General features: G+C 40.7%; 3 protein-coding genes across 3 annotated transcripts; all 3 read right to left on the bottom strand.

The window, feature by feature from the left end:
- Positions 1-35,897: 35,897 nt before the first annotated feature.
- Positions 35,898-39,129, bottom strand: LOC109472947 (solute carrier family 22 member 18-like). The gene is made up of 6 exons (XM_019772813.1): positions 39,050-39,129; positions 38,536-38,654; positions 37,655-37,854; positions 36,866-36,967; positions 36,354-36,474; positions 35,898-36,194 (listed from the first exon to the last, which is right to left on the bottom strand). The coding sequence occupies exons 1-6, from the start codon at positions 39,127-39,129 to the stop codon at positions 36,022-36,024; spliced, it is 795 nt and encodes a 264-aa protein (XP_019628372.1). The 3' UTR covers positions 35,898-36,021.
- Positions 39,130-49,077: 9,948 nt separating this feature from the next.
- On the bottom strand, positions 49,078-53,955 carry LOC109473100 (solute carrier family 22 member 18-like). The gene is made up of 8 exons (XM_019773010.1): positions 53,687-53,955; positions 52,854-53,097; positions 51,976-52,108; positions 51,389-51,518; positions 50,946-51,215; positions 50,469-50,570; positions 49,927-50,047; positions 49,078-49,534 (listed from the first exon to the last, which is right to left on the bottom strand). Exons 1-8 carry the CDS (start codon positions 53,867-53,869, stop codon positions 49,374-49,376), a joined length of 1,344 nt encoding a protein of 447 aa, XP_019628569.1. The 5' UTR covers positions 53,870-53,955; the 3' UTR covers positions 49,078-49,373.
- Positions 53,956-56,923: 2,968 nt separating this feature from the next.
- LOC109472946 (glucocorticoid modulatory element-binding protein 2-like) lies at positions 56,924-68,621 on the bottom strand. Its single transcript, XM_019772812.1, has 8 exons — positions 68,460-68,621; positions 65,590-65,775; positions 63,937-64,040; positions 63,328-63,502; positions 62,991-63,087; positions 62,283-62,405; positions 61,606-61,728; positions 56,924-58,082 (listed from the first exon to the last, which is right to left on the bottom strand). Exons 2-8 carry the CDS (start codon positions 65,752-65,754, stop codon positions 57,703-57,705), a joined length of 1,167 nt encoding a protein of 388 aa, XP_019628371.1. The 5' UTR covers positions 65,755-65,775; positions 68,460-68,621; the 3' UTR covers positions 56,924-57,702.
- Positions 68,622-72,089: the final 3,468 nt, after the last annotated feature.

Genomic DNA, 72,089 nt, shown 5'->3' with positions numbered 1-72,089 from the left:
AATATATATCTAAATCACCTTATGTTCATAGGCTCTTTTCTGTTTTTCTATTTTCTCAAAATGCAACTGTTCCTTCATGGCAATGCTTATAGTTAGACGCGTACCGAATAACTTGTACTTTCTTGTGTAACATATTCTGTTTCTATGAAAAAGCCCAAGGGAAGGTTTATACCTAATAACCTGTACGTAAATTGTCGTTAAATGACATATTCTTCCAGATAAATGTTTAATAACCTGTAAAGATGAAAGTACTTAGAAATAATACATTGATTTCATTACTCCATTATCCCACGCAGTTTTCTCTGATAAAGATTGTGACGTGTGCCTGTATGCCGTGGGCGTTTGAACATTTACTCCATGATTTCGACATAAATGTTTCTAGAAAATAAACATAGACTATTCTAATTGCCATTGCCGTTGGAATCTTGTAACTGTAATATCTAAGCAGTCATTGATATAACTGTTTCTAGGAAAAAATATCAAACACAATTTACCTTGCTTTTGGGCTAGCCATTCATATTCAAGTTAAATGAAAACTTGAATATTTTTATATTTATTTACAGCAGTGCTTAGTTATTTGTATGAGCAAGAACATAGCAGCTCAGGCTTACTTAGAAGGTCAATGACCTCTCTTTGAGATGTTTTCAAGTCACGGAAATAGCTGCTTTATCTAAATTTAGCTCTCAATTTGGCTCTAAATTTCCTTAATGGAGAACCATCGATTAGACTCACAGTGCCAATTACGGCAGCCTTCACCACTGCTTCATCACTGTACCCAACTGTGTCCCATTGATAGAGCACGGGGATATGTTCTAACGACTCATGAACATATGAAACTTCTTGTTCATCAGTTTGTCTCGAGGCATGTGGTTATTGTTATTGTCTTCATCAGTCATTTAGTACGATGTGGCGTCCAAATACAGCATTTTTGTCTATAGGCCCTTTATGCTACGGGAGGTAAAGTGACTTTAAGAACAGATTTGTTCCGAAAATATCTGATCAATATCTGTTTTGGGTATCCTACTTTTCAAGATGCTCATCAAGTTCGATGGCCTCTCAGGATGTCGCAATCCCTTATTTTTCCCTAGGAAAATGCGTACAATGAATACCACTTGCTCTTTCTCTTATAACATACATTTCTCTGTACAATCTTCCATACCCTACTCTACATGGGTTTAATTCACAGGCCTTCCTTTGATAACCATTATTGAAAATGTAGATCATTACACTTCTGAGATTACACTCGCCTGACGTTTTTGACGTCAATGCAGTGTTTCATAAAATGCTCCAGTTAAAAATCCTCTCTTCAGACAATTTTTCAGACAGGCAGCTGCTCAAAGCCATTATAACACAGACCCAATCAATTAAAAGCCTGGACAGTCTAGCATACATGCCTATATTTGAGCAAGCAGTGCACGTAATGAGAAGGTTTCCAACGTTTGTTGGCTGTTTGATAATAACGCGGACGGACACTTTAATTTACTTCTGTACTCTGACGCCTCTTGCCAAAGACGTTTAGATTAACGGGAGCAACAACCGTAATTCTGTGATTAACCTCCCCGAAGGCCAACAAACATAAAGCTACTGCGGCTTGGACTGATTTTTAATCAAATATACGGTTACCTTTTGAATGGGGAGATACTGAAAAAAATGTAAATACTAGTACATGACCTCCTGTAAAACATGCTAAACAGGTAAAACATGCAACATGCGAAAGTGCAAGAAAATGCAAAAACTTTGCAGAAAATGTTTGCTATAGTGCCCTCAATCTCTTCAGTTCTTATATTGATGCATTTGGGACTGTGTTGTTAAATATCTTCACATTATGGTAATTAGAATGAATTTCTAAAGCAGACAAATTTACTTAGTATACAGCCTGCCCCTAAAGCTCCCCCCAAAGTTAATTGTAAGAATGTAGTAAAACAAAAGTCTTTAAATCTATGTTTTAAGACTGTAAGAAAAGATGTATGTATCATGCATAATGATTAACTGCCTACATCACAGTAACTGATGATGAGTTGTTATGAGTTCCTATCCATCCTACTCGATCAAAATTAACTTCTCACAATGTCCTCCTGTTTTTCCCAACCCATCACCATAATATCACGCATAATAGACAACTTGAGTATGACTAATGCAGTCGTTACAGTATGCCTACCTCCCTAGATAATGAATATATCAATCATGCTACATTCGATAATTGTCAGAGTCCGATATGACCACCTTTCATATGCTTGGGGCCTAGGAAAAAATGTTGTGTATCCTGTTTCCTGAGGACCCTAGAAAAAGCTACCAACCCTAGACTCGTACATGTGTTTCGAGCTAATCGGTCGTTTCTAGCTACATGATCTAAAATATGAGTGATGTTACGTTGTACAATCCGTTTTCCAACATTGGCATTGAAAATATAAGTGTCTTGATGTAAGTTAAACTATATTGAATAAGTTCAATCACTAGACATTTCCAATGTCTAAAAAAATAGTTTAAAAATTTAATCCCTATCTACCGAACCTATTTTTCTCAAGAGTGAAACAGGAAACACAACATTGTTTTCCTAGGCCTTACTAGGATGTGTTAAAGGATGCGTCCCTTCATCCGTAACACGATATTTTCCGCTCATTTTTCCTCCATGCGGCGGTGGCCTTGCCGCAATGCGACGTGGATAATTACTTGTGATCATGGATACTGATATTCAAGCTGCCCAGAGGGCAACGCAAAGTTCGCAGACTGTCAAAAGAGGTCGAACTACGAACAAAACAACTCTGAAACAGCATCCAACCTCGGGAAATCCCTTCTCTTTATTATTAAAATGCATGTTTTTCTTGGTCCTCTTTTAAGCTGCCCAAAAAACACCGCAAAGGTGGTAGACTGTGGACCAAACCACCCCGAAGCAGCATCAACTATAGGGAAGATCCCTTCTCTTTAGACCATTTAATTGCATGTTTTATTACTCCTGTTTCAGTTAGGAAATGCTGAAATTTATCAGACTAGACAAATACCACACCACTACAAGTTTTCTAGCTTTTGGTCTTCGCTTTTTCAACAATACGTTGGTGTTTTGCTCTCTAGACTTCATAGCTGCAACCATCAATTTAGTCCTCTATACTAAAGCAATCTGAGATTCAAACAGAAGATGTATGACAATAATTATGTAATACTGTAGGCAGGGAATAGACCTCTAGCTATGGCCCTGTAAATGAGATAGATGCCTTCCTTCAGCAATGGGAACAAGCCACCAGGGGGCCAAGATCTAATAATTTCAAGGTCTTGTCAAATCTCATGACATACACAAACACACACACACACACACACACACACATACACATACACACTCAAACGCTACCAAAAACATAACCTTCTGGCGACGGTGATGCCCCAGACCAGTTTGCCTAGTGTTTTTTAACAGTAGACGCGTCAGACCATCGCTGCTGCGACAAGGACCGCATTAATTGGACCGAAGGGAGCCGCAAATTTGTTGCAGCTGGGATCTGGTATTAATAAAGATAAATGACATTCTTACTGATCAATAGAGAGACGAAACTTGGCACATTAGGATCGCCAGGTGCCACTGTAACCGCACAGAGGACAAAACTATTGAAACAAGAACAAGTTTTGAAAACGTTATCTAAGTATCACTGTAACCCACCCAAGTACACAGATGAAAAGTGGACTGAAAAAAAAAAAGTTGTAAAAGAGTCATGCATCTTAATTCCCACCAATACGTAGAATAAAGATACCTGAAACAAAAATAACTTTGTAAAGCGTGGGCGTTGTTTTTTCCATTGCTGCAAGATGGATCACAGCTTGAAACCTTATGAAACATGTAAGTTGACACATTGGGTCTGCCAAGTATAAGTCGTACCATAGACAATGGTATTGAAATGTAGACATACAACTAACGTATTTAACTGTCTGCCGTTGGTTCTACTAGTGACAAAAAACAATTTGGTATCGAATACTGAATCTATTAAGATGCCTTCCCAACATCTAGCTGCTTTATGTTGTTATGCAAAATCACTGATGTACATGTCATCAGGGAGGTTAACGGCCTGTGTGTGACAATTGGTTGAGAATAACACACCCAGAAGAGTATCACATGGCAAAAAAAAAGGTGCTGGATCCCGTTCTGTATAATATATCACTGCATGGTGCCCGGTTTCCAATCACAGACGTAATTGTGTGAAAACCTGCCTTTCAGGGTAATTAGCGATGCAAGGTCTCGGCTCTTTGTAAGTGATTGTTCTCTACAGCGTGTAATTTGATCCGCTGGTACCGTAAGAACCGGGAGCCTGCAGCCTGGTTCAAAAACTAACGATCTTTTAAATGAAGTAATCCGACTCGCTAATAGAGTTGTCACGATTTTCACAAGAAGAGCAGAGGAAATGTGATGAAAGTGGGAAGTGTTGGCTGCACAGAGTTGGCCTCCATCCAAGAACTATACCTGTTTCTGAATCTGTATATACAGCTACTGAAATCGCGTCTCTGCACATCTATCTGCAAACAATTTTCCACTAGGTACGATTGACCAAGTTTTTGAACAGAAGTGAATGATAAAAAATGCTCCGATATGCTTCTCTTGCTTTGCAAGCCGATGAAAGATGGCCACTAGTCCAACTCAGAACTGACTAACTGGACCAATATATTTTATTCAGCTTTCTGATCCATGTGTTGTAGACACGTGTTTTTTTCCGAACTTGTGACGTCAGTACCGGGTCAAAGTTCGTCGCAAGTCGGTACCGCCCTCCGTCCCCGTCAGTTAGAGAACAATTTAATTTTTAATTTACTAAATCTTATAAATCTTTATGCTTAGAAAGAAAAAAAAATCAGCTAGCGACTGGGTACACTAAGTTTTATGAATCCCAAAACGTGAATACATTGTGACCTTAAAATTTCAGCATTGTGGTATCATAAACGTATCTCATCATCATCATCATTCATCCTCCGTAGAGGTGAAGCATACAAAGTTAGCTCGCCACAGCTGTCTGTCATACATCACTGAGAAAAGTTCATGTCCCTCCGAGCCAGTTTCAGTTTCAATAAGTTTCTTATCTTTCTTAAATGTATCTATGATTACATATCTATGATTATTCCCCATCAATTTAGACCTACCAAAATAATAACTTTTGGCATGCCATTTTACTAACGCATTGGCTAGTATCTATAGGTAAAATTTCGGCTAGAGAAAAAGAAAGTCGTTTCTCTTATCTGTCCCTTTTCAACGTAGGCCTGTTTAGTCAGGATAACTGCCTCTGTAGAGACATTAGAAGTTGTTTCGCTCCATTAACTGAAGCGATTTTCGTGAGTCTCTCTCACAAGAAAAGCTTTGTTCGGACAGTGAACTTCTACCAATTTCCCTCAACGTTAATAATCCAATTCAGCAATCTCTCTACAAAGTCTAACCGCATTACGACAGTACAGACAATTTAACCAAATGCACAGAACGCTAACTAGATTCTACCTAGACGTGCGACCAGCGAAGATTGTCTGTAATTCTGTAATCATACACGTACGTAGGCAGCCCAACCTGTTGCGAACAGCGGCCAAATGGTTCCTGCGCTTTGTAATTACGGCAGTACATTTTCTCGGATTAAAGGCAATGATTTTTGATGCATAATAGATGAGAAGACAAAGATAGACGCGGATCAAGAGAGATTAACGCCAATCAAAAATATACTGTTACGCGAGGCAAGAATCAAATTCGCACCTTATCTCAAAATGAGAAAAAAATTAATAACTTCAAGCATCTACAGAATACGGTTGCTTTGCAAAGACATTTCTTGCTTGTACGTAGATTTTCGATAGTGAATTAACGTCTTTTCTGAAATACATCTAATGAGTTTTGCGATTCTGAAAGGTTACTATGAAACATGATAGTCGTCGACAGTACATTTTTTTCAAAACAACTGCGTACATATCTTTGAAATGCACTTTTAGCAAATCTGGCTCTTTCTAACGTTGCTGTACAGAACAAAAATTAGATTTTACATAAACTAGCATACAGTTTTAACAGTTACTAGTTTTAACTGAACTGTGAATAGGAAAGACGCGTACCTTTTTAAAACACACATGGCAGAAGGCGTCGACGGAAAGCTGCCTGCAGCGGACGTTGATATCGCGAAAAAATTCTACCGTTACGAATCCGCAGTGTCTGTCATCTGGCGCCTGATTGGCCGAATTAATCGGACAGAGAACACGTGACCAGTGACATTTTCCATGCACGGACTAATGCCACACCAACGTAATTTTATGGATGACATCCGCGCGCGCATTTATTTTAGCCTGTTCTAAAAACAATCACCTCATCCGAGGCTCTGGCCTGGGTGCCATCCTCTGTAGTCCAGGGTAGCCAGCGACAACAGGAGGCTTGTGGTAGCACCCAGGATGCCGAAGCTTCACGGATCTCAATAAATTAGTATAGTGCCGACTCATAAATGCCACAAAAAAGCCTGCGGCTTGTCGTAGAAGTCACTATGTACTACTGCAATTCAAAATACCAGCTCTGTATCCCTGTGGATTAGCTGAGTATTTTCTTGCTGGCCTTTTTTTATTCGCCCGCGCGCACTAGTTTGGATGCCTTCAGAGGCTGTCATCCATAAAATTATTTCAGTGTGGCCTAATCAGCCCACGTATATGGACATGAAAGGTTGTGTAACAGTGACGCAGCCTCGGAAATTGGAACCGCTTCAAAATGCCGGGAAAACAATCAGCAACCGGCGAGCACATCATCTCATCAACAGTGATGTCTTTTCTCGTCAAACGTGAAACCTCCCCCAGGATCCCAATTAACCGCCACATCAAAAGAAAAAAGGAATTTAATGTAAGAAGATCTCCTAAATTCAGCATCCTCGAGGTATATGGAATACTACACTCTGTGCAAGTACTAGTAGATGCTCTACACTGTTGCGCAAATAAGTGGTCTTTCTTGCACAATTAATGTTAAGCGCCCTGTAGATATACAGGAATACACAGGTTACAAGTACTAGTAGATGCAGTACACTATTGCGCAAATAAAATATATATAAGCGGTTGTTTTTTATGCAATTAATGCTATAGTATCTCAGTCTTTAGAATTTCATCTGTTCTGCTAAGTAGTACACTATCACAGTAAAGGTATGGCTCAAGTATTAGAAAATTTACCAGGTGTCTCTTGGCTATGTTAGACGTCGCCTTACTGTCTACATTGTCTCATAACTAAATGATAGACACTGTCAAAGACGGTAGATGTTTCTGTTCATTAAGACAAAGCCACGAGGCAGCATATTTGATACATACGATGGCGTCACCAAGATGGATCCACAGGAAGTGTTATTTGATGAATGAGATAGCGGCGCGCACCGCGCCTGGAGGAAAAGGTATTCATCTGCACAATCTACATAAAACAACAAAGCCACGATGTTCTAAGGAAGTGCTCTAAAGATAGTATAAGTATTTGCAAGCTGATGTCAGTGACATATTCAGTACTCTTATCTATCTTAAGAATTCTCAATCTCTGTCTTTACCTGTAAGAATCCGAGAAAAAATATATAACGACCAACGCATTTGTTTGACTTTGTGGGTAGGTTCTTTGATTTTGTTCAAGGATTCATAGACCAAGTGGCTATCACCCTTCTCAAGATATTGACCTGTAGACCAGACTCTAAATCTTTGTTTACCAACACACCTACTCTTTTTCGAGAATTGCGGCGGGTTCTTCAACGTGCTAGCGGTGTGGCACTAGTATGAGTTAGATTGACTGGCTCCCAGTTGCGGTTTCCATCACATGCAAAGTGCGCACATGCATAAGCGAGAAATGCAAGAAATCTACTTCGCAATGTATCAAAACTGCGTCTATAACCTTTTTGCTAATCCATATTGGTCTTGACATAACGAGTCCATTAAATATTATCACTGGCATCTCCACGATTCTGCATTTCATCAGTTTTACAGTCGGTCGCCTTACTGCCATAATAGTTCCCCACAGTATCGCTTTGGTGAGCCGTTAACATTGCCCGGCAATCGTTAAGATGTCTGGTAAAAGAGAAGCCCTACTTGGTTGTTTAACTGTAGGTCATCGCTAAAAATAAAAGGTCAACATTTTTAACATCAGGGTCAGACGAGAGTTTATGGGGAAAGATATTCTTACTTTCAAAGAGTCCATAAACTGATCTGGCCTATGGCATACATTAATGGAAGATCGTTAATGCACCATTGTAGACTTCAGTACATTAGAAGATTTTTATGGGCATTGTAAAAATGTCCATCAATGTTGGAAACGCAGTGTTGTAAAATAAGTAGGAATACTGCCAGATAATGGAATACCATTGGTCAAATATTACGTTACTAAAGCTATATTAGGTCGTTTATTTTCATGAAGACGTTGTAAAACTGTCAAAGGGTATAAAAGACACTAACTTCGTTCAATCATGAAACTTTTACAGTCTTGGTAGTTAAGTTTATAGCAGTTGGTTCTCATAATCGTTCCTCACAATAATCCCTACAAAGCATCACAGAGTATAACCAAGAAGTATTGTCAGGTCTACCTTTTGTTTCCTTTTGGAATTAAAAAAAATTGTCTTCACTTATTTGAAATCAATAGTTCTTGCTTTTGAATATGCATTTCTGCACAAGTTCTCTGGTGCCACAGACGAAAGGTAGTGGATGCTGCCTGAAACGTCTGACCATTTCCAAAATCATACCCAGTTGCTTGCGCAACTGTTTTTGGCGTATCGTATTACCTGGATGTCTAACCTTCACAGACGTATTGTCAGGGTTATTGTCAATTAAGGTCATATAGTATATTTGTCCTGTCTATGCGTATCTAATAGACCTTAAAGTTAACGACATTTTACCTTCTATGCCATAAAAAAGACAACTGCTAACAATATTACATACCTACATTATAACGGTAAGTTGTAACAATAATTAGATAATCTACATTAAAGGGCAACTTGTAATCAAAATCATTACAAATGTGCATTATTACATACCTGCTTTCAGTTTACTTCGCAGAAACAAAATAATCTGTCCTTCGTATTCGCCTGGATCCCATAGGAAATATATTTAGAGTTTCCTCAACAAAAGTTGGTTTGATAGCTATTAGTACGTATTGCTTTTTCCTCATCGTGCTTGATTCGATAATGTACATTCCTGTTTGTGTGGATTTTCTAATAGACCTTATAGTTAACTAAATGATGCAGATTTTGCTTTAATGCAATACAAAAGTACCCTGGTAACATCTGATCCATTAGATTAGTAGAATATGGTGTATAGTGACTAGTCCACTGGTACCGGCGTGGGTTTGATAGTTATTAGTACATATTGCTTTCTCCTAATCGCGCTTGAATTGAATAATCTACATTTCTGTTTATTTGACTTTCTCTATGCCTATCTAATAGACCATATCCTTAACTAAATGATGCAGATTTTTCTTTCATATCATACAAAGGCACACTGGTAATATCGTTAGATTAGTAGATCTAGTCGTAGAGTGTATGTGTATAACCCGGATTCATTTCATACCCCTTGGGTCACATACTTTGAAATCACTACAAAGGTGGCTAGTCCACTGGTAGCGGTGTGTTTTGACGACCATACTGTGTCTCATATTTACTAAGTGCTAACCATAAAGTGTATTTTGCCCACTACGCCATCACAGTTTAATAATTATTAGTACATATTGCTTTTTCCTAATCCCGCTTGAATCAAATAATCTGCGTTTCTGTTGGACTTTTCTCTACGGTTATTCAATAGACCTTATCGTTAACTGAATAACACAGATTCGGAAAAAGCAATACATACTTATAACTATTAAACTGTGATGGTGTAGTGGGCAAAATACTTTTTATGGTTAACACTTTGTAAGTATGAGACAGAGTCGACGCACTTTTGCATCGCAGTTCTTTCAAGTCACGTTCGCATTGACGCACACAGGATATGTCTGGTTAGAAAAATGTCGACTTAATTCCGTTTCAAGGAAATTGAAATAACGTATTATTACTTTTATGATAAAACTCATGAATTTGCACTTAGATTCAACCTCTAACCAATTTATGTCACATTTAGGACGATCAGTACAGTACGGGTTGGATTCAGCTATGTGTCATTAAACTGAAAACTAAGATATAGCAAAGATAAGTGACTGGGCACAACCGGTAAACGCTTAATGTGAAAAACCGTCTTCATACCAGTCTGTAATCCTGCTTTCTTCGCACTCTAACATCTGTTTTTCAATGAATCCAATCTTGGCAAACTCGTCTGTAAATGAAATGTCCTTTGATGGTACACGCATTTGCGTCTTAAAGGATTTAACCTTGTTTATCGAACGTCTGTGTCCTAGATTCGGTTCCACGTAAAGAGCCGAATCCTTCCTAGAACTAGCTGGTGTTCTTAGAAAAATTGTGATTGAAATACCGATCTGATCTTTGTAGGGATTGCCGGTCATAGACCCAGATGGAGCGAAATGTATTTCGGTGACGCATGTTTTTCTTTTGTTTTATTATTGAATTGATTTTGAATTTTCGAAAGTCACTTTATCGATATACCAATGAGTAAAATAATTCACGCCCACATCAGTATTTAATTTACTCTCCTTTGGCATTTTTGTGTTAATCAGTTTTTAATTCATCTGACAGAATAGACTGTTGTACTTAGTCTATAACACAGTGACTACACTACTTTGCATGTTCTTCTTAGTTTGCAGTAGTTTATATTTAGCTTTCCTTGCACTTTGTCTACAAGGGCACCAAGGACGTACTGGTAAAATTCCAAGTTGTATTTGCTATAACAGCGATGGAAATGTGATTTGGCGTTTGGCGTAATGTGCATAAAGACAGTGATTACGCCCGTCTATGTGATATTGAGGTCTATTACAGCTTATTCCAACAAAGTACCGCCGTTCGTAATCTCCTTATGGAAATTGTGTTGCTATGTGCCCGCGGCGGATTTTCTGTTATTGGTTTGAACTTTAATAACGAAATTACAATCTTTTACGCACGCAAAAGTACTAAGATATAAGTAACTTTACCACTTTAGGGATTGTATCACAGGGATGTAGAAAGTAAACGTTACTGCTTTGTACAGTTACATTTGGGGTTTGAACATACATGGTTATGTAAGCCTTTCAAAGTAAATGTGAAGGTCTTATAGGTCTTTTTTTCTTCCTTTTGCTGCTATAGGCTGAATGCATGAGCATAGTAGATTAGAAAATATATCGCTAGATATATAATTCACAAATTTTGACTTACTTCTTATCTAACTGATACATGCTATTAGGTTCACCATAAAAATCGTCAAAACTATAATTGACAAAAATGTTAAAAACTATAATAAAACGTTTTGCCATTTAACCAGGTCTAATACGAACCCACTCAATGTTAAAATACCGGCATCAATGATAATGCCCTAACATGAGATTTTATCTAACCCTGCATGCTATTAAGTTCACCAAAAAAATCGTCAAAGATTATGTACAAAAAATGTTACAAACTGGAATAAAATGTTTTGCCATTTCTAGCTCTAATACGAATGTTAAAATACAGGCATTAAAGATAATGCCCTAATATTAGAAGACCGTTATTAGCATGCAATAAGTAACGCCGTCAAATAATGATGTATGCCCAATTGCAAAAGAGATAATGTCAAATGTAGAATTGCCATTAACTATCATGACTTTCAAATGCTCCCCATTAGTTTAATTAAGGTATTTCCTTTATGGTGCGGCTAATTAAGAACCGTGTCTCCGTACAGCAATGGTTCATGTAACTTATTTCTAAATAATGGCAAAAACACGATACTGAATGTTAACTAGCACTTGCGTTAGACGTTGCATTGCCATTATGAAACCACCGGCCTTACGTGCGTCTACATGTCTACATAATCAAAGGATCTTTCATTATTCTAATCATAAACTAAACAATTTTTACATATTTTTGATTTCTTTGAATAAACCAGAGTAAACAATATTTCATGACACACAGTATTATTTTGGTGACATACACCAACCGCTTTGTCGTTTGGTGGTTCCCTCTTAATTATTCATTTTGCAAAGTATATCATTCTACGGCATTAGGTTCTACTACACTATTCTTGCATCTCTTCTAGATTTTGTCTGGATTAAAGAGCAATTTTCTTTATATTATCTTCTTAAACAAGTGGTTGAGAATGAATAACGTTGATTCTCAATTCCAGTTTTGTGTTTTCTATTAAGTCTTATTCTTCATTCATCGATGAAGGTTAGACATCCAGATAATAAGATACTCCAAAAAGCAGTTACTCAATCAACTGGATGATAGTTAGTGCTTATTAACCTGCATTTCTTCCCTGGTATCACAGTCACTGAAGAAAGCTAGTGGATACTACCTGAAACGTCTGACCGTTTCCAAAATCATATCCAGTTGCTTGAGTAACTGCTTTTTGGCGTATCGCATATCATTCATTTTCTTTATGGGAATATACCAAAAGCGTTGGTTTCTGTGTAGTTTTTCGTGGTGATGTTGTTTAGCTGTTTCCCCGCCCACGCGAATTAATCTGTCAGCATGGATACAACAGCCAGGTCTATGACGTAAAGGGGCGTCCACTGGGAAGCATTAGCTATTCATGAAGAGATTATGGCTTCCACCATATGACAGCTTTCATGATGATTGGAGAAAATTGAGTGTTTTCACCAGTGGCCTGATATGGGAGTTTCTCTGTCATCAAAACACACGAAGTTCGTGTTTTTACTTAACCTCTACCACGCACCGCGAATCTCTGGAAAAATAGTAGAAATTGGCCGAAATAAAGGGATATTACAGATCCTCTCTGGCTGGCTAACTATCCTGGTTTGTATCCCTTTATTTCGGCCAATTTCTACTACTAAGTATTTTTCCAGCGATCTGCGGTGCCTGCTAGAGGCTAGTTTTTACTTGGAACGCATTCTCTCGCCACTATCGTTTATTCATCCAGAATCCTACAGCTATCGCTATATGACAGATATCATCATTGGAGTAAATTGCGCGTTGTCACCAGTGGTTTGATATGAGATGGCGAAGCAGCTAGAATGTCTCTATCAACAGCAGACGATCAGCTTTGTGTACTAAGGAAGGGCGTCCATTGCCTACTGCCGTATATATTCTTACAAATATCCCCATGTCAGAATTATCATTTGAGGAGTAAATTGCATGCTGTCAGCAGTAGTTTGATATGAGATGGAGAAGCTGACAGAATGTCTCTATCAGCAAAATACGTGCAGATTTATTTACTAGCCTAAGAGAAGGGCGTCCACTGCTTACTGCCATATATTTATACGGCTATCGTCATATCAGCGTTATCTACATTGGAGTAAATTGCATGCTGTCAGCAGTAGCTACATGTAGATATGAGTTGTGGGCACTGCCAGGCTGTCTCTATATATAGGGGAAAACGAACGCACGTAAGTCTACTTGGGAAGGCATTCACTGGCTACCACTGTATACTCATAAAATACTATGACTTTCAAGATATGACAGTTATCATTGGGTAGTAAATTGAGTCCAGCGGTGTTGCCATCACTACTGTGATACTGGCTATTGAAGCTGTCAGATCACCACACCCAACATCTATTCTTAGAAACGATTTACGTTTGATACACTACATGTGCAATGCATCAAAGCGAAATATGTTCGTCTATTCGTTGTAGCAAGGAGGTTACCTCCTTGGTTGTAGTTGACTATATATCAAATTATTTGATTCACTCCCTTCAATTTTTCTCTTCGATTTTTCTGGTAAGTTGATCTATTGTTATCTTTTATGAGTGTTTTATTTGACAATATTTTTCCTTGTTCAAGGTTTTTAACTTTATTTTGCATTATTCCATTTTTTATTTTAGATTTTGTTTCCACTCAGGCAATCTATCCATTCGACCTTAGTATACAGGTATTACCACGATACGGTTGTTATTGTGATCCATACTATAGTATATTTTCATTTTACTTTGCAAAATTCACAATCGTGTTTCATCTAGTTTTGTTACATCCTATCTATAACCTGATAGTCATTCAATGATTCAATTTCCGAAGTAATGTACAAATATATATTCACTTTGAAGTTGTCATTAACATCATCACAGTCCAGCTGCGTCTTTGTCCTTTGATATAAAACACCTGCTCAATCACATTCCCATCATGCATATCGCCACTTCCTGTTGACGCACTTCCGGTATCATCTCAATGTTTCATCAACGAACGCTCCACTAGCTAATAACCGTCTCTTGTCAGGAACAGTTTTGTTCACTGATTCTGAAGGTTTCTTCTAAAGCACTTTAGACATGTAATAAGGGTAATAGTATATCACGGCCTTCATGACCTTCGCCAAGAAAATTGTATTCAGAACCGTACTGTACGCCGGGCCCCGTTGAAAATTAGCTTCATAGCTGAATATTGGGCTACCCAGCCGTTTTAAAAGGAAATGAAATAAATAAACCTTGCTTTATGCAGAAACATGCTCGGTCAAGGTTCTGGATAGTCCACATGTATTCAGGACCGTGTTTTGTTGAGAACCTTTCCCAGGCACGGTTCTGGATACTCCACACGTATCCAGAACCATACTTCATCCAGAAGCGTGCTCAGTCACGGTTTTGACATTAATTTTGAGTGAATATACACTACCAGTACTTACGATCAAGACGTTTAAAGTGTTTACCAAATTTCAATTAAGTATATATTTGATAATTCGTTATCAAAATTACTCATACGAAAACGTACGTACTTAGAAATATCTCCTGACCAGATTACTTTAACAAAAGTTTAGGGGTTTCGGGACTTCACGGCTCGGATGTACTTCCAGTGTCTTGTCAAGTCAGACATGACGTCTGTAGTACGTAACAAGACTGTCTAGTCCTCCTGCCTGCGACGCCCACACACAGGTGGTGGCTGTATAAGACGACATGACGTCTAAATTATATTTTCCTTGAAACTTTTTAATGGTCTTCTTCATCTTGAACGAAGGCATTGGAAGATACCATTTTGGGAAGCCTCAACCACCTCCTACATCCGCGATCTGAGCTCAGATGCCCTGTTTGGTCTCGTTTTGTCTTAATAATGTCTAAAATAATAGTTTCGGTGTATATAGTAGAGGGGATTCATTCCTCAAGCTACCGACATCTTGCACACGCAGTCGTCCCTCAGTAAGACATCTGGAGCCGCGTGTGACAGGCTGAATAAAAGTTCTAAACGGGAACTATGCGGCTCCAGATGTCTTACTGAGGGACGACTGCGTGTGCAAGATGTCGGTAGCTTGAGGAATGAATCCCCTCTACTATATAATAGTTTCGGTGTGTTAGATTTTGAAATATTAAATATGATATTTTTCTGATCAGGCAAATTTGAAACAGCTTAATCAAGTAAAGTAATGTCAAGCAGCAGTGCTGTGACGTCTAGGTGATTGTTTAACCAAATTCCGTGTGGGACTATGAAGTATCAGCTAGCATCTTCTGCCTAGGAGTGCCTTGCTAACAAGCTTCTTTCATCTGCATCAGGTGACAAGGAGACCTTAGACAACCTCCAGCTTCTTATAAAATCAGGCTTGGTGTCTCTGGAAAGGATCTTCAGTAGCCTTCTGATCCCTTTCAGAAGTGTCGTGTATTGCTCGCAGTATCAATTTTCTACGCAATGCATAAGGAGAGGGATTGGCGCCTACGATATAAGTGCTTTCTGAGGGTACAAAATCGGCCATTGCCCCTCTTTCGTAACTGTTATCGTCAATTGAAATCCCACCTGAACAGGCAGTGACATCCGCGCCTTTTCTATGAATGAACAAGTAGGTTTTGCCTTTACTAAGTTTGTTTGTGCTCCGTGGTTACCATAATCGATATGTGATAAATCCTAGCATAGCAAAGGGAAGATTCCTTTTTGATTGCGACAGGGAATTCTAAACTACCGACACTTGACTGACCCACCATTAACACATCTGTAAGTAGAAAAGTTTGCCAAAAGTGCAAGAAACTTTCCTTTTGACGTTTTAGAAAAACAAAACTTTCAAATGATGAGTGACAAACAACATACTATTTTTTATTTATTTTATGTAAGTACAATGCCAGTTTTTCTGACCCTTTCTTTGTTCAACAGGTCTTCTAAGCTCTTCAAAGAACAAACTCATAGTTCTGCGGCTCCTTCTTAAATTGATGGCGATCGCTCCCCAGACAAGTGGAGGACAGGGGAACGTCTGCGGTAATTCCGGACCATCCTGTCGCTCCAGACGTCATTGATTGTCCTTGCTAAACCTCCTCAATCCATCATACAGCACAGAAAGTCGGTACATAGGCGTCGTGTGGCGTAACGGCAGAACCAAGAGGTACCGGGTTCGAGACCTAACATACCGACGATCTTGTGCCTTTGGGAAAGGCACTTTACACGACTTTCCTCACTTAACTCAAGTGAAAATTAGCATTGTCATGTCCTATATTTGTCCTCTGTGTGGTATAAAATAAGTTGATATAACTTGACTTAAATGTGCCGTCACCATGTCTAGTCATGAAATGTTGGAATACAAAAAAAAAAATATTCCGGACCTCGGACGTCGCTATAGACGTCACTAATTGTCCTTGCCAAGCCTCCCCGATCCATCAAACAACACAGAGCCGAGCCCCTGGAGGAGGGAGAAATGTTCCGCGCGGCCTGCCATCCATCAGATACGACTGATTCCTTAATTAATTCCACGCTCCGCAGGACCTTACGTCACGCACAGTGATTGGTAAGCTTCTACTGAGACAGTCTAATATCAACTAAGGTAACCCAAGGCAGGAGGGCAGTTTTAACTCGCCCTTTTTAGTCGTCATAGCTTTTGTAGAAAATTGATCCAAGTTTTAGACCTGAGCCGAGATTATCTTGAATATGTTTTGTTGTCATACTATCATGAAAGTTCATCTGTGTTTGTGATGGTAGTTACATGTTTAAAGTTAGAGCTTTTGATCCAACACAATAAAGTTCTCAGCTAGAACTTTCGACCAGTCACTCTGGTCTTCCTCGGTAGACTGACCCAACAAGTCTTGTAACGTGGCTTCTTTGAAGTGTGACGTCAACACTGGGTCAGTCTACTGAGGAAGACCAGAGTGACTGGTCGAAAGTTCTAGCTGAGAACTTTATTGACTGACCCAGTGTTGACATCTACGTTTCAAGATGGCATCACTCACGAATGTAAGATGGCATCGGCAGTCATCTCCGATTTCTTGGCCAGGTTATACTATACTTTGATAGCTTTGATCCTTTTTTGGAAACCTACATCTTACGTTTAAGCGTTACAGCGGCACTTTTAGCACACTAGGTTAACATCAATATAGAAGGGTCTCAAGCTTTGTAACTCCAGTATTGATTTCGGTTTTTCTGGTGCGATACTAAGTTACGCAGGGCACCAATATCTATTCCCCTAGTTCTTCCCTACAGGCTACTACTTTGATCAAATAAATATAGAACCAACTGTAAAGTATGCAATTATTGGGAAAACGTATTGGAAAAAAAGTAAAATACCAGAAAAAAGGAATCTTAATTAAACAAATAAATGTGAGATTCTAAAAGAAAGTTCTAGAAACTTTAACTGCGTTTTAACTGTTATAAAAACCATTGGTTATCTTAATGTGTTGTACCCTTTCCAAACAAAGAACGGACACACAAAGGAAACCATAATCTCATTAGCCAAGGCGAATGCATTTTAAAGTATCTTAAGCTCGGTGATTGTCTGGCGTCTTACTAAGTTATTCAGAGCACTGCTATCCTTCCTCCCATTCCCTTCTCTTTCTTTGATCTCCTAATTATAAGTTCAACCGTAAAGTATGTAATTATCGAGAAAAGCCGCGCTGGCGGCTCCCATGCCCTTTCGGGGCCACCTTACGAATAATGACGACTTCATCATCGACTCTCGCCTTCATTTGCAAAAGATAAAGGGACGAATAAAAGGTCAGCGGTTGACCGTGACTATGGATTTCCCATCCAGGATAATCAACATGAATGGCGTGAAAGTCCCGAGAGCCATGGTCCGGAGAAAAAAAACACATATTTATGTTACCCAGTGGCCCAAACTGACCCTAACTTATATACAATGGTCTTGCTAATACTACTTGAATGTAAAGGCGCCTACCACCTTTATAGAGGGCCTATATTTAGCTCTGTACGCGTGTCCCGGTCAGCACAACTAGCCAAAACTGGTACATCATGCAAGGAACACTCAAAGGAGGAAGCAAGCAGCATCAGAATAGGTAATTATCCGAATATAATCCAACAAATATTAATGATTTATTATTGATATACTCGTTAAGGTCTCCTGTACAATTCTCTGCTCGTACTATACTACTGGCGATCCACTGGAGATTTCTACATCATTTTCTGATAGAAGTATATAGTGAAACTAGATTACAGATTTAAAGTTTTGGTACATCAGATTTACGTATTCTCCCCACATTGACGTCGGAAACACTTCTGCCGGAATCTAATCAGGCCGATGTAAGAAAATTAAATTAATGAAGAGGGGTGTCTTTGAAGTCGGTTTGAGGCACGTCTGAAGTCGGCTTTGATGTGGAGATCTATGTTTGGAGAAATCTCAGCTAGCGGCCTAACGAAGTGCTTTTGATGCAATCCGTGAGAAAAGTATAGATACAGTAAGTTCGTGCTCCAAGATCCACGCCAACTCTTTAGAACGCGCGATAAGAAAATGCAGGAAAGCCACTTTTCAACATCTTTTCACGCCATTTGTACAGTCTAACACATTTAGGATAAGGTCTGTGATCCCATCTTGCTCTCATTGGATTCAACACACAACTTTATATCCAAGAAAAGGCTAACCATAATTTATACTTGTCAAGTACCACGGGTGGGTTTTTCTTTTCAAGACTATCATATAGACATCATCACGCCTAAGGAAATTTTAGCACTTTATACTAAATGCCAAAAGTTGACGACCATTGATCATAAGGAGGTAAATAACCTTACAGAATACAAGTCTGCTACAAGAAATAGATAAAGTTACAGCTGAATGAAACACAAGTCTGCTACAATATCTGAGATCTGACGCCTTCATCTGGCCGGTACCCTTACGGTATTGGCTTCTTTTCTTACGTCCCTAAAGAACATACTCAGATATCTTCAAGTGGCACATGAGATGACTCTTAGTTGGTTGCAGCGTGGCAAAGACGTCACCAAAAATTGCTTCAGGAAATTCACCAATAACAGAAGTTTCTCATGTGTGATAACTGTACAACTTGTAGACTGCTTGTATGGCCATCAATAATAGGTGGATACTTACTGCATAAGAAATTCAGACTGTACAACTGGATATAATTACGGAAATAATTTTAGGACATTTCGAGTGACATACACCACTTTTCTTCAGCGTCACTAATGAACTAACAGAACGCAGTCTCTGTGATACTTCTTAGAATGCTCAAAAACAGTACAGATTGGACAAGTAACTTAAAGGTACATGAACCTGTATGTTGCTCTGTAGTCTTCTAACTCTTCTGGAAAATTACTCTCGCTCTTGTTGAATTTTTATGCTCTCATCATCAACCCTGTGTAAGAGAGTAGATGTCTCCTACAGGCATGATTAATTTGTTACATGCTGATAACAAACATGGATCATAAATTAGACACAGGAGGAAGAGATTAAAAATCAAAACAAACGAAACATAATTATGGTAATTTAATATCATGCCTTGATGCTTTGAATGATAAGTTTGAGTGCTGAAAACTGATGACTACCGGTTCAAAACAATTTTGCTTAGTCGGTATTTATTTACCTTGATCCTGTAAATTAACATGATATTGTGGATAAAATCTGTCCAATTGCCGCTTTATAATCTCATAACAGTAGCAGTGCCTTAAGCGCTTTTTCTTCTTTTTTTCTTTCATCCGAAGCCACATTCAATTTGTGTCCCAGCAGGAACTCTTATTAAGTATTCTTCTTCAATTTATTACGGCACTTCCTCATATGATGTATATTTTTAGATCCTTAGACGTTGCTTGAGAAATTTGACAACAACTTGAAAAAAATCATATCCAGTTGCTTGAGTAACCGTTTTTCGCGTATCTTATTTCCTGGATGTCTGACCTTCACCGACGTAGAAGTAGTAGACTTCAGACATCCGAGAAGTATGCAAGGCTTGACTTCCTGAATTTCCACATATCGACCTGTTGCTTGCGGTCAGATTTAAGTCATTTTACCTCCTGTCATTCTGCCAGTCAATCTTCACCCACCCGCGTTCTGTCAACCTACTCTGTTCGGAGAATACAGGAGAGATACACAAACCCACAACACAACCATCAAAGGCAACACTTCCGTACAAAAATGTAACAGGGATGTAGATTTGGTGCTGTAAGTTCTCAATGTAGCTCATCTACAATACATGAAGACATGTAACCTGTTACAGTCTTGTCTGTAATCTTAAAGCAACGTGCTGCGCTTTCTTCTTCCTCCAAAGACCATCGACCTTATTGAACGCAACTCATCACTGCCACATGCAGGAGGTACATCAGAGACCAAAGCATGCAGTGCCACCCAGTCAGAATACGCTACTCCAGACCCTCTGGACGAAGTAAGAGATCTGAAGAAAGCTACTATGGCTTGTTGAAATGATGTTGAATAATGTTTAATGTGACATTCATATTCTCAAACATGTAATGCTGAAGAACAAGGAAAATCAGAGTTTCTCTAACCTAGCCCCATAGTGAAATTCTTCTAAGGAACGATATTAAGTACAAAATCTAATATACATTGTGAGACCTATTGAACACAACCCATCACTGTCACAGTAAACCAAAGCATCAGAGACCAAAGCATGCAGTGCCACCGAGTCAGAATAAGTTTTCCCAGCCCCTGTGGACTTCCTGTTAATGTGTCAGCACATCCGCCTCTTCGCTAACTACAGAAGACCGTTGACGTAATACCTGTCCTTCTAATTATTGGTTCTCTCTAATAATGTCTGAGCACTTTTCTGTGCAGCATATCAATTAATGAACCGGTGTGCGTGTGGCATAGTTAGGCGTTGGACCGTGTAACTTAAAGGGGCATGGCCAACAAGGGACCAACTACTGGCCAGTACATCTGGGAATACCATAGTTTAAAGATTGTTGGGGTGATATGATACGATATGATCAAGGCATCAAGAGTTAGATACCTAGAAAGACAATTGGCTCTTATTTGTACCAAGCACAAACCAGCACCAAGAGACCACGACTAGCGAGTTATTAGGCGTTAAACAGGGACAACAACAACAAAAATTATCTCAAAAGCTATTGCATGGCCAAGATGAACGCAAAACTTGTTGCATCAGATCGTATTCTTTTCTTTAAAAATTTGGAACTGAGCCATCCTGTCGTTTGTGCAACTACGATACAAGATTAGCTTGATAATTCTGTCGTTGTTTCACTTAATTTTTAAAACAGATTTAACTAATCTCGCGAACAGTCATTGCTCAAAGCGGAAGTTAGAAGTCCTCAGTGACAAAAAAAGGTTCTGGTGGCTATTACATGGCCAAAGATGAACACAAAACCTCTTGCATCAGATCGTATTCTTTTCTTTAAAATTTGGAATTGAGCCATCCTGTCGTTTGTGCAACTACGATGCAAGATCAGCTAATGTCGTTGTCTCATTCAATTTAAAAATAAAGCTTTTACTAATCTGACAAATTATTTACGTATTCTGTCATCGTCATTGCTCAAAGCGGAAGCTAAAGTCCTCAGTGACGGTCATTGACTGATCAATATCGTTAGCAAAGGTCCCATCCATCATCACGTGACGTTCCGTGACTTAGGCTGACACAGTGCGCAAGCGCGTGTTGTAAGTCAAAAGTTTGATTCCCGTAAGTCGAGTTATTTTCGTTCCGATCGTTAATGAGAATTTCCCGGAACCGTTCCAGGAATTCAAAGTTCAGAGCATGGACATCTGCCAAAACAGTAAAATCTGCAGGCAATGTCTCAAAGATTTGGCCAATGGCATGTTGATTTGATTTTATGACATCCGCGCGTGCATGAATTTTAGTCCGTTCCCAATTAAAGTCTTCGACCATCCTGTAAATCGTACAAAGCGACTGCAAAGTTAGCAAAATATGCCGAAGATTAAAAAAAAATGGAGAACGATACTTATGTCTTAGAATGCCAAAATCAATTCCAAAGGAAAATAAGAAAATGTGACGAAATGACAATAATCTTCTATTTTTCGCCATACCATTATGATACTCTGTGTGTTTAGTCATTTGTTCACCGTAATCAAGAAAACATACTATATGGAGATAAAGTAAACAACTGTTTTATGCATCTGGTTACAAGGGAATCCTTTCACACAATGTAGAATCCACGAATTGTAAAAATACAGGTCTGAAAGGCCAAGGTAACAAAGTATCATTTTATCACTTTCAGTATTCAACCCTTCACGCCGTCACTTTTTGCCACCGTTTACCATTCACACTGACCGGGGCAGCAATGCAGGTCAGCGGGTCGCAATATAACCCGCAATGCGTGACATTCAGGCAGTGTTCGGCCGTGCTCGCTAAAGACGCGGGTCACAAAACCCTTCGCGGTTACATATTTCAAAAGCGGTTTATTATTTATTATACGTGAGCGGTCGGCGTGACATTCAAAACTTGGCTCAGGCGACCCTTTTGTAAGTTATCTGACTACACCAGCTCTCATGGGGGATTGGTGATTTGCATGCTCTTAACAATGGTCTTCTCAAACATGTAATGAAGGACGACAAGGAAAATCAGCCGATTTTCTCTTACCTAGCCTTATAATGAAATGCTAGCCCTATTATAAAAGGAACAATTTAAGACAATCTTGATGCACATAATATACATCGTGAGAGCTCGAGTTTAGGACAAGTAGAGAAAGCTTACCCTTTTGTAAGTTATCTGCCTACACCAGCTCTCATGGGAGAAGGAAGATTCGCACGCTCTTTATAACAATGACATACCGTGGATGAAGCGACTTATAGGAGACAGAGCTGGAGTCAAATTTAACTAAGAGTATATATATAGGCTATAGTTTTTTTGTAGCGTTTCTCTCTTTGTTGCCAAGACGATAGCGCTTGGAGAAATGGCTTCTAATTTTAGAAAGACGAATAAAATTTAACCAAGAGTATGCCCGAGTGTCTTGTAGCGTTTCTAGTCCTTTCTTTTTATCTCTCTCTCTGTTTTAAAGACGCCAGCGCTGAGAGAAATTTATTTATTTTTTTACAAAGAAGGAAGACATTGAATAAAAATCATTTAGCCTTGCTGTTAAAGGAAGACCTGTTGAAATTGTACGGAAATGTTACCCCGTAAAATTTCCCTTATAGGATTGGCCATCTTAGCAGTAAACGTTGTCATTTAACGCAGGATAATCATGCAAAATCTTAATGCCGACTCTTACGGAAAGTCACCTGCTTCAAGGACTACATTTCACACGCTACTTACCAGAAGCGTGGCGAGAAGGATGCAACTTGCATGCGAAAGATGGAGCTAATAGGAATTCACACTGGTTCTTACCAAGCTTTCAAGTCAATTGTGCTCTGAATAATCTACTTCAGAAACAGGAGTTTTGTCAGATATATGAAAGTGGAAACAAATGTACGAAACTGAGGGAAAGTACGCCCCCAATGCCATCTTTAAATGATGCAACTAGTCTTAGAAAATAAAGACCACAAATATTCTCGCCACGTTTGCACTTCTTTCACTCAGTTCAATTAAAAGAGACAATTGCATGTGGGGTGATTAGAGGTGTGAAGAAAAGAGAAATATTATCTTACTTGCCGCATTGAAAGTCAAATGGTTCCCAAAAAAAAGGACTACAAGAATACCTTTTCTAAAGTGTAACAGTAAGATCTGAAGAAAGCAATTATGGCGTGTTAAAAATGATGTTCAAAGATGTTTATGGTAAAATTTGTATTCTCAAACATGTAATTCTGGCGAACAAGGAAAATCAGCCAAGTTTCTCTTACCTAACCTCAATATAAAAAGCTTACAAGGAACAATTTAAGACAATTCTAAAGCACAAAATATACATTGCGAGGGTTTAGGACAAGAAGAGGAAACGGGCAACACATTTCCTAGGCTAGCTCATCAACCTCCTTTACAAGCAAAATTTGACGCTACGGTGCCCTACAGCATTGTAAGCAAGACCATCATAGAGAGATACAGTCCTTTGCAAAATGCACGTATATGCATCTTACAATTAGCATTGTAAGTGAAGTGCAGGCAAAACATCCAAATCTTTAACCCGGGCCCTTCGTCACTAGTTTTGGTCAAAAGGCAGGGCAGCATACCAAAGACGTACTTAGACTTACCTACTACAAGCACGTCTTTTTTCCCCTATCCCTGCGAAGAAAATGCAGCGACGAAAGCAGACGGATCCGACATCAGATGGACATTAGATGAGCTGAACCAATATCTCCTTGTTGTGTGGCTCTCGCTGCAATAGCACTACATTAATTCATTTTCCTCTCGTGGCTTTCTGCCACCCAACTGGAATGAGCCGCTAGAACTGTGTATAGGAGAGTTTTCGATGCAGTGGTTGAGCCTGGGCATGTGGAAAGGTGGCCCTCTAGCGACGGGAAAAATCTTGCTGTTGCATCACCATCCAAAAAATCTGTTCCGTTGCAAAACATGCCTTGCTTGGTACAGAATGTGTCCATTTAAACCTATGCGGCAACAATTTTAAGCTATTCTCTAACATGTAGTCTGACTCTAAGATCTAAACATTCTTTAATATATTTCCCAATTTGAACACAAGATTGGTTATCTCTCCTGAGAATGTTATCTCCCCTGAGAATTTATCTAAAGGATCTAACGTATTGAAATCAGTTGAACAAGAGGAAAGAAAACTGATCAGCAATAGACGCTTACCATAATTGTACAGTGTACAATGCCTTATAAAACGGTGCTCATTTTCAATCCTATAGTTATGCCGACAGGGTCGCCCTGCTGATTACTATGCCGACCCCAGGCTCCCATGAGCAGCGGTGTGCCGAGGAGATAGGACAGCTCAGCAGCGGAAACTAAAGTAAAAACATTTAAGACAGACAGTTCGTCTCCAGGGACAACCGTGGTGACCTTAATTAATACTTAGCAGGGCTTTGACCTTGTTGGTGCTGAGGAAATTGCTGTAGCTCTGCCAGGGCCTCTTTGTTTGGGATGTCCTTGAACCATGCCTTATCTGTTTAATTTGAAAAGTCAGAGTCAAAGATGTTAAACAGTTCCCGGAATTACCATTTAAATCCTTGTCTCTCATTTCTTACCCTATGTAGTATTCATCACCGTGCCTAGCTAGTTCTAGCCCCCCCCCCCCCCACGTAAGAACACCGATTTCGCGTTAAGCAACAAGTTGAGATTACAAGCACTAGATCCCAGAATCAATTCCATACTAGAAACTAGCCGCGCGGCGCCCAACGTACATGGTAATAAGCATATTAATCCGACGCATTGCTAAAAATGTCATCTTATTCATTCAGCAACATTCATTCAGCAACAGGTAGATTTCCATTCACAAGACCTTCAGTTGATTACATTTTCCAAATCCCAGATTTCATTCCATTTTGAAATTGACTCGTCCTACCCGCGCTGTTAATCCGTTCAGGTCTGATTGACCGCGAGTTGTGCCCTTGCTCAAAGACACGGGTTAAGCCCTGTGCAGTAATCCATCAGACACGACTGAAGTGAAGGATCGGTCTGTCAATGAGAAGATTGATTAAATCATAGTCCCCGTCTCTCCCAGTCAGAACCGGTCGAAGTGAACGTGGCAACACGTTATTGATCATTTGTGGCATCGGTGCACTGGACACGGAGTAAAGTTCTCTCAAGGGCGTATCAAACTGCATAATTATCGCCAATTAAAACAGTTACTCAAGCAACTGGATATGATTATGGAAACGGTCAGACGTTTCAGCTAGTATCAACTACCTTTCGTCAGTGACACTAGAGACTGCAGGAGAAAGGAAAGTTTTATAAGCACGAGGTATAAACTGCATTGTTATCTCTGAATTTTAGTTCTCAGCATTGGTTTAGCAACTAATTTAGAGCTTTTGAAGTACTGAATTAGAAATTCTAGATGCTATTCTATCAACAAGCTTTGTTAGAAGTTGTGCAGGCAAAGCTCAATAAGACACGAAATCATAGTCCCCGTCTCTCGCACTCAGAACGGGTCGAAGTGAACGTGAAAACACGTTATTGATCATCGGTGCGATGGACATGGAGTAAAGTTCTCTCAAGGGCGTTCTTTTTTTTTTCAATGGTACACAACTGCATAATTATCTCAGCGAATTGTTGTCTTATCAGGGGTGGTTTGGAAACAAAATGAATGCCTTTCCTGCACTAAGTTAGAGGGCAGTTTGAACCGAATATACTTGAATCTCATTTGTTATATCTTGATTTGTTTCGGAAATCGTTGCTTCATCTGATTCGCCTGTCTGTAATTTTGTCTGTTTGTACTATACTAGTTAGCATGTGACCATTAATTTAGTGGGAAAGAGTGTGGAAACTGGCTCACTATAAAACATTGAACACTAAAAGCTGCAATTTGTGAAGTAACCACAGGAGGTCCTCATTAAAAAAACTGAAACCAAAGGGTGCTGGTAGTGATCGATCGTGGCATCGGTGCGATGGACAAGAAGTTAAGTTCTCTGAAGGGCGTTCTTTTTTTGTCCACGGTATAAAACTGCAAACACATTTGGTGGCGTCGTGTGTCGTAACGTCAGAGTGCTCGAGTCGGAACCAGGTCCCAGGTTCGAGTCCCGACAGGACACCGATCTTGCCTTCCCCCTTACCCAAGTGAAAATAAGTATTGTCTGTCCTGTATTTGTTTCTATGACTTGACTTACTTGACTTATGTCGAGTCCTGGTGCCCCTGGCCTCGAGTCAAAATGGCTGACCAACAATCTGTCGTCTTCCATCACTTGGCCCAAGCAGTCCACCTCCAGGCCAGTGTCTTTGGCCAGCTTCCCGTGTCCACTTGTATTGTATTGTCACAATTTCAATAAAACAAAAAAAAAAATTAAAAAACACCTTTACTTAATTTTGGGGAGGCATCTTAGCAAAAGCCCCAGCACCACGTCAAGGTGTGCCTCCATTGCTGAGGAAATTTAGGACGTCATCCTGTCCACAACCACCAATAACGTGCAGAAGCTGTTGGTGGACATGTCAGGATGAGCGTCAAGGTTACCGAAACTAAGGGCCAATTAGAATCAGTTCATGCCAAGCAAAGAGCCTGGCTGAAATATTTCAGGATACACGTTAGAGAGTATCAGTTGAAAGCTAGGCTGGAAAGGCAAAGACGATGTTATTGTCATTTATTCCTCCCTCCCTCCCTATTCCTGGATGTCTAAAGAAACATAACTCACCGGAATTGTCTCTTGCTTTAGTAGAACTGGCCGATTCTTGTCAAAATGCTGACAGATGAATCCAAAACACGCAAACTCCAAAATGTAGAAATAAAGGTCAAAATAAAAAAAATTTCAAAATGCTGGCACGAAAGAATCCAAACACGCAAAATCCAAAATGTGAAGGTCAAAATAAGAAGCAGTTTTAAAATGATGGCACGGAAGAATCCAAACACGCAAAATCCAAAATGGAAAGAAGATGGACAAAATACGAAGCAGTTTCAAAATGCTGGCACGGAAGAATCCAAACACGCGAAATCCAAAATGGAAAGATGAAGGTCAAAATAAACAGTTTCAAAATGCTGGCACGGAAGAATCCAAACATGCGAAATCCAAAATAGAAAGATGAAGGTCAAAATAAACAGTTTCAAAATGCTGGCACGGAAGAATCCAAACACGCGAAATCCAAACAGTTTCAAAATGCTGGCACGGAAGAATCCAAACACGCAAAATCCAAAATGGAAAGATGAAGTTCAAAATAAACAGTTTCAAAATGTTGGCACGAAAGAATCCAAACACGCAAAATCCAAAATGGAAAATTGGAGTTCAAAATAAGAAGCAGTTTCAAAATGCTGGCACGCCAGAATCCAAACACGCAAAATCCAAAATGGAAAATTGAAGTTCAAAATAAGAAACAGTTTCAAAATGCTGGCACGTAAGAATCCAAACACGCAAAATCCAAAATGGAAAATTGAAGTTCAAAATAAGTTCAAAATGCCGGCACGGAAGAATCCAAACACGCAAAATCCAAAATGGAAAGATGAAGTTCAAAATCCAAAATGGAAAGATTAAGATCAAAATACGACGCAGTTTCAAAATCCAAACACGCAAAATCCAAAATGTGAAAATGATGTTCAAAATAAGCAGTTTCAAAATGCTGGCACGGAAGAATCCAAACGCGCGAAATCCAAAATGGAAAGATGAAGGTCAAAATAAGAAACAGTTTCAAAATGCTGGCACGGAAAATCCAAACACGTGAAATCCAAAATGGAAAGATGATGGTCAAAATGAGAAAGTCTCAAAATGCTGGCACGGAAGAAACCCAAACACGCAAAATCCAAAATGGCAAATTGAAGTTCAAAATAAGTTCAAAATGCTGGCACGGAAGAATCCAAACACGCAAAATCCAAAATGGAAAGATGAAGTTCAAAATCCAAAATGTTAAGATGAAGATCAAAATACGACGCAGTTTCAAAATCCAAACACGCAAAATCCAAAATGTGAAAATGATGTTCAAAATATGAAACAGTTTCAAAATGCTGGCACGGAAGAATACGAACACGCGCGCAAATATCAAAATGCGCAAAAGCCATAAGCTGAAGACGCAGGTCGAAATGTGCGATCGACGTCGACGCATGTGTACATTGGACGTCCAAGCAGTCTGGTAGTTCAAACCAGAGAAGCAGCAGAGAAGACAAAGATTTTCTATCCCCCCACCCCCTTATTCTATCGTTTGACGAGGGAAAAAAAGAGAGAGATCTTATCTGGTCTAGTCGTCTTCGTGGAGAATGCTGACTTCAAAAGAGACGGGCATCCTTCCAGTTCAGATTCAGCCAGAACCCGTGGTGCGCTGCAGTACCATCTTCTGCTATCAGGGGACGCTTCTGTGCAAAAAGAGCGTTTTGGAGCCAGCTGTTTGAGGTAGAAGAAATATACAGGGATGTGGAAGGATCGGAAAGCTCACCTGAATTGTCTCTTGCTTTAGTAGAACTGGTCGATTCTTTTCCAAATGCTGGCACGGAAGAATCCAAACGCGCGAAATCCAAAATGGAAAAATGAAGTTCAAAATAAGAAACAGTTTCAAAATGCTGGCACGGAAGAATCCAAACACGCAAAATCCAAAATGGAAAATTGAAGTTCAAAATACTTAGTAGTTTCAAAATGCTGGCACGGAAGGATCCAAACACGCAAAATCCAAAATGGAAAAATGAAGTTCAAAATAAGAAGCAGTTTCAAAATGCTGGCACGGAAAATCCAAACACACGAAATCCAAAATGGCAAAATGACGGTCAAAATGCTGGCATGGAAGAATCCAAATACGCAAAATCCAAAATGGAAAGATGAAGTTCAAAATAAGTAGTAGTTTCAAAATGCTGGCACGGAAGGATCCAAACACGCAAAATCCAAAATGGAATCCAAAATGGAAAATTGAAGTTCAAAATAATAAACAGTTTCAAAATGCTGGCACGGAAGAATCCAAACACGCAAAATCCAAAATGGAATCCAAAATGGAAAATTGAAGTTCAAAATACTTAGCAGTTTCAAAATGCTGGCACGGAAGGATCCAAACACGCAAAATCCAAAGTGGAAAGATGAAGTTCAAAAGAAGATACAGTTTCAAAATGCTGGCACGGAAGAATCCAAACACGCAAAATCCAAAATGGAAAGATGAAGGTCAAAATAAGCAGTTTCAAAATGCTGGCACGGAAGAATCGAAACACGCAAAATCCAAAATGTGATGGTCAAAATATGAAACAGTTTCAAAATGATGGCACGGAAGAATCCAAACACGCAAATATCAAAATACGCAAAGCCATAAGCTGAAGACGCAGGGCGAAATGCGCAAATGGACGTCGACGCATGTGTACATTGGACCGTCCTAACAGTCTGTACATATAAAGTACCAAACTATTCAAACAGACAAGACAAAGATCTTCACCCCCCCCTATTCTATCTTTACGTTTGACGAGGGAAAAACAAGAGATAAATCTTATCTGGTCTAGTCGTCTTCGTGAAGAATGCTGACTTCAGGAGACGTCTGGTGTACAGGAATGAGTCCCTCCATACAACCGGGCATCCTTCCAGTTCAGATTCAGCCAGAACCCGTGGTGCGCTGCAGTACCATCTTCTGCTATCAGGGGGCGCGTCTGTGTGCAAAAGGAAAGAGCGAATTGGAGCCAGCTGTTTGAGGTGGAAGAAATATATAGGGATGTGGAAGGATGTGAAATGTTATTCTATATTTATTGGTAAGCACCAGATCTAGTTATATTTTTGCATACGTTTGTAATATTCTATGTGTGGGACACAACACCAGCAACAGCTGCCTGTTCTCCACGTGTATTATACTGTTAGTGTTACAATTTCAATAAATCAAACCAATTCAAACATGAAAATTGATACACCTTCAATAAAGCTGCCTCCCTTCCAACTTACCTAGATCGCTAACGCAGCTGGCTGACGTGGCTGGCTGGCACTTCGACGGAAAGAATATCAGTTGAAGACACTTATTTTGGCCTATGAAGTTCTGCTGGCTTCCTTCATAGTCCCTCTGGCAACGTGAAGAGGTGGGATCTTCTGGAAATGCAAAAATGAAGTTAGTAACAAATTCACTCCATCCCCCCTCCCTACTCCCTCCCTCGTACCCTGTTTCTGGGTGCTACTAAACTGTTCAGACCAGACCAGACAAGGTATGTAGTATACACTCTGGCTTAAAGTCTTTCAACGTCGCCCACCCTTACTCGTTACATTTAACGGGAAGAAAGAAAAATCTCATCTGGTCTTGTAGTCTTCGTCGAAGCTAGCTTCCTTCCTTGAATGAAGACTGGGCCTCACAGCAAGGAGTTTGGATGGTAAAGACCACGATCTGCTTCCAACGATGAACGTCAGGATCTGTATACAAAGTCAAACTAAAGAAGAAGAGAAAGAAAACCCTTTCGTTAGAGAAGTTAGTAACAATTTCACTCCATTCCTACTCCCTCCATCGTACCCTGTTTCTGGGTGCTACTAAACTTTTCAGACCCAACAAGGTATGTGGTATAAACTCTGGCTTGAAGTCTTTCAACGTCGCCCACCCTTACTCGTTACATTTAACGGGAAGAAAGAAAAATCTCATCTGGTCTTGTAGTCTTCGTCGAAGCAAGGACAGTATTGGTCGAAGCTTCCTTCCTTCCTTCCTCGAATGAAGACTGAGCCTCTGAACCTCAGGATCTGAAAACGAAGTCAAACTAAAGAAGATAAAAAAACGCCCTTTCGGAAGGACCCCGGTTTCCCATAGCCCGGTTACCAGACCTATTGCTCGAGAGGATAAACACTCTGCGGATAATATTAGCCCGGTAACCAGGCTTTTCCCTCCCTAGTATGGGACAAAAAACATAAAATGGCATAAGTTGCCGGAGTAAAGGAAGGACAGGTTAGTTATGGTTTGGCCCTAACCCAACGTGAGTGCTACGCGAGTTTGTGGGTTCCCCCCCAAATTTTGTCAAGGGAGAAAAAGTACATGTTAGTACAGCATGCAGTCCCCACATGGCTCACCTCTGGCATCTCAGCTGGGCAGTCTGGCTTGTCCTCTCCACAGCAATACACAAGTGCTCCTCTCGAACATCGACGACTAGCTAAGTTTTTGGTGTGCCTTGTGATTATACAAAAACAATCATTTTTGCAGGCCAGGATTTTGCTCCCTGTGTCAGCACACACTTAGACTACTAACTACGTTCCCTAACTACGTTCCCTAATGGTCCCTAGGTTAAACTCACCTTCGCTAAGTCTAAGTCTAAATCTAAAAGTCAAGTGCATGTGAGCATCAGAGAGCAAGCCATGGCATAAACAGGTGCAAAAATTAACACCAAGAAAATCACTTTCATGCTCTCAATTTTCCAACTTATTTAGATACATTAGTACAATCTCTTACATCATAACAAGTGACAAGCTTACTTAGCTACAACTAAGTCTAAGAAATTGTATCCCTACACCCCAAAATTCTATCTATTACTAAGTAACATAATGACATAAATATTGCATAGAAGTAAAAACAAGGCACATCGTGTCCAAACATTCCCTACATAAACTACAAAACTGTTCACACTAAAGATTGCATGTAATATAAAGTCTCCCAACGCCCCCCTCCCTTACTCTTTATGTTTGACGGTAAAACAAAATTAAGTTTTATCTGGTCAAGTCGTCTTCGTGAAGCTTGCTTCCTTCAGGAAACATCTGGTATAAAGTAACAAGCCCCACAATCCAATCCACGATCCAATCCATCCCGCGAGTTCAGATTCAGCCAGAATCTGTTGAGTGCAGCAGTACCATCTTCTGCCATCAGGGGGCGCCCTGTGTGCAAAAGGAAGACTAATAGTTTTAGAGGCTGCTGATTTATAATAAGAGCAACGTAAGAAGAGTTGATTATGAATGTCAGCCATTTATGTATTCATACATTAGAATGTACTTGGATGAATATATAGGAGAAACAGGCATAACAACAGTGCCTAAACAAGCAAGTTAACCCATGTTATTGTTAACAATACCTCCAAAACATTTACAACTTAGCAAGACATATTGAATAGCTATTGACGGGCCCCGATACGAGAGGGGTGCGTAAATTCGTCGGTGCAACCTGCAGATTTAACCGTAAACACAAGGCTTAACGCTACGGTACGGACACAAGTCAACTTTACGATATATGGACACCAAGTCAGTCAACACACTGCGCTAATCTCTCACAATGTGCAGGATAACGTACACGTACGGGTACATCTTTAAAACGGTTCATTCTAGCTCAGCAAAAAAAGTGAAATTTACAGTAAACGCACCTGGATGGAGGAATTCTGACGCCATGGCATCCAAACCCCGCCTTTGGCCGGCCGGCTGGACTGGGAAAAAAAACAAGAAACATTTAAATTTGCCATTTCGTGACAGAAAACGTCAACAATTTCACACCGACAGTTCAAATAAATTGCTCCGAATATGCTTGGCTAAAGTTGTTACATGTAACGCTACAGTTATTTTGGCGGTCGGAGCCAGGGCTATGCATACATTATCGTGGCGCGAAATATGACCAAAACATCTTCGGTAACTACGGGAAACCGGTGATTGACGGATGAATCAGCTGCCGAGAGGCTTGACCAAAATCGGGCAAAAAACTACTATAAGAATAAAAACAGACATTTCATGACAGAAACCTTCGCTAATTTGACATTTCATGACAGAAACCTTCGCTAATTTGACACTGGCTGTTGGTATGAAGTGTACAAACACGTTTGGCTTAAGCAGTTTCAAATGACACTTGTGGCAAAAACTTGTGGCGGGAACTACGGCCCGGTACCGAGCATACATTACCGGGAGACGTTGTGGCTGACCAGAATCGAACAAAAATCAACTTTAACCATGTAAATATAGATTTCTATGACAGAAACCCTAGGTAATTTGACACTGGTTGTTCAAATAAAATGCTATAAACACGTTTGGCTTAAGCAGTTTCAAATGACGCTTGTGGCAAAAACTTGTGGCGGGAACTTTGGCCCGGCACCGAGCATACATTACCGGGAGCCGTTGTTGTTGTCCAGAATCGTCCAAAAAATCAACTTTAACCATGAAAATATAGATTTCTATGACAGAAACCCTCACTAATTTGACACTGGTTGTTTAAATAAAATGCTATAAACACGTTTGGCTTAAGCAGTTTCAAATGACGCTTGTGGCAAAAACTTAGTGGCGGGAACTTTGGCCCGGCACCGAGCATACATTACCGGGAGCCGATGTTGTTGACCAGAATCGAGCAAAAAATCTACTTTAACCGTGAAAATATAGATTTTCATGACAGAAACCCTCGCTAATTTGACAATTGTTGTCTAAATAAAATGCTATAAACACGTTTGGATTCAGTTGTTTCAAATAACGATAGAGACTTTTGGCGAGAACATAATGTTACCGGTAGCCACGAGACGAGTGATTGACAGGCGATCCTAAAGAATTTTTTCTAGCCACAATCTTGACAGAAAATTGCTAAAAAATCGGTTGGAAACTTCAATTACACGTATTCTATTTGATCTTTGGTACCACATTTACTGAAAAATGAAGAATTTAAAGATGTTCACGGAATTACTTTCAGGAGAATGTACAAATTCCAGACAAGCTTGCCGGGCGCCAGATGAGAGCGACTTCATTTCCATGGAGTAAAAGACTCAAAAGTCAACTCCAGTTTCTCTGCGAACACTGCAGAAGGCAATACGTGGATAGCCAGTGTTATTCTACAGCTGGAATGGGGGAAAAGCTTACCTTGCGGGCAGCAAATGTAGGCGCTGGGCCGTGCGTGTCTGTGCTAGCTTCGTCTTCAAAAACGAAATGTCCTATTTGAATACAAACCTCTACGGTTGATGGTTGGACTGTTAAATTTTCTTCGGGGGGGGGGGGTATTTAAGAAAACGGAAGTGCCTCCTTCAACACCCTTCAGGAATTCTTGCTCAGTTTCCAAACGTTTTCTTGTGGAAAAAAATTAAATACAGTGTTTTTGTTGTTCTGTCTCGATCTATAAAAAAAAATCACAAAAATCAATAAAAAAATCACATGAAAACACGTACCCCCCTACCAGCCGTTGGTACATCCCAGCTACACAGGTGAGAAGCCGCTCTCTCATTGGTCGATCTACTAACTGCCATGCTGTGATTGGTTGGTCTGATAATTGGTTCCACTCGTAAATGCAGCCGCTCTTTCATTGGTCGAACTATAAATTGTCATGCTGTGATTGGTTGGACAGGTTAATTCGATTGGCATGATCGGTGTACAGAGAATTCTTGCGTGCCAGTGTATACTCTCCAAGCAGAGGTTTGGTCTGTTTTAGGAAGTCTTTCCTTTACTACTTTTTTCTACGTTTTAAGGTTCCCGTCTCTATTTTGTTGGCTTTTCTGGAGACAGAAAGAAAACTCTACAAAATAGATCTTGGCTAAGAGACGTAAGACGACTACGTCATCGTCGTATTTTGACAAATTCCCGATTAGTATAGTTTTTTACATCTATAAGTTCATATTATTCGCTCCAATACTGGACATGCAATCAAAGACACACGTGCGAAAACTTTGAAACTTTATTTGGAATAAAGACAACAATAATAATAGTAACCCTTCTACCGTAGCTCCAGACAATTTATTATGTAGATAATATAGTTATTTTGTACCCTGTTTCGGCGATATCATTTGCAATTAGGGCAGAAAATTGCAATAAACTTAATTTTTTCATCAAGAGATAGATGCAAAATGGTCACTATGGATAAATGACTTAAAATCATAAAAAAGGAATTTAATATATAATTTTTTTTCTTATACAACATGACGCTATGGGTTTCCAAAAGATACTAATACCTACTTTCCAACACCCATCAACAAAATGTAAGCATTAAACTTAACCACACATAATAATAATGATTGTAATAATAATGATAACAAATGGTTTATTGGTCAAACATTACCCGTGCAATCGCAACCCTGAGAATTGTTAGATATTGTTAACATCACCAACTATGTGATATGTATATATTTTGTCATACGTTGTACCCGTTAAATCTGTTTTGCAATTAAGTTCTGCTATAACATACTTCTTCCATACACTCTTCGTGGAACTGTCGCAAGGGTCTACATGTAGTTACATGTCTAAAGTTTAAACTTTAGATCCAACAGGATGAAGTTCTCTGACCTAGAGCTTTAGACCGGTCACTCTGGTATCCTCAGTAGAGGTATCTGGTAGACGATGTCGGCCCCCGTCCCGGTTGAGTGAAGGGTGATGGGTCCTGATGTAAATACCATATACCTTTGACCAAGTGTTAACGTCACACTTCAAAGAAGCCACGTGACAAGCCTCACTGGGTCAGTCTACTGAGGAAGACCAGAGTGACTAGTCGAAAGCTCTAGGTGAGAGAACTTGTTGGATCTTGTTGGATCGTGTTGGATCTAGATCTAAAGTTTTAACTTTAAACATATAGTAAACATGTTCTCATTTGAATTCTTCCCTAGTCAGTAACATAAACCCGGTCACCATAGCAGTGATCGTGGAACTGGTAGCTCCTAAATACTGGTAGCCCACGTGATCCAGAAAGTAGGCGCTGATTGGTGGAGAGATGATCTGCGTCAGACTTTCGACCATGGCTCCCAAAGCCATCACAGTACCTGGACAAAAAGGTAAAAAAAGTATTAAGAGATTGAATGAAGAGAATTTTTACACAAACATTTGTCTCAAAGAAAAATATTTACCTCACTGCATAATCATAAATAGGTTCATTCGTTATAAGACAAAACGATAACTAGTATTGTGGATGCCTGCAGTACCTGTGTCTTCGCCAGGTGCCGCTTTTGACAGGGCCGACAGGACGACATTGTTCCTCAGGATGACTCCGAAGTTTTTCAGGATGGCATAAACGTAAAGGTGCCAGTTTTCCGTCATACATGTCTGTAAAACAACACATACATGTCCAGGTGTGGTTTAGGTGTTGTTTAGGTTTTGTTTAGGTCTGGTTAAGGTGTGGTTTAGGTGTGGTTGGGGTGTGGTTTAGGGGTTGTTTAGGTCGGTTGAAGGGTGGTTTTGGTGTGGTTTAGGTCTGGTCGACGGCTGGTTTAGGTGTGGTTTAGGTCTGGTCTAGGGGTGGTGTAGCTCTGGTTTGGGGGTGGTTCAGGTTTGGTTGAATTGTGACACATCTCAGCCCCATTCACTACTGTAATAAAGTTTTAAATTAGACGCATTCAACTGTTGGAAGAAACTGAAGCCAGTATATTACAACTGCAATGTTTCATTAACTTGATAACACGATTTCGAATATTCAATTCTTTAAGACTTAGCTCACCAGTGTCATGTAAGAAGTGGTCAACGCCAGTGAAGCCAGCATCAGCAGGGGGAAGTCCTTGTAGCGCTTGGTCAGCGGACGGATCAACACCACTTGGAGTACCTACAAAACAAAGACGCTCATTTTCCTCAAAACAACTGCCACAATACAGGCCAGATTGCACTATCAGCAACAGAAAAGTTACAGTATTACATTCCTACGTTTTCCTTCTGCGAAGCTTTGCTGGACATGTGTGGAGACTCCCTGATCTCAGAACCACAAAAACAGCCCTAACATGGAAGCCAGAAGGCACACGCCCGAGAGGGCGGCCTAGAGTGACTTTGCGGAAAACACTACAAAATGATGGGGTAAAACTTGGACTTAACTCACTTAAGGATATGGCAGTAGTGGCGCAAGACCGAAACCTTTGGAGACAAAAAGTCAGACAAGGAGTCGACCTATGCAACAAGGTTGCGGGAGGATCTAAGGTCTAAGGTAAGGAAGGTTAACATAAGTATAGGGTATCTGTATCTGTATAGCCGGTATAACCGCCTTTCGGCGTAACACACCAGCTTCTGTATAGCCGGTATAACCGCCTTTCGGCGTAACACACCAGCTTCGCAGGCACGCGGCGCGGCTGCAGCTGGCTATATTACACCGATCAACCTGTTACACCTAAGTGAACTAACCCTTCAACTTCTAGCTCTAGACATTGTTTAAAGCTATCTAATGACAATGCCCCTAATGTACTTGGTGACAGCAAGTTACACTCTGTGATACTTCTAGGAAAGAATGAATGGGTACACTCACCACCGAGGCCAGGGTGCTGTACATGGTGAACATGCCAGCTTCCTGGGGGCCCATCTCAAAGTTGTCTCTCAGTATGATGGGGAAGGAATTCAGGATGAGCTGGTTCGCCATAATGAAGGAGAACCGGATTCCGAGTAGGTGCGCCACTGCCCGAGTCTGCATTGGCCTCACGATGTCACTGAGGCTGACGATGCCCCTGCCTGAAAGTGTGAACAGAATGTAGTTGTTAATCGGTGACAAAATGTACTGAAAATACAATGCAGCATTATTATGTTTACCGAAGGAAAACATATTGTTGCTTCCTCCTCCTCTTCTTCGTCTTCTCTCCAGTGAGCTCAATGACCAATTTGCTGTTTCTGTTACCATAGTTACTAATGTTGGGTTACATCATGTTGCAATTTTATAGCAAGAGGGATTTAGACTCCTGTCTAACCACATATATGAAATGTGTTTGAGCAAAAATTAACAGAGCAGGCCATATGTGAAGGTAAACACTATGCATTTGCCTTGCAAATGTTACCTTTCTTGTTCATCGGCAAACTTCTATTATGGCTGGAAAGACAGTGTGTAATTGGCCAGTCATTTACCATATTTGCCACCCAAGGAAAAGTGTTCTTTCCTACAGCTTTCAACCAGTCACTCTGGCCTTCATCAGTAGACTAACACAGTGGAGCTTGTCACGTGGCTTCTTTAAAGTGTGACGTCAACACTGGGTCATGCAGTCTACTGAGGAAGATTAAAGTGACTGGCCTAAAGCTCTAGGTGAGAACATTTACTTTCAGTGGCAAGTATGGTAACTGTCTGGCAAATGGATACTGACTAGCCAATTCGATACTGTCTTCGCAGATACCAAAAGATTTGCTTGGAGATGTTCAACTTACTTTTGGGTACGTTCTTGTTCTTGTCTCTGAGTGGCTTTGTGTCTGCAGGAATGTAGATCCAGGCGAGTAAGGCTGACACACAGGACAACATGGCGGTACACAGAAATGTAGCCGTTGTTCTGTAAAGAGAGCATCAACAACTTAAAAATCATTCGTTACTTCAATGGATGTACTGTCTTCATGCAAAAAGAACTGTCTTCATGCAAAAAGAATCCTCGTATTTTTATTTAATGAATGAAGTTTCTATATTTTTAATTACCACATTCGGAACAATACACTACAAATGTCATTATCGGAAGAAGAAGAAGAAAAAGAATCTTAAAACGTTAAAAAATGGAAAACAACAACAACTGCATCTATATTTATCTAATCCAGGCAATAACTCATTGACAATTTGATAACAAAGCACTTACCCATGTGCGCCAAAAAGCAGTTACTCAAGCAACTTGCTTAAGTAACTGCTTTTTGGCGTATCTTATTACCTAGATGTCTAACCTTCATTGATGTAACTTACCCATATGTTTCGGTGATAGTCCCACCAATGGCCGATCCGACCATGTGTCCAACATAGGTCAGAACCCGCAACGTCCCCATCTCTGTGGTACGAGCTGCGTCATCAGTGACGTCAGAAATCAACATCTGTTGGGCTAAAAAAAAGGGAAGAAACTGGAATAAGATCATGTCGATTTGATAATATTGATGACATTCCCTGGGAACCCCAAAACTGATGCAAGCGTGTCAACAAAAAAGGTCTTGTAAAAAAGTTACCTTCGTTAAAAATATTTACGTTGTCCTAAAAGTTGAACAAATGACTAAATAATAACTCTTCCTTTTCATCATGATGTAACGCAACACTAGTTACCATGGTAAACGACGTCTTGTTCAGATCATGACCTTATTTGTTTTGAGAAGAAGAGGAAGAAACTGAGCAAAAACAATATATGTTTTCGTCGATGAATGTTAGACATCCAGGTAATACGATACGCCAAAAAGCAGTTACTCAAGCAACTGGATATGATTTTGGAAACGATCAGACATTTCAGCTAGTATCCACTAGCTTTCAGACGAAAGCCAGTGGATACTAGCTGAAACGTCTGACCGTCTGAAACGTCTACGCTTTTTGGCGTAATATATCTTTTCCTTCGGTAAGGCCACAGCGAGTAATTTTTATGGATGACATCAGCGCGCGCATTAATTTTCGCCTGATTTGGGGAAAAAAAAAGAAATTTTGTTCCCTTCTGACGGTGATCAACATACCGAAAATGGGCAAAGATGTTGTTACAAAGGCTCTGATTTAATGTTTTGTTTTTCACTTTGATGCAGTGATATGTGATGCTGGCTGTGTATATGTGATGTTCCCACTGAATCAATGATTGAGTCAAAATTTTATAATGTAGGAACCTTGTTTTTTCGTCGTCGTCTTGTTTTATTTCGCCCGCTCGCATTAGATTTGGAGTCTGCGGATGATATCATCCATAAGATTTACTCGCTGTGGCCTAAACATGAAAAGTTGAGACTTACACGTTGGAGCGTGTGAGAACGCGAAGGGGACCTTGGTCAGCAGCAAACCGGAGAAAGAGTCACAGGTTGACAGCATGACCGCAAAGGTCGCCATGGCAACGCAGGACAGGGTCAGCGACATCCGTCCTCCGTACACGTCACCGAAGCGGCCGACTAGCGGATTTCCGATGAACTGCAGCAGGGCAGTGGCGGTGATGAGATGCCCCCAAAGCGTGTTGCTGAGGTTCAGACGCTTGGTGAGATACTGCATGGGGAAGAGGATTAGGTTTTATTGTAGTAAAATTGTGCAGGTAAAATTGTGCAGCGTATATGACACACACACGAACTGCCACACTCACACACACACACACAGACACACACACACAGACACACACACACACAAACACACACACATATATATATATATATACTTCTGTGTGTAGGGGTGGATGAGTGTGTGCGTATATATACAATCATCAAGTGATCGTTCTGGTTCTTCTGTAGTGACGTCAGCGGTATTTCTCGATTTGTTTTGTTGCTATGACAAGAAATGGAAAGTGACGAGGTTGACAGCCCCGAGCAGAAACCCAAACCTGAAAAACCAGGTGCCGCTTTTTGTTGTGACCACTCACCTGTTATCTAACACTTTACAGCCTGACCTATCACCTACATTACTCCTCTTACTACACATCAAGTAAAGTGATTGACCCCCCCCCCCCTAGGCTGTGGCTATAGACAACTCAGAGTGACTCATATAATTAGGTGCTTCGATCAGACTGATTGTGTACACAAATTATATGGCAGAAATATGCATTTTTGCTAATGTAGAAAGTTTATTTTCCAGTCATTTCTTTCCATAGTAAGTTGACTCAACCCTTGAATATTCCAGAACAATATTCTGGTAAAGAAAATGCAACATCATTGCTCCATACAAACATGCTTAAAAAATGTGATCGATCTTCCAATTTAACTCCTGGCAACATGCACAGATGATTGACCAGTGTCTTTTGTTAATTACTACTGTGTGAATTATTGTCCAGTAGCCAGGAGTGCCAGTTGACAGTTTACCAGCTTACGTAAAATCTCATCTTTACCAGATTCTATTGCAATGATCGGTACCTCAGTTTGTTGATGCTTGATAAGATAGACCAAGTTCATAATTATATACTACCTCATGTGAAAGACGTGTTTCCAAAGAAGCAACATGCACACATGGTTGACCAGTGTGTCTTTTGTGAATTACGACTCTGTGAATTATTGCCCAGTAGCCAGGAGTGCCAGTTGACAGTTTACCAGCTTACGTAAAATTTCATCTTTACCAGATTCTATTGCAATGATCGGTACCTCAGTTTGTTGATGCTTGATAAGATAGACCAAGTTCATAATTATATACTACCTCATGTGAAAGACGTGTTTCCAAAGAAGCAACATGCACACATGGTTGACCAGTGTGTCTTTTGTGAATTACTACTGTGTGAATTATTGTCCAGTAGCCAGGAGTGCCAGTTGATAGTTCACCAGGATCTTTAAAACCTCATGTTTACTATATTCTTTTGCAATGGTAAAGGGATAATGTCGTCAGTCTGTTGTTTCCAAAGAAGCTGAACCTTTGACATGTGCTTTTTAATTACTAGCCTACGTAATTATTAGACTACATAGTAATTAGTCCTCTTCGGGGGGCTACCAATGTAGGCTGTTCTTGTCTAGATAACAAAAGGCGAGGGAAAGTGTGAACAAAACGGTAGACCAGCGTATCATTTGTGAGTTTCTGCTTTGTTAATTACTGTCCATTGGCCAGGGGTGCCATTTGGTAGCTAAACAGCTTCTGTAAAACTACATCTTTCCCCGATTTTACTCCAATGTTCGAAGGATAATGATCTCAGTTTGTTGATGCCTGATTAAGTAGACTAAGTTCATAATTATATGATACCTCATGTGAAAGATATGAGTGTTTCTAAAGAAGCTGATGACCTCCTGACCTGTGCTTTTATCTACCAGCCTGTGCAATTACTCCACTAATTATCTCTCTTCGGGGGGGGGGGGGCTGGCTACAAATGTTGGCTGTTCTCATCTAGACACAAAAGGTGAGGGAAAGTGTGAACAAAATGGTTGACCAGGGTGTCTTTTGTGAGGTACTGCTATGTCAATTACTGGCTAGTGGCTATGGGTGCCATTTGATAGTTAACCAGTTTCTATAAAACCTCATCTTCATCACATTGTATTGCACTGTTCATTGAATAACATTTGACTTCAATTTGCTGATGTCCAATAAAATAGACTATGTTCATAATTATATGATACCTCATGTGAAAGATATGAGTGTTTCTAAAGAAGCTGATGACCTCCTGACCTGTGCTTTTATCTACCAGCCTATGCAATTATTTAGCCCTGTTCGGCCGGCCTACCACTGTACTTATCTATACAACTAAGGGTGAAGAACCGTATGAACGATTGACCATTGTCTCTTTCGTGAATTACTGGTGCGTCAATTATATAATTGCTGTTCAGTGGCCCGACTACCAGTTGGTAGCTCACCAGCTTCTGTAAAACTACATCTTTCCCCGGTTTTACTCCAATGTTCCAAGGATAATGATCTCAGTTTGTTGATGCCTGATTAAGTAGACTAAGTTCATAATTATATAATACCTCATGTGAAATATGAAGCTGATCCTATGACATGTGTTTTTATCTACAAGCCTATGCAATTATTACAGTACTTAACATTAATCTTTTTCGGTGGCCTACCAATGTTGGTTGTTCTTATCTAGACAAGTAATGGTGAACGACCGTATGCACGAAATGGTTGACCAGTGTCTCTTTCGTGAATTACTGGTGCGTCAATTATATAATTGCTGTTCAGTGGCCCGAGTACCAGTTGGTAGCTCACCAGCTTCCATAAAAGCTCTGAGTCATCTTTACCATATTTTATTGCAATGACCGGTACCTCAGTTTGTTGATGCTTGATAAGATAGACTAAGTTCATAATTATATAATACCTCATGTGAAATATGAATCTGATCCTATGACATGTGTTTTTATCTACCAGCCTCTGCAATAATTACACTAATTAACTCTCTTCTGGGGGCTACCTCTGTAGCCTTTTCTTATTTAGATAACAAAAGGTGAAGGAAAGTGAGCACACATGGTAGACCAGGGTGTCTTTTGTGAGTTACTGCTATGTTAATTACTGGCTAGTGGCTATGGGTGCCATTTGATAACTCACCATCTTCTGTAAAACCTACATCTTTCCCCGGTTTTACTCCAATGTTCCAAGGATAATGATCTCAGTTTGTTGATGCCTGATTAAGTAGACTAAGTTCATAATTATATAATACCTCATGTGAAAGATGTGTTTACAAAGAAGATGACCCCCTGACATATGCTTTTATCTACCAGCCTGTGCAATTATAACACTAATTATCTCTCTTCTGGGGGCTACCACTGTGGGCTGTTCTTATCCAGGTAACAAAAGGTGAAGGACTTATAACCCTTTAGTATTCCAGAACAATATTCTGGTAAAGAACATGAAAATGCAACATCGTTGCTCCATACAAACATGCTTAAAAACTGTGAAAACTGTGTTAAGTACACACCGATTTAATTTTATGGATAACATCCTCTGAAGACCCCCAAACTAGTGCGCGCGGGCGAAAAAAATAAAAATCCGGCCAAAAATAAAAATGCTACAAAACCACAGGAATACAAACCTGGTATTGTGAATTTGGCGCATTACATAGCGACGTATACGACAGGCCGACACATGCTGGATTTTTGCGGAATATATGAATCGACACTGTACGTATGTACTGAGATCTTGAGTCTTGGAGCTTCGGTAGCCTGGCTGCCGTCAGAGTTATCACCACCATGCACTACCCAGGCCTAAAGCCAGGCCAGAGCCTCGGAATACGTGATCTTTTTTTTTTTTTTTTTTTAGATCGGGCGAAAATCAATGCGCGCGCGGATGTCATCCATAAAATTAAATCGGTGTGGCCTAAGTACAACTGTAAGCTGTTCGTATTAAGACAGCTAAAGGTGTAGGACCCTGTGTACAAAATGGAACACCAGTGCTTTTTGTGCCCTAGCAATGTTGGCTGTTCTCATCTAGACACAAAAGGTGAGGGAAAGTGTGAACAAAACGGTTGACCAGGGTGTCTTTTGTGAGTTACTGCTATGTTAATTACTGTCTAGTAGCTATGGGTGCCATTTGGTAACTCACCATCTTCTATAAAACCTCATCTTTCCCCGATTTTATTCCGATGTTCGAAGTATCATGATTTCAATTTGTTGATGTCCAATAAAAAAAAGACTAATTTCATAATTATATAATACCTCATGTGAAAGATATGAGTGTTTTTGAAGAAGTTGATCTTAATGACATATGCTTTTATCTACCTGCCTGTGCAATTATTACACTAATTAACTCTGTTCAGAGGGCTATCACTGTAGGCTGTTCTTATCTAGACAACAAAAGGTGAAGGACTTAACCCTTGAGTAGAAATTCCAGAACTGGTAAAGAAAATGCAACATCGTTGCTCCATACAAACATGCTTAAAAACTGTGAACGATCTTCCAATTCCACTCCTTGCAACACGCACAAATGGTTGACCAGGGTGTTTTGTAAATTAATAAATCATTTGCTATGTGAAGTACTGTCCACTGGCCCTGGGTACCAGTTGATAGTTTACCAGGATCTGTAAAAGTACATCTTTCTCCGATTTTATTCCAATGTTGAAGGAATAATGACCTCAGTTTGTTGATGCTTAAGCTTAATAAGATCGACTGTTACGTTCATAATTACATAGTACCTCATGTGAAAGATGTGTTTCCAAAGCAGCAACATGCACAAATGGTTGGCCAGGGTGTCTTTTGTTAATTACTACATGTACTGTGTGAATTATTGCCCAGTAGCCAGGAGTGCCGGTTGACAGTTTACCAGAATCTTTAAAACCTCATCTTCATCAGATTTTATTGCACTGTTCTAGGAATAACATTTGACCTCAGTTTGTTGATGTCCAATAACATAGACTAAGTTCATGATTGTATAATACCTCATGTGAAAGATATAAGTGTTTCTAGAGAAGCTGATCTTAATGACATGTGCCTTTATCTACTAGCCTAACCTATATTTCCTTTCATTTTATTTCAGTATATCCTCAAATCAACATTTACTATCATTTTTTAACATATTCGCTTTATAATTTTCACATTTTTGGCGACGATTTTGTGCACACGTGCCTTCCTTGAGTTGTCTCGACCAGCCTAGGGCGGTAGGCCCTCGATGTGGGTTAATGGCCTTCAAATTATCAGACAACTCAGTGAAAGCGAAGAGTGTTTTTGTGTGTGTGTGTGCACAGAAAATTCTTTAGAAATGTGACAGAAGGTCTCCCGTGCTCTATGCAGAGCGTACTCGGGTGTCGGCCAGTCAAACCCCAAGGTGGCCGAACTCCCCTGGCAAATATTCTCCTATATAAATTATATAGAGCCAGCGTAGTTAGTCTGGTATAGAGACTAGTAAAAGTGCATTGCATTCTTCCGAACCGTGAAAATACTGACGCAAATAGATTAAAAAGTGATATTAAATGGTGAAATCACCGATATTTGTAATATATCTATGTTAACCTTCAGAGAAGGAAAACGTTTTTTTTTCTCCGTTCTTCTTTTTCCACTCCAAAGCAAGGTCAGTAACCTGTACCATACTAAAACACAAGGTTAATGACCTGGGCCAGATGGCTGTCACCATGGTAACTGGTCATGTTCAGTGACCTGGACGATACCTAATAAGGCGTTATGATTATTAGACTACTTCTTTGGCAAAAGTCTGTTTGTGAGCACAAAATATTCTTCAGAAATGTAAAATAATGACTCAAATATATTGAAAAGGGTAAGTAAATGTTGAAATCACTGATAATTGTTATATATTTATGTTAACGTTCCGCTCCAATGGTGAGTAACCTGTACCATATTAAAACATAAGGTCTATGACCTGGACAATCACTGTCACCATGATAACTGTTCAATGACCTGGACCATACCAAAAATTACGCGTAACGATTATCAGACTACTTAAGCATAAATGTGAGCACAAAATATTCTTCAGAAGTTTGAAATACTGACTCAAATACATTAAAAAGTGGCAGCAAATGGTGAAAGTATATTTCAAATCTTTGTTAAGAATAAATTACACAATGGAGCTTTTAAATGTTCAGATTACCCATTGATAGAGTCGCATATATATTCCCAGTCGAGCACGCTGCCGCTACGCCACACGACCCCGTATTAACTATTCATATAAAAAAATATACAGAAATAGTGCCCATGATTATTATTTTAACAAATTCTGTGTTTTGTGGTCTTTTATGTCGCACTTTTCGTTCCCAAATGCTGCCCGGACGTGTGGGAATTGTGACCTCAGCATTGCGGCACGGCCCGGGTTTCCAAATGTTCCACAGAACGATTCGAACGCGTTTCGACCGAACCGCTTTCGAAAATTCGAATACAGGATTCGGCTGTTGGAATTGATGTTGTTGCATTTTTTTCTTTGGTCTAAGGACACGAAAAGTTCGTTTATTTCGCATTGAAAGTTGTGTTTTCTCGGGATGACCTAAATATGGTGTATTCCGCATCACCCTCGGTCCCAGCCCTCTCGCGGGTTCGAATTCCCTTCTACCCTCGGACGATCCGACCCACAGTCGGGATGGAACCTCGAGAGGTTGCGGGTTCGAGTCCTGACATGCCACCGATCTTGTTTCCTTGTTGGGAAAGGCACTTTACACGACTTTCCTCACTTAACTCTGCGTTGGTGGCGGCATAAAATGAGTTGATGTAATGACTTGTTTACGTGAACGAAAAATTAACAATTTTTATTAAGAGTACATGTATACACAAATAGTGCTCATGGTCAATTTTCTACAATTTTTTTTTTTTTTGCTGTCTTATATCGAAAATTTCGTTCCATACGACTGGCCGCGCCGGGTGTTGGGAAATATGACCGCGCCATAACTTGAGTGTGCCGTCACCATGTCTAGTCATGAAACATTGGAAAATATATTTCCAATACTTGACTAATATTGAAAAAAAATATCTTTCTTATGCGCTTTGATCATCCTGTATTAAACAAACCCATTTCAAATTATATTTCAACATCTCAAAGAAACGAGAAGAAGCCGAACCTCTACATTAGTGTAGTTTTAGAGCGGTTTGTACTACAAACATGGGCATTACCTTTTCATTTGTTCACCTAGGACATGAATGTACATGTGTACAATAAAGGTTATTATTATATTAACAAAAATCACAAACTTACCGGTAAAGCGCCCTTGTTCATGGTCAAACACATCTGGTGTAGAGCGTTGGTCACTCGGACGATGGTCAAAAGCCGGGTCTTCTCTCCTTCCCCCATTTGGTACCGACGGTCGCTTCCCTCTACTGGTTCATCTGGTCGACCCTGCTTTTCCTTTTCGGTCCCCTCAGCTGGTCCCATCTGCCTTTTCGTCACTTCGGCCGCCGCAGTTGAAGAAGAAGTCGTCTTGTTGGAGCTCATGATGTTTGGTGTTAACTTCAGAAAGTATATCTTCCGTCTGATGTGTTGTCTAACCGTTTTCCTACTTTTTGCCCAGTGTGCAACACACGTGACTATATATATAACTTAGGTAACTGGTAACTGGACCGGTATTTTCAGGTATCATGAACATTTATCTTATGACGTAGCTTCCACAGCATGCCAAAAACTGGGGGTTTTGGGGAGGTCTTCAGGGTCTTTTATGTGCTATATTCTGATTACATATAGACAACATAGCCGGCCTGGTTGAATTACCCCCGTTTTTAGAACTGGGCTGATCAGAAATCAGCCGAAAAGACCACCAAACCCCCAGTTCTAAAAGCCTGCTACTTATGACGACTGTTTCCCAGTATCCATCCAGTATGTAGAGCAGAGTACTAAAGACTATGACTTAGGCCCCAACGACTTAATTTTATGGATGGCATCCTCTGAAGACTCCTAAACTAGTGCGCGCGGGCGAATAAAAAAATACGACCAAAAACAAAAATTGCTACCAAACCACAGGAATACAACTGGTATTGTGAATTTGCGGCAGTATATAGGCACGTACGTATACGACAAGCCGGCACATGCTGTTTTTTTTTTTGCGGAATTTATGAATCGGCACTGTACGTAAGTACTTAGAGTTCTTGAGTCGTGAAGCCCCGGTAGCTACCATCCAGAGTTACCGCCGGCTCCCTATTGTCGCTAACTACCATGGACTACCCAGGCCTAGAGCCAGGCGAGAGCGTCGGAGGACGTGATCTTTTTTTTTTTTTGAGAACAGGCAAAAATCAATGCGCGCGCGGATATCATACAAGAAAATTACTTGCTGTGCCCTTCGGTAACTGGACCGGTCTTGTCGGGTTACCCTTAGGCCGCTTGATTCTCAGTACTCATATATCACCCAGTAGAGCACAGTACTAATTACTAAGACTAACATGTAGCGTAGATAATTGCACTCCACTGTACAGAAACGTTTTACTGAAGAACAGAGATCGAAGTCTACCACCTTTGGTACGAGGACGTAGACTGTCACAAAGTCATGCAGCCGATTTTACCATGGATGAATATGTTTGCCTTTGGCAAATATTTTTGTTGTTTTGTTTTTTTTTGCTCAGTTCCTTTTTCTTATTCTCCAAAATAAGGACAATCACCTGGAATAGACGTGTGTCACCGTGGCAACTAGTGTGCTGTATTCCAACATGTAATCACCAGACGTGGTGACGGCACACTCAAGTTTTTTCAAACTACTAGTATATTAATGCCGCCACCAACACGGCAACATAATACAATACTCATTTTCACCTGAGCGAAGTGAGGAAAGTCGTGTTAAGTGCCTTTCGAAAGGTGTTGGTTAACATTATGCAATCGTAACATATACCAAACAGCATCAAAACCCATTCAACCCTTTTGTTTCATACATAAAGACAGGCATAAACAGACAAACAGCCTTTTGTGTTGAATGTGTATCATTACTATTGAATTTATTTTTATTGCACATCAAAAAATCACACACTACATTGTGTGACATAGTTCATAATCATACATTTTTCTCATTAACAAATATATTAATTTACTACTAGTATATTTTTGGGTGAGAAGAATTATCAAAAGTCGCAAAACTTAGTCGTAATTTTTTTATACTAAATGCAAATGTTACTTTTCTAGTTCATTCATTCGTTCGTTCATTTATTCAATAATGGAAGACCGTTGATGACGGAATCATTCATTCATTTATACATACATTCATTCATTCATTGATCATTCATAAATGCATTTATGCAGTATGAACTTTGAACTAGAGTAGCATGGAGCCAGAGAGGAGTATAAGACCGTTAATGGCGGAACTTGTGAGTCCAAGAGAGGAGAAGCCGAGGTTTTCCAACATAATCGCGCTGAGGAGCGGGGACATCACCATGGAGAGGTGGTACACTGTCCCGGTAAAACCCATCACTGCACCTGTACATAGGGGAAATGTAATAAAGAGTCAGAAATACACACTCAAATACACATATATATGTCATGCACACACAGACAGGGACACACACACACTCACATACACACACTCACACATATTTAAATGCAGAGAGAGAGATACTGAGAGAGAGGGGGGAAGGGAGAGAGAGGGAGAGAGAGGGAGAGAAAGATAGAGGGACAGAGATGGACAGAGAGAGAGAAAGAGAGACAGAGAGAGAGAGAGAGAGAAACAGAGCAACAGAGACAGACATACACACACACATACACACACACACACACACACACACACACACACAGAAAAAGAGAGAAAGAGAGAGTCTCACAGACAGAGAGAGACAGAGCGACAAAGAGAGACAGACAGAGAGAGTAGCTACCTGTGTCTTCCTGTGGAACAGCCTTAGACAGAGCGCTGTTGATGACGACATCAAACATGACGTTACCGAACACGTGAGGCGCGAACCCGAAGTACATGTGCCGGACAGTGGTCGCTCCAGCCTGGAAAAAAGTTTCAAACAACTGTTAGGAAAGGAATGGTCACATTCCTATGGTGACAGGAGTCTAAATCCTTCCTGCTATAAAATTGCAACATGATGTAACCCAACACTAGTTACCATGGAGACAGACACATTCAAACAACTATTAGGAAAGGAATGGTCTTCGCATATGGTCTGCTCTGTTAATTCTTACTCAAACACATTCCTGTGGTAACAGGAGTCTAAATCCCTCCTGCTATAAAATTGCAACATGATGTAACCCAATACTAGTTACCATGGAGACAGACGTCTGGTTCATTTCATTGACCTTATTGGTTTATAGAAGAAGAAGAAGAGGTAATCGTGCACAAACAATATGTTTTCCTTCGGTAAACATTAAAAAAACGAACGAATAAACAATCAAATACATTTAGAAGTATTACCATGAGTAACCCAGCCACTGCTATAAGGAATGACGCGAGGAGAATGAGGGACTTGTCCTTAAAACGCGTAGACAGAGGGCCTACCACGGCGACTTGGAAAACCTGAGGAAAATAAAGAAAAAAACTTCAATGTTCAGCTTTGAATACTAGTACTTTGAAATATAAAGTTTACATCATTTAAAGTCCTGATAAATCTATAGACATATTGTCCGTTCGCTTTGGTAATTTATGACTTCAGTTACTTTAAATGTTAGTGGCAAATAAAGAAATACACAGTTTTTGAACAGTTATCAAAATATTCGTGAATAGTTTCATCAGGTTGGTAAGTCACTGAGGAAAGTGACAGACGGTCACCGAAACGTCGGCTGAATAAAAAAAAACTTGGTTGTGTGAAAAGAGTCTCTTTACTCAGTTACCAAAATACATTGTTGAAACTGTTAAGATAATTGTTTCAGGGTTTCGACATAGTGTCCTTACCGCTCCCATGATTCCAGAGGCCATGAAGAATATCCCAGTGTCCTGTGCGCCCATTTGGAAGATATCAGTGAGGATGACGGGAAGGATACTCTGTATGATCATACAGGACATCAGTAGGAGAAACTTCGTTCCAAGAAGCTTCGCGACGCCAGGAACCCTCAAGAGTCGCTGCAGTTCTTTCACGTCGAAAACACCACCCTCTGGAAACAAAAAGAATGCCAATGAACAGAAGTTAGGTACGTTACGTGAAATTCCACAGTTGTAGTAGGCCTACTACAATGTGAATTCGTCGTAATTTTGTTGAGTCGATAACTATTGTTAACGTTATGTGTTCTGATCATGACTATCCTCCGTAGCTCCCTAATGTCGCTGGCTGCAACGTGGCTATGTTCTGACAGCAATGAATGGACTTTTCCACTATGCTGTGTGGAAAAAGATTAAACAAAAATCCACTTACTTGGTTTGGGCTTGTCGTCTTTCTTCTTCTGTTTAGTTTGTGTGGGGATACTGAACCACACAGCCACTGTACTCAACACTGACAGGAGGGCGGCGACTAGGAACGACGTAGAGGGACTGAAACGAACAACCACAAGATTAACATCTAAAAAAATAATAAAGGGTACAAAAAGAAGAAACTGCGGCTTCCTTTTACACACACACACACACACACACACACACACACACACACACACACACGCACACACACACACACACACACACACACACATACACAAACACTCGCGTTTATTGTAGAAGGACCGCAATGCATTGACCTAAATGGAACAAGCGTTCTGTTCGAATTACCCAGATCGAACACAGTTCGGGTTCTACATAAAGTGGCAACTTCCGAGCCTAAATCTGACCAATATTTCAAAAGTTAAATGTACTTCTTTGGCAAACCAACTCCCCTGTCTATTTGGCAAATATCTACTTTTAACACCAGCTTCTGAAGCCTGGTATGGGCGAAAGAATTGTACCCAAACAATAAAGAATGGTCATAAGAAGTTAATATCTGATATAAAATATTCACCTGTATTTCTCTGTCACCATTCCACCGGACAGAGCGCCGAGGACGATACCACTGATCATAGAAAGTCCCAGCAGGCCTAGCGCGCCTGCCCTTGACTCGTCATCAGTGACGTCAGACACCACCATCTGGAAACCTGAAGAAAGTCACGTGAGTGACTATGTCAGCGTCCGCCATTTTGGTTGTTTAAAGAATACGCATACATGTATTACTCAATGTGTCGGAAATAATTGACTTCTCTAAGCTTCGAATAACGTTTTGGAATACTTTGAATGACTAAATTCAGCGACAGTTAAGAATGTAGCATGCAGTTAACCCGTTATAGATAATTACATATTGGATGTTTTGTTGAATGGCAAAAGTCTTTAATCACTTATTCAATGTTTCGAAACGTCGAATCTTGTATATTCTTGTACAGGTTAAAATAGCGGTTGTGGCTATTCAATCATTCACCAACATGAAGAAATCATTTACAGATGGATGTTTATTATTAAAGTGTGACGTCAAAACTGGGTCAGTCAACTGAGGAGGACCAGAGTGACTGGTCGAAAACTCTAGGTGAGAGAACTTTAATGTGTTGGGTTAAAATTTTAAACAAAAGTATTAGATTATGAAATAAAGACTAAGCTTTAACTTCCAACACTTAGATTACGGAATTGGGACTTACCCAAATTTTCGGTTGACTCCATCAACCTTGTTCACGGAATGGACCCGTCTACTCTTGGAACGTGACGTCAGAGACACGTGACCGTAGAAAATTTGGGTAAGTCCCAATTCCGTAATCTAAGTGTTGGAAGTTAAAGCTTAGTCTTTATTTCATAATGACTTGTACCAACACATATGAACTTTCATGCTAAGAAAGGTATTAGAAGATGTCTTACTTGGCACGATGTGTATGAAAAGTAGAGGCAGCCGAGTCAGGAACAGTACTGGGATGGATCCACAAGCAGCCAACATCAGGGACACGGTCGTCATGGCCAGAAACGACACCGTGAGGGACAGTCTCCCCCCATACACATCCCCAAACCGCCCAAAAAGGGGGCTCCCAATTAGCTGGGCTATGGCCGTGGTGGTGGTGAAGGCGCCGAAAATCCTGTTTCCGACTCCTAGCGACTTTGTCAGGAACTGCAGAACAAAACGCAGTGTATTTTATTACATGGTGTCACTAAAAAAACTCATCGGTGTACTCAAGGACATTATACACAGTGTATAATGTCCTTGGTGTACTGTAGAATGGCGGATCGCGGAGGCACCGAACAGTCAGTTCACGACTCCTAGCGACTTTGTCAGAAACTGCAAAATGGTAAATACGATGCTGCGCCAAAAATAACGGGACAAAGTTCACCTGACCGGGCAAACCGTTACACATTAGCGGGTCGTATATATTTAAGAAGTCCATTGTAACCTTAAGAGAAACATTCGTATTCTTACATGCACCTTAAGAAACAGTTATGTTATGCGTATCCAGAAACGTGACTATCTAGTTGTATGCCTGAACAGGTTAGGATCAGGTACGGTTCTGGATACTAACTTAGTCTCCGTGTATCCAAGCATTTACGCGTAAATTTTACCCCAGGTACGGTTCTGGATATGCGTGGACTATCCAGAACCCGGTGCCTGAGTATGGTTCTGGATACAGCACGGTTCTGGATACAGCAAGGCGTGTGTGTGTGTGTGTCTGTCTGTGTGTCTGTCTGTGTGCGTGTGTACTTACAGGTAATGCTGTTTGGTTCATCATCATAGCCAAGTTGTGCAACATGTTGTTCAGGTGAACCACGAGCAAGAGTCTACCGGTACCTCCAGGCGCCTTCTTCGGGGGAGGACCGCGGTTCTCCCCGACGCCAGTGCCCGGTCGGTCCGCTGACGGCCTGGCGGCCCTCCGCTGGTTAGCACTCATGTTATGTCTGCACTAAAATCCCTGAAAAACTCACAATAAGTTAAAGCCTGACTCTAGCTAGATAGCCATATGCCCAGCTGTACCGGTAGTTGTGTCAACTCTCGCGAGTGTTGGTTTTGGCGAGTAAGCTAATATTTAACCTGGAAACCAGACTGTTAGGATCTTGGACACTCCCCTCAGGAAATATGTCATTTGCTAGGCTGGATCCCAGACTGTTTCTAGGGCATAGGAACCAGTGCCAAAATGCCCTACAAGAAATTTTGCTTCAACCTCCTGTAGTCTTAATCTTCTTAATCTTATAATGACTGGAACAAAACCCTCTCGGGTATAACGTCCATGGGGCTCTGGATATTCGTCAAAACGCTATGGTAAGATTTCCTTGGGGGCATGTTGGTCCTGGAGCCTAGGAGCTGCCTTGTGTAGACCCTTGAAGATGTCTGGAACCCAGGCTATTTCACAATGCCCAAGTGGTTTACTGTCACTGTACTATATCAACAAAGATGCTAAGCCACACCTCCTAAAGAACATACATAGGAGGGTACATAGGATGGCATATGACCCTTGACCCACTAAGTCTTGTGGGAACTACTTATCTGATAGCCTGGATAACAGACTGCTTCCAGGGCCTAATTAAGGCTATCTACTAGTCTGCAGGGCCAACATGCCCCCAAGGAAATCTTACCACAGACCCTTACGTAGACCCCTCCCGACCCCAACACACACACACTAGTTAATTAACAAACACACATGCAAGCTAGTAACACACACACACACACACTCAGATGCACACATACACACACACTCCAACACACACACACACACTCACTCAGATGCACACACACACACACACACCAACACACACACTCACTCAGATGAACACACACACACACACGCACACACACACACACGCACACACACACACATACACACACACACACACAAGACACACGCTGAGACACACACAGGCACACACACAATCTCTAACACACACACACACACACACTCAGACACACACACACACACTCTCAGGCACACACACACACACTAGTTAACAAGAACAAAACAAAACATGGACAAACTTTGCTGACAACAATCCGATGATCGCAATTCTCTTTCATACTTGTGGAATGATGCAAATAAGATTATAATAATATTCTTATCCTGGGTTACAAAATATGCTACTTATACATGTAAAGTTTGCATTGAGAGATTTAAAAAAAGAAACAGGTTTTGCTAAATACACTACAGATGTATCTGTTCTATCTTATGCATTTGGTACAGAGACTTAATGGGAACAAATAATTATCAGTAAAAAAAGTACAATGCAAGTTTTGTAACGTTTCTTGTTTGGCTTTTGTTGGTATCATACGTGTGCAACCAGTGCACCAGAATGACTCTTTCTTACAATATTGGCAAAGTTCTAAATGTAGCTTCATTACATGTAGATTATACAAGGCACACACTATATATAAGGCACTATTATGAATCTAAATATTGTAATAAACTGTTGTCTACGTACACAGTAAGGAGGTCTCTTTGCATATCTTATTATAGCCTTCTTGACTTTACTAGTCAAGCATTTTTAGGGCTTTTAAAATGTTTTTTTCCTGGTGGCATTCAAGTTCTGAATACTGGGTTTCTTGTCGACTCCATAGCATGCCAAAACCTGGGGGTTTGGGGGTCTTCGGGAGCTTTTATGTGCTATTTTCTGATTGTACATGTATATAAGACAACATAGGCATAGCCAGCTTGGTTAGAACTGGACTAATCAGAAAACAGCCGAATACCATCAAACCCCATGTTCTATAAGCCTGCTACGGATGCTAGTTTCTTGTGCGTTACCTCTATACGAGAAAAACGCACAGGGAACCTAGTATCAAGTACTGATATATTATCAGAAAATGACCATGTTATAAGCCCCTAAAAAGCCTAAGTCATATTGCTTTGATATCTTAATGCAACATCTGGTTTAGATGTATCTAATACATATAGGCTGTAGCCAAGTCAAGGCACAACCAGAAATAACAAGTTTGAGTTTTAACTTTGACAACGAGAAATAACAAGTTTAATGGCTTATCATCTATTTAAAAAAATGTTTTTGAGAATACCTAACCAATACAGTGATGGACTATCTTTATGTCAGATCTGCACTTCAAGGTAATTTTGTTGTGTTTTAAAGAAATTTTTGCCCTTTTGGCTGAGGTCACTGACGAAAGCTAGTTTCCAAAATCATATCCAGTTGCTTGAGTAACTGCTTTTTGGCGTGAGGTTACTAAGATTTGGTCCTTTTATGACTCAAGAACTGCAAGACTTTGTTTCTATGTGTAGACCCTTTAGGGTTGTATTTTCAAGATGGGAGGTATTTGACTTTATCAAAAATAGGCCCTGTCAACTTTCTAAGGTGAAGTTCATGTTTTCAGAACAAAATGTTTTGACGTTTTGTATGTACAATATTTACAATGTCCACTAGAAAACTACAATAAGTATTTCTAAAAAAATTGATGTAGGAGGGAGAAAGAGATTGCTATCTGGACACCAGACTGTTTTCAGGGCATACACAGGCCAGTTCCTCAGATCTAGGGCTTGCCTGGGTGCCAGACTGTTTCCAGAGTCTACACAGGCCAACTCCTCGGCTCCAGGGCCAACATGCTAGCCTGGGTACCAGACTGTTTCCAGGGCCTACACAGGCCAGTTCCTGGCTCCTGGGCCAACATACTAGCCTGGATGCCAGACTGTTTCCAGGGCCGCCTACACAGGCCAGCTCCTCAGCTCCAGGCCCAACATGCTAGCCTGGGTGCCAGACTGTTTCCAGGGCCGCCTACACAGGCCAGTTCCTCAGCTCCAGGCCCAACATGCTAGCCTGGGTGCCAGACTGTTTCCAGGGCCGCCTACACAGGCCAGCTCCTCAGCTCCAGGCCCAACATGCTAGACTAGCCTGAGTGCCAGACTGTTTCCAGGGCCCACACAGGCCAGCTCCTTGGCTCCTGGGCCAACATGCTAGACTAGCCTGAGTGCCAGACTGTTTCCAGGGCCTACACAGGCCAACTCCTCGGCTCCAGGGCCTATACAGGCTAGCTCCTTGGCTGCAGGACCTACACAGGCCAGTTTATTGGCTCCAGGGCCAACATGCTACAAAGGAAACTTTGCCTACTCAGAGATTCAGCTACGCCAAAATTTTCCTAGGGGGCATGTTGGCCCTAAAGCTGAGGAGCTGGCCTGTGTAGGCCCTGGAAACAATCTGGCTTTCAGATTGAGACAGAGCTGAAACCATACCTTGAAAAGGCACTTTGTAACAGATAACACAATAGGCACAGAGTTCAAGTCCTGAACTATTTCTAACAAAACTGCTAAGGCGCATCATAACTGATTGAAGTTCAACAAAGTTCCACTTGGTCCCTTGGCAAGAGCATTGACACTAGAACTAGAATCTAATACAAAAAATCTATTTCCTATGCTTACTACAGCCTTGCATACACATATATCAATGAAGAGTCCAACCTAAGTAATGTTACATATACAAAAGCAAAGTAACTTTTCATAATTATGACTATGTAGTACAAATAGTAGAAAGGCTTTTTGCTGTTTCATCATGCTCTCTTTGAAATCCCTTGAAGACACTTTAAAGTTTTGCTGTACGTAATTTTAGACATCGTGTTGCTCTTTCATCGCTACATTATAGAATACGACCTTGAGACCATCACTACCTGGAAGATGACCTTGAGTTCATTCATCAATACATTATAGAACATGACCTTGAGTCCACCATCAATACCTGGAAGATGACCTTGAGTTCATTCATCAATACAAAATAGAACACGACCTTGAGTCCATCACTACCTGGAAGACGACCTTGAGTTCACTTCCGGTTTTGCGACCATTCTTCCTTTCCGGTCCTCTCTTTCGTTCGATTCTCCGTTCATGTAGTGTAACCCGGGGGTGCTGCTACGACTCGAAGACAGCGAGCTGTCCAGCGGAGAACTTATCGAGTGCCCGTTCTTCATGCTCAGGTCCTGCGGGGCTGCCTCCGGCGACAGGTGCCTGTTTGTTTGCGCGGTGGTGGCGGAGGATGGTTTCGGGGTCGCCCCCTGTTGTGGGGAGAGTGCCCGCGCCCTTTTTCTTCCAGGAGTGTGCTGAAGAACGTTTTCCAGTCTCTCGAGACGACGCTTCAACGCCTGAGATTGTCGCCGCCTTTCTGCGCACTGTCTCTCCAACTCTGTGAAGAAAGGCATTGAAAACACTCCTAACACCAATTTCCTACAGTTAGCTTTTTTTACCTCAGTTCTCTGAAGTTTAGACATCCAGGTAAAAGATTCAAACTCTACTGCTGGATAAAATATGGAGGTAACTTCTCTATGTTTTCAGTGGACTTTGGAGTGACAGCCAATCCTTCTATGGTCGAACACCCTATGCCAGTTCATTCTACTGATGCTGAAGAAGAGTGGTGGATGTTGCTTGAAATGTCTGTGAGTTATTTCGTATTTTATCCAGTAGTAGAGTTGAAATTGCCTATGAATTTCCTTTCATGCAAAAATACCTTTCCTACAACTGTTTTCAATGCACTACAGTATAAAGTACAGCATGCTGACTGACTGGTCTTATTGTTACATAAACAATAGACAGATCCACTAAAAAGATTTACACTGAAACCTCGATGACAAAGGTCTTTCTCTTTCTTGTAAAGCTCTGTGGAAAAGATTCCATACTTTTTCTCCAGTCATAAAGTCACTACTACTTGTTCAAAAATACAATAGATACAAGACCTACATAGCTGACCCATTTGGTATTTCTATTTAGCACTTTGTTGATTATTACCCTCCATGAAAATGGGGGTATTGTTTTTACTCCGTTTCATGTTTGGTCTGATATCTGAAGATCGGTGAGAAGGAACTGTACAATATTTGGCAGATTGATGGATGGGGCCTTGGAGATTGTGTAGGTTGACTTTGAGCCCCTGGTGATTGACCTTGGTACTGCAGTTTAATTTTTTTATTCTGTTGTTTGCACGTTATGGACTGTTTGTGCGATATTAAGGTAGCATGTAGTTGTTATTACCATGGTTTAGTTGTTTAAATTTGGGCTTCCTAGCTGTTTGCGTTTGATATTTACAATATGTTTAACGTTGGTCTTTTTGTGTTGAATGTTTGGAAAATCTGGTGGGTCGTTTGGTATAATATTTGGTATGTGGGTAGTTGTTGAGTCTCTTTGTGTTTTAGAGTGCATTAGCAGGTTGTCGTATATTTGTATTGCTTAATCTAAAAGGATTTCTACATTATCACCCCTATTTTATAGTAGTGTGGTCTTTGTTGACCCCAATTGGGATACCGTGTATCTATTTTTACCTCCTGTTTGACAGGCTATATATTTCTTTGGTCTGGTTATTTTTGGGTTACTGACCTGCCGGCCTTGCTAATGGGGCGGTTTGTTTGTGTTGTGATTGAGAGGTCAATGACCTCACCTCTGCAGGATTGATATCTGTGCCACTGTACCCCCCCCCCCCCCAACCTCTGTTACCAATTAGTGATGTAAATAAACTCGGGGCCAGTCCTGAGTTGTATATCTGGGAGTGAAGTCGTCCCTATCTCTCGTGACCACGTAACATCAATTTGCTCAGTTAACAAAGAGATCAGAGTAGGATTCTTGCATTACTAATAGCTATGAAATGATATATATGGAATAAAGTACAGGCTGCTCCATCAATTCTTTACTTCTTTCTTTCAATTCAGAACATACAAGTCTCTAAGTACTAAAACTCGCTTGAAAGTTTATCTGGGTTGGTACTTACATGATAAAAATTAAAATTGTACCAACACAAAGCAACTCCCTCATTATTCATGGCCATATAACGTCCAATTAAATTTAAACCCAGCTGTCATGTTTTAACAATGAACACATGTGATAACATAAAGAACCCTAACAAGAAGCCATAGGCGACAATTCTCCGTGAAGTATTATATATTGCAACAAAAAGAAGTAGCCATTGGCGACAATTCTCTGTGAAGTGTGATAAATCGAACAAAGAAAAATTGTTTAAACGCGCGTCGGCTCAGTCATCTTAAGACGCAACAACCAATCAGAGATGCGAGATGCCTACACGTGACGCGGGAAGGGCGCGCGATGCCCGAAATATTTTTGCGTCAATATTCAGCGCCGTGATTCAAGAGATTAATACCCGGAAACAATTTTTTTCTTGTTTTGAACGCATTAACATGCATTTACGCTAATCTAGTATGATTCAGGGTTACTTTTTTTTTAACCTGCCATGGCCAGATTATCTAAAGATGTGTGTATTGTGTGTACAATCTATAGAAAGAGAAATGTACATCAGGTCCGATCATCCGATTTTCACGTTTCGGTTTTTTGGACTCGGTTCATGAACGTATTTTGGTTTGGCTCCTGGAATGTGCAAAAAAATGACTCCCGGGACTGTCTACAGGGAACAGTCGCACATTCGCGGTGTATCAGGACAGCGCGACTGGTCGTCATTAGCGCAGTAACAGTTGCATAAACGGACGAAACCATTTCAAAGAAATGGGGATGTTTACGAAAATAAGCATTTACTCCAATATCAAAACAGCTACGGTAAAAATAAAAAGACGTGCATCATCCCGGACATAATGCAACACCACATGCGAAATTACACAGAAATGCGACGTACGGAAGAATGCGTTTTGGCTGCGAACATCTTCCAAAAAACTTGGCATCTCTTAACCATGGGCAAAAACATCTGGAACCACTTATAAAAACCACCCCGTATCTGCATGAACTTTTTTGAACCCCACTGCTATTCCAAACAACGCGTTTTTCTGGACCATTCCAATTCGCCTCGTAATTGTAGGGGTGCGTCTGCGATATTACATTGACCGCGAAAGCAGCAACGGCAAAAATACACATTCGTGCATCAACACGGGCATGCCCGCAGACGGCGTATAAAATTGCGTGCCGATTACACAAAGAGAACCCAGTGTTTTGACTGCGAACATGAAAAATCAGCCGATTACAACACTCCGTCCGGAGGTCCTGACCTCCTTCACGGAGTAACAACACCAACCACGTTCATGGAGGGAAGATGTCTATTGCTTGTTTCTTCATTGTTGACTTGATTCCATGCAGTGAGTTGTAGTCACAGTCAGGGCACCCACTCACCCCCATTTCTCTCAGTGGAACATTCCAACTTCTTTGGTCACTACCAAATATTGCAACACGACATAAAACCTTTTCTTTAAAATTATTTATATTTCCATGAATTATTAATTAAATCTTGTTTAGTTTACAATATTTCTGAAATGGAAAACGAATACTGAAGTAGAACTGATTTTTAGGACATTAAGTTTAGCACCATATTTGGTATTGATGCCCATATATGGTCAGGGTTCCTCTGTACCATATTTGGCATGATGCCCATATATGGTCAGGATTGGGCTGTACCATATTTTGCACCATGCCCATATATGGTCAGGTTCGACCATACCATATTTAGCATCATGCCCATATATGGTCAAGTTGAACATACCATATTTGGCATCAGACCATATTTGGCATCAGACCATATTTGGCATCATGTCCATATATGGCATGTTAACCATACCATATTTGGCATCCTGCCCATATATGGTCACAGTCAGGCCCTACCATTGTAGTATTGGGGGTGAGTGGGTGTGTCCGTCCCATGCAGTTTGGTGTTAGTTTAAGGTAATCAATAAAATATTCACCCAGGATATGTGTGGAAGATTGCTGACCTTGCAGATCTCGGTTGTACTCTTCCACCTGCCTGTCTGCCTCCGTTTTCTGCTGAGCCAGACGGGCTTTAACTTCTTCCATCAGGCCCAGACCGTTCAGAACACTCGTCAGCATCTGGGCTTCTGTATACAGAGCAGTATACATGTACAATGAATGTAAGAGTGTTTCACACATGTACAGTGGTCAGTATCGTTAGTTTAAGGACTTCTGCTGTGCCAGACGGGCTTTAACCTCTTCCATCAGGCCCAGGCCGTTCAGAACACTCGTCAGCATCTGGGCCTCTATGTACAGAGCAGTGTGTTGGTGTGTTGGTGTGTTAGATTCACCGCACCAAGAATTACCCCAACTCATTTCAATAAGTACTCGTATAGTAGGTTCTCGACGAGTGGTTCTCTCCAAACACAGGACCTACAGCCCATCCAACCAAGTAGCACTCATTATCACCTGAGTCAAGTGAAGAACTAGATGTTAAGTGCCTTTCTTAAGGGCACAAGTGCCGCACAACATTGGAGGATAATAGGGATTTGAATCCAGAACCTTCAGGTTCCAGTCAATGACCCTAACCAGTTAAAAGACCAACTTACCACCTTGTTAGGTACGCAGCCCTACACTGAAATTAAGTATACATGCAACAACAAATAATCTAACAATCTAGATCCAAAACTTGACCACTAACCGTCTGCAGTGCATGATCCGTGCTGAACACACTGCTGTAGGTCTGACAGGGCGTCGAATATCCAGGTAAAGATCCCGTCCAAAACTCCCACATCTCGGATTCCAGACCAAAACAACAGGGAATCTGAAAACAAGTCAACATCATTTACTTAGGTCAAAACATTTCTTATAGCCTGGAAGCCATCGCTACAAGCTATTCGCAGTTATGTAGTCTACTAGAATTGGCAAATAGCTTGTAGGGATGGATTCCAGGCTAATTTTCTTATGAGTGTTCATTTCCAAAACAAGATTGTAAAACATCTTACTAACATAATTCTGACTGGCCACCATGAAAAAATGTACCTAAAGAGATCTTAAGAGAGCAACATCCACTAGTATAATGCACTCCTACATATTTATACTCTGCATACATGTACCTAGGGTTGCTAGAGATCTCTCAAACATTACCATTGTCCAGTTTCTAACTGGCCCAGTTGTGTTTTTTTCTTAGCCTGGAATTGTGGAAATTCAGACACCTTGAGACTTGTGAAAGGTTCCTTACCTTCAGGAGAGTCAGGAGTTGGAGAGGTTGGAGTTAAGTGAGGTGTTGAGGCTAGCTAGGGTAAGGGTTTTTGTGAACAATGAGACAATTTTCTTCGCCTTTAGGAGACACAGTCTTTGGAGAGGCTAGGGTTGGGGTTTTTGTGAATAATAAGACAATTTTTCTTACCTTCAGGAGACACAGGAGTTGGAGAGGTTGGAGTGAAGCGAGGTGTTGAGGCACCCAGAGCAGCTGCTGCTGCATACAGCCTCTCTGCTGGAACCATCTAGAAACATAGAGAAAGAACATTCAGGTTTAACTTGCAGTTAAGTACTTTGATCCCTGGCAGGTAGAGAACAGACAACATTAACATTGCAATGAACAGCAAATCGTGAATATAAATACACAAATGGATGTTGGACTTGGAGTGGAAGATGCTTACATTTTTGACTGTACCTAAACCTGTGTACCTGTACCTGTAACAGTTGTAGTGCTAGTTCTAGTTCCACGGGTTTGTTGTTCTTACCTGAGGTATGCCCTGTCCCTCTGTCTGCACAAATTCGGGTGGCCTGAGCCCACTGGCCTGCAGACTCAGTTGCAGAGCCACACCAGAAGGCACGTCGAAGCGATTACTGCGGCAGGTTTTGGAGCAGACCTGCTCGTGCTGATAGTAATCCAGCTCTCCTGTCTCCATCATTCTCCTGGAAAGACGGTAATATTTTTAACTTCAAAGGAAACCAAAATGTCAAAATGTAAGCAGTATTCTTGCCTATCTCCAGAATTTGCCTGGACACAACCAAACTGCATCAACTTTAACTTAGTTTAGACCAACTTTGACAAACTCTGAGAAATGATACCAACTTGCAGCTAATACAATAACTGGAAGAGAAAAAATGGAAAGAAAAATAGAAAGTCATGGAAAGCATTCAAGAAAAGTTTGGAAGCCTTCTGTTGTAACTTGGTGCTAAATGCAAATAAACTGGATTATGTACATGTTGTAAAACTTTCTCTTATACCCCTGCATCATAGTCTTGAATTTAGTTACTTGTGTCACATTCATGTACGTGTTACTGTGAGTGGACCCAAACTCTTTATCACTTATTAGGTTAGTGGTCACATTTAACCTCACCCTTACCTGATCATGGTTCCGTTGATCCTGATCGCTCTCTTCCAGTCCTTCAGTCCAGCTTTCCCCGCCTCAACCACAAACTCTTTAGGAGTCCGCATCATTCCATTGTACTGGGAAAAACATAAAAATTAGTCTTTGAGACCACCCACTTCATTATATACCAGCTGCAATTTGAAATTGTACCTGCGAAGCTGGTGTGTCAAGCCAAAGGGTGGTTATACCGGCTACACAGATACAGAAGCTGGTGTGTTATGCTGAAGGGCGGTTATACTGGCTATACAGATACAGCTACAGCAGAAAGAGAAGGAATTTAAGTAGTGGGGCCTTAGCTAGAACTTTGAGCTAAAACTTAGTAAAAGCTTGGGAGCATGTGTACGTGTGTGTACATGTGTGTGTGTGTGTGTGTGTGAGTGAGTGAGTGAGTGAGTGAGTGAGTGAGTGAGTGAGTGAATGTGTGTGTGTGTGTGTGTGTGTGTGTGTGTGTGTGTGAGTGCATGCGTATATTATGTGTGTGTGTAAATAAGTCAATGAGTGTGTGAGTGAGTGAGTGAATGAGCCAGTGAGTGAAAGCTAAAGTACATGTAATACAATTCAAGGCATACATGTATGTATGGTGATTCTGTTAACTACTTCAGGTTTCACTATTTTTCTAAGTACAGTTTGTTCATAATACTAGTAGTACTTGTACATGTACATGTACATACTTTTGGTCTGATGCTTTGTGTTCCATTCAGACATACATTTTTGTAGACTGAAGTCTTAGTATTGTACCAGACACTTTTAGAGTTCACTTGCTTGTTTTAAGAAGGCCGTGCCCTGTTTGTACTAGCTGGTATCCTATTCTCTGCATTTATTTTCAGAGACACACATGAGTGCATCTTATAAACACTGAGTTTTAGCACTGTTACCCTCCCCAGTGACCCATGTTAGGCTTCAAATACCACCTTTCAGCATACATTTGTATATAAACATGTATATGCTATTATGTATTTATCAATAGACACATGTAGCTTTAAGAAATGTTTAGAGTTAGATGTTTAAGGGTTAGTTGGAACAAGTTGTTAGGTGTAATGTAGCCAGCTGCCGCCGTGCCGCGTGCCTGGGAAGCTGGTGTGTTATGCTGAAGGGTGGTTATGCTGGTAATACAGATACAGAATACAGATTTGTATATGATATGTATATGCAGGTTAATATCGTGCTGGTAAACTTCAAGTTTTGCAGGTATTTCAGTATGGTTTTAAAAATGCTGCCAGTAAACTAAGCCTTGTAACAGATATATTATCATGTCTGGTGCCTTCCACAAGGTAACAGAGAGGTCTTTTGTTCCCTTGTTGATGACTCATGTTTTGGAACCTCTCTCTACTGATCAAGCATAACAAGTTATCTACTCTAACCTGGGTGCCATCCTATTAAATTCTAACTATGCAGGGGCTCTTAGTGTCGGTAGAGGGACACAGTCGATGCATACATTCTCTGCTTAGCACTCAACATTTGAGACAGTATGGAAGTTAAACTCACACCACTACCAGTGGACTAGCCCCCTGCTATAGTGATTGCACAACTGTTTGGCCCAAGGGCTTCGAAACAGAGCTGGGGCCACCAAATGAGACCATGCTAATGGTTGTGAGAAGGACTTTAATCAACTAAGATTCCACCTACCTTGATACATCTTGAGTGGATTCCTGGACAGATGAATTTCTTCCATATCAGAAGCCCCTGGTTGTCCCCACACATGACTGGATACGCCACTTCGCTGTCCCCGTCACCATCGTCACTCTTTACAGGGGACCTTGACCCCTCATTGGCCGCTTCCCTGGTCGCCATGGCGATGTATTACCCAGAAACCTTTGCAGAGGAGAGTGGACTGAAGTATTAGAAATTAAAATGTTTATGACAAAAAGAAAAATTGCCCAGCTATGAAAATTAATCAGATATACGTGTATGTTATGCTTTAGACATAAACACATACACCACTTTCCCATCCCAAATGAAGATTATTTTTGAAATCCTAAAATAGCACCCTAACATGCGAGTGGTATCTTCCATTAGTAATAGTCATGTGATTCACATATCAGTGGTATCCCATGATATTGAAAAATTGATTATTGGCCTAGAATGTTTCTGGGCTTTTTCAAATGCTAGAACAAGTATCAAACACTCAGACTGACGAAAATGTGCTAAGTAATGCAGTAAATATCAACATCAGACAGACTTCCTCATCCAAAATATTTATTTTTTGTTTTGCCACCCTGAAATTGCTTTAGACACCTTTAAACTAGACTCTCAGACCTACAACCTGACTGTGCAAGGGTCAGTGACTGTGCAACACTGCGCGCAAGGGTCAGTGCCATAACATTTGTTTGACCTAACCCAATATTTCGAGCCCTGTCTAGAATATTTCTTTCTTGTTTTGCCACCCTGAAATTTCATTGAATACCTTAAAATTAGACTTACAACCTAACAGCACAAGGGTCAGTGCCATTACAATGTTTGTTTGACCTTACAGCACACTTCCATGTTCACAGTGACAGGCGAGAAGGTCAGATTCATTACTTCCGAAAATAGTTTCATCAGGTTGGTAAAGTAAGTATAGGATACAACTTTTAAGTGTTCTTATTTAGACAACCAATTCTCACCTAAATGTGCTGACGTTTCGATGTCTATCAGAAACCTTCCTCAGAGCTTATGACTGGTTGTGAATAAGAAGTTATACGAACACTTGTATCTTCAGGTCAGATTCATGTCTCCACAATGAATGTTGACATTTTAATCTGTTACAGCTGCATATTTTTACGTCATGTGGTTTTTCACTGTTCCTGTTTTGAATACTTTGTGTGCCAGATCAGAGCTTTCTAAACGACATCATGTTACGTTACCTAAAATAGATTGATAGATATACTCCTTTTTTTAATCAAAGATCTGGAAAAATGTGCAAAAACCAAAGTTCTTTCCAAGCAAGCTTCAATATGATTATGCACTGTGTTGGGTAAATATAATGTCATACTAACACTATAGAGTAGGAAGAATTTTATACATGTAGCCAAGCTGATCAGCAAAAAGTTGTAGTTGTATACATAGACATCAGTTCTGCATGTGTAAGTAATGTTGTTGTAGTTTGCTCAATGGACTGTGAAGGTACAACAAAGATCTGTTATCAAAAACCAATCACTTTGTACACTATTTGTTTACAAATTATGGGGTGTCATCTTCTACACAAGCTTTAGGTGGATAGGAATTGAATGATGTCAAAACACACATTTTTGTTATCTTTTTTTTTATTGAAGTATACTTATTACTTTATTAGATGTAACCTATTTGGAAATGACAATTCATATATACTACATACTGAACCCATCATAAAAAGCACGTTTTCATATATGAATTGCTTCTTCAGTCAACAATTTTGTCGTGTGATCTTTTATGCACTATCGTACTTATACATAAATAATTATTCTCTGACTCTTGGACACTTTTTCCAATGCCCCCTTTCACACTAATTCTAACGCACTGTCCCTTCTAAAAGCATTTAATTTTCTAAGCCAGTAAACCCGTTAATTGGCTGTTATACCCAGAACTCGTGCCACCCAGAGCAAAGTCGTGACAGTTGTCTTCCCACTTCCTCCTACACCCCCACCCCTGGGACACATAACGAAGCGCCCCCGCATATAACGCACCGCCCCCCAGCCCGCAGGGGACTTCCTGATGTAGCTGCCACCGCCGCTGCATGAGGTCACTGCGAGGATGTGCATGCATGGTCACACAACTACCAACTGACTGTTCCGCTTTTTCCCCCACCAAAACATGCCCTGCATTTCAATCAAGCATCCACTATATACGCCGACATGTTGTAACTAATAGCTAAAGCAGCGCTGCGTGACACAAGTGTCGCCCGAGAAGAGTTACGTGTCTGTCTTGAAAAACAGGACCATCCACGGGCGACTGGCTACAGGACGCTGGCCGTAACTCGATCCGAGCGCAGGGCTGGGGTGCCAGCCATACCTGATGGTAGCAAACACCCAAAAACTGCGCGCAAATCCCCCATGTAGTGCACACAAACAACGGCGAGGACACATCCCGTTTCGAAAGTTTGCCGGGAGGTAGTTTTTGGAGCGGATTTTGAGGGAGAAAGCGGAGAAAATGCGAGTTTTTTTGTCGTCGGTTCGCAGACGTGGTCACGCCAGCCCATTGGAATGTCTGTACGTGCGCAGCGTGACGTCAGCCGTGACTGACATGAAAGTCACAAGCCGCCGTCTGCAAACTTTGACACCGACGCAAATTTTCGCCTCTAAATCCAAAACCATGACAGAAACCACCCTTTTTTCTTCCAGATCCGTCCTCTAGAGGTTCTTACGGAGATATTCTAAGTCAGACGGCGAGATTTCACCCAGGCATTCCGACACAAGCGTTGTTTGTTTCTGACCGGGTTTAGCCCCCGACGCCCCCGTCTAACTGACGTAACGTCCCAAAACTCTACAAACTCCGATCTTCTCACGCTCTCTGCCGTACAACCTTGACCAGAAGGTACTCACCTTTACGCAGGGACGTCCACGGAAGCCGTACGGCGCTTAGTAGCGGGGTTTTGGGACGATTTTTGGTCGGAGAAGCCGCGGACGTGGCGGCGGCTGACGCACAGAGAAGACGGTGGGGAAGTGAGGCGCCGACGCACGGCGGTATTTATAGGGAGACGTGACGTCACCGTCCTGCACGGCTGCGATCACGCAAGGCGGGAAGTCGGGGCGGGGCTGTCCAACCGATGTCGCCCGATAGGGAGGGGGGTTTAGGTCAAAGACGAAAAAAATAAGATAAAAGGGAACTGTCTGCGTTTTTCATTCATTCATTAATTTCATTCATTCATTCATTCAGTCGTCCTTTCATTCACTCGTTTGTTTACCCTTTCGCTCAATCGTTCGATTATTCATTCATTCCACCACTGGTTCGTGCATTCGTTCATTTATTCAAGCATTCTTCTTTTACTGTATCCGAGCATTCATTCATTCGTTCGGTCCTTGTTGAGAGGACCCTCCAATAACGATTGTCCAACCGATGTCGCGCGCTGGGAGGGGTTAGGTTAAGTCATGAAAAAACAGGAGAGTGTAGGACTTTTTCATTCGTTCATTCATTCATTTGCCCGATCAGGGCGGGGCTGTCCAACCGATTTCGTGCGCTGGGGGGGGGGGTAGCCCGGAGAGGAAAAAAAATTAAAGGGTCAGGGTACTTTGAGCGTTTTTCATTCATTCATTTATTTCTTAAATTAGTCCGTTCAGTGGGCCGCTGTTACGCATTGGGTGGGGATTTAGCCAGGAGAAAAAAAATAAAAACAGGATAGAGTCGGAGTTCATTCATTCATTCATTCATTCATTCATTCATTCATTCATTCATTCATTCATTCATCCATTCCTTGGTGAGAGGACCCCCCCCCAACCGCGCGTTGGAAGGGGATTTAACTCTACCTCTGGGAGAGAAAAAAACGAGTGTCAGCGTTTCTCATACTTTCAAGCTACACAAGAAGTCACCAAAAGCCCGCAAATTAGTCTGCAAGACTAAACTGCCAAAGAGAAGAGAGGCATTCAGTCAATCCTTCATTCGATCTTGCACCCTGAACTCATTGTGAGAGGAATCAGTGGATTATAGTAAGTGTAAAAGGGTGAAAAAGACAGTATGTGCATTTTCCATTCGTTCGTTCTTTCGTTCATTCATACGTTGATTCATCCATTCGTTCTTTCTTTCGTTCATTCCTTCATTGTGAAATCGCTGCGGCAATTTTTTTCGGGGTAGCGAGTGCAAATTAGCCTGGGTACCATCCTGGTTAGTTTTAATACGTCCACTCCCACAGTCCATCGAATGGCACCCAGGCTATAGGAAATCTACATGATATTTTAGTCCACATTTTCGTTTATCTCCAAGCAGATCATACGGTGGCAAGGCAGTATCCATTGGACAGAGGAGTGCCTATTAGCCGCCGAAGTCGGTGGCTAATGGGCACTGTCTGGCCAATTTGATACTGTCTTTTGCAGCCGCCGAAACATCTGCTTGGAGATTACATTTCAGTCACTATTTTACGCTTGAAGCGCCTGGTATATGCAGTTCTTAAGCTTTCCGATAGGAGCGCTATTGCAAGTGTCAGGGACGGCGTGTTCAGAAAGTTGCATATGCAGTTCGAATATTGTATTAATGGTGAGCGACAACAACTAGCCGGGATTCGAACTCACAACCTCTTGGTCTAGAGGCAAATCTACATCATTGCAACTTCCTTATATACAAGAATCCTTTAAAAAGAATTTTAAAAAATACTGAATTGGACACAATTATAAACCTCGTAAACCTGATTCTATTTGATATTTTCTCGAGCCACACCCAGGTATTGCGAAGACAAGTAAATATGCAACTCGAGACTTGCATCATGGTTATAATTTTCATCATGACCAATAATGTTACGACAAGTAAATATAAATATGAATATATAATACTATTCAAATTGGCAGCTTCAGACAATCAACCCCACCATATACTTAGGACTAATCGTGGGTTGTTTGTCACACGGCATTGCGGATCAGCTACCGAAGGAGGCTGACACACCCTGCAAGAAAAACAGCAAACGCCACCCTATCCCTGTCAAGAAAGCGCCATATGAAACTCCTCTGACTAACTTAAAAGGTATGTTTCAGCCAGTGCATGGATGAAGAACTAAGGTAAAATTTGTTGTGTACACAGTTTGTCAATTCTTAATTTAGCGTCACTGGCCTACGCCCATAGTCAGACATTTAGACTTTTTTTCAAGTAGATTTTCAAGTGAGGGTGACAGATTTGCTGTTTTCTGACTGTCGGAATGTATGTTTCAGCCATTGAACGGAAAAAAGGTAAAATGTGTTGTGTAGACCGTTTCACAAGTCTTAATTAGCGTCGATGGCCTACGCCCATAGTCAGACATTTAGAGTTTTTTTTCTCAAAGTAGATGTGAGGGCGACAGATTTGCCATTTTCTGACCGTCGACGTTGTTAGATATAGTTTTCAGGGAAGGTCAACCGTCAAGTAACGTTTCACAATCGTAATATAAGCCTAGAAATTTAATAGCTAGGTTTTTAGATTCTGATGTAACGGCAATTTTGCCATCACAACAGTTTGAGAAAAAGAACATGCAGCAGAACAGTTAATATGTCTACACTTAGTACGTTTTTCTGCATTATTCAGAAGGGTGTACGTGACTAAGAAATGCAGTCCTCTTATTATTATGGCTATTTTAATGATATGCCAGAATTGGTAGATAAATGTTTGAAAGAGAATTGAATTGTTCGATTTTTTAATCTCTTGCTGATTTTCTTGTCTAGGAGCTCCAAAAGCGTCGTAAAAAGACGTCAACCATAGTGATATTTGAGCTTCAAATCTCAGACAATTAACAGTTCCATATATGTATATTAAGCTTAACTCCCGTTCCCAGGATGCATTGCGACTGGGTGGTCTCCCAGGTTGCATAGCGCATATACCCTGTTGACGTTAAACATCTTGTTTTTCTGTGTGTGTTTTGTGGTGCTGTGGCATTTTATGCTCAACGTAAATTGTACTACAATGGGTCAAATCTGACAACAAATGTGTGTGTGTGTGTGTATGTGTGTGTGCGTGCGTGTGTGTGTGTGTGTGCGTGTGTGTGTATGTGTGTGTGCATGTGTGTGTGCGTGTGCGTGCGTGCGTGTTTCCGCGTACTTGTGGTCAACATGAATCAAGAAGGCCTTTATGGATTGTGATGATATTTGGTATGTTGGTAGGTCTTAGGAAGACAAAGGTCAAGGTCAAAGACATCCTGGCGGCTGACCTTGGCACTGCAGCAGAACTTCCGTATTTGGTATCTTTTGTCTTCAACATGCTATATGGTCGTGATTTTTTAGTGACAGATAGCTTTTTATGTCAGGAACAGGTGGTGTTGTTTTCGTCCACCTAGAATGTATTCTGGAACTACAGGGGGAGTTTCCGGCGAAAATTTTCAAAGTGGAAGAATAATTATAAATTATTGTGTTCATGTGGACCTAATTTGCATAATTAATTTGGAAATTCATAAAAACCCATTGTACATGAAATGACTTTGATACATATAATGTATGTAATCTATAGCAATTGGGACAAAAACAGATGCAAATTATGCAAATACACACCTAATTTGCATAATA

This window comes from Branchiostoma belcheri, unplaced genomic scaffold (assembly GCF_001625305.1).
Source record: "Branchiostoma belcheri isolate BF01 breed outbred unplaced genomic scaffold, Haploidv18h27 scaffold29, whole genome shotgun sequence".
Lineage (NCBI taxonomy): Eukaryota > Metazoa > Chordata > Leptocardii > Amphioxiformes > Branchiostomatidae > Branchiostoma > Branchiostoma belcheri.
Note: the sequence above shows the minus strand (reverse complement) of the source record. Positions and strands in the feature narration are given on the sequence as shown.

What these genes read in the sequence shown, in the direction of transcription:
- LOC109472947 (XM_019772813.1), bottom strand. Translation starts at nt 39,129, where the DNA reads ATGGGGACGTTGCGGGTTCTGACCTATGTTGGACACATGGTCGGATCG. An exon ending in CCACTTCTTACATGACACTG is followed by an intron (nt 36,475 to 36,865) that starts GTGAGCTAAGTC and finishes GTTGTTTTACAG; the next exon opens with ACATGTATGACGGAAAACTG. An exon ending in GGCACCTGGCGAAGACACAG is followed by an intron (nt 36,195 to 36,353) that starts GTACTGCAGGCA and finishes CTTTTTGTCCAG; the next exon opens with GTACTGTGATGGCTTTGGGA.
- LOC109473100 (XM_019773010.1), bottom strand. Translation starts at nt 53,869, where the DNA reads ATGAGTGCTAACCAGCGGAGGGCCGCCAGGCCGTCAGCGGACCGACCG. An exon ending in TTTCATACACATCGTGCCAA is followed by an intron (nt 52,109 to 52,853) that starts GTAAGACATCTT and finishes GACTTTCTTCAG; the next exon opens with GTTTCCAGATGGTGGTGTCT. An exon ending in AACCAAGTAAGTGGATTTTT is followed by an intron (nt 51,216 to 51,388) that starts GTTTAATCTTTT and finishes ACATTGTAGTAG; the next exon opens with GCCTACTACAACTGTGGAAT.
- LOC109472946 (XM_019772812.1), bottom strand. Translation starts at nt 65,754, where the DNA reads ATGGCGACCAGGGAAGCGGCCAATGAGGGGTCAAGGTCCCCTGTAAAG. An exon ending in TCCACTCAAGATGTATCAAG is followed by an intron (nt 64,041 to 65,589) that starts GTAGGTGGAATC and finishes TGTTTTTCCCAG; the next exon opens with TACAATGGAATGATGCGGAC. An exon ending in GTACAACCGAGATCTGCAAG is followed by an intron (nt 58,083 to 61,605) that starts GTCAGCAATCTT and finishes CTTTCTTCACAG; the next exon opens with AGTTGGAGAGACAGTGCGCA.